Genomic DNA, 54,499 nt, shown 5'->3' on the forward strand with positions numbered 1-54,499 from the left:
AGTTTTTTTAATTTGTTTAATTCATTATATGTAGTTAATTTAATTTTAATAAAAATGGGTATGAATTATGCATAACTGCAACAATTTGAAATTTCCATGTACAATTTAATTTATCACTTACATACAATAATTTGAATTTATGCACAAATTCGTCATGTTCAATCATTGTCCTAATTTATGCATAGTGTAGACTACATGTGGATAGAGGGAAAAGTGATTCTTATCCTAAGTGTATGGACAAACACGTTTAGTGTTTGTAGGGTACATTTTAAGGCAATTACTTTGTTAGCTTTTACCTTTTGTTTAGATCTTACTAAAATCATAGGGTCTTATATTTTGAAGTTAAAAGTAGTAAAAAATGAATTCAAAGAATATAAAATAAAAGTCTATAATATTAAGAAGTGTGATTTTTTTATTACAAATATATATTTTAAATCTTAAAAAATAAAATACATGTTTTTATTTATTCTATTACAAATATAATTAATTGAAATCTTATATGGAATTTTATGTAACACAAGATTATTACATGACATTGTTATTTATATGATAGCGTAAAGATTTATATAACCACTAAATATATCCTACGTTTTGAAATAACATTATTTTAAAACATAAACGTAAAATACAATTTTCTGAAAACAAAACAAATGAATAATAAAGTGTAAATACTAAATTTCATCTGGGTATTGAGTATTTACACTCTTTCTGCTTTCCTTTTCGTGCGTTTGTAAAAAGATGGAGACATAGTACGAGAAAGAGAACACCAAAACACAAAGGCACCTGAAAAACATTGGGCTCACAGATTTTTCTGTTCGGCCTGTTTAATCATTTAGCCCACAGATTTCAAATATTTGACCTATGTTACACTTGTGGCTGTTTCTCCCCCAACAATTTCTTTAGCACCCCAAATTTTACCAAATTACCTAAAATACCCTTTTAACTTTGCCAATCTACACCCAAAAATAACATTACCGAAAGTCGACTTCCGGTAATATATTTTGACTTCCGGAAATCGACTTTTGGTAATATATTTTGACTTCCGGAAGTCGATTTTGGGTAACATATTTTGATTTTTGGAAGTCAACTTCTGGTTATATATTTAGATTTTCGGTAATATATTTTGACTTCCAAAACCGAAAGTCGACTTCCGGTAATATATTAATATTCTAATTTTTTATTTTCTTAAAGAAACAAATTGTATAAATATTAAAAAAAAAATAGGAACTAATTGAGACTAAAAGAATAGAAAGACAAACTTGAATTATTTTACCACAATGGACCAATTGACTAATTTAACCTTTATTTTATTTAAAGTCAAATAATACTTTGTTATTTATTATATAAATATTATTGTATTTATTAAATAAATATAAGTTTCATTACAAAAACATTAACTATTTAGAACTAATAAATTATTAATCCATGTTTTTTATGAGATTAAAAGTAATTTATTTAAATGGAATTCAGTAATATCGTTAGAATTGGTTTAAAAATAATTTCATAAATATTTATTAAAAAATCAATTTTAATATAAATATTAGTATAACATTAATATAAATAATAAATTTGGTTTAAATTCATAGAGGTACAACCTTATTCAATTTAAAAAAAAAAAATTGAGACTAAATTGAATAAAGAAAACATATATAGAGATGAGATTAAATACAAGACAATGATATATTACACTCACTCTAGCACGTGGCATTCTCCTGCCCCATGATATTGATAGTCTCACATGTCACATTATAGACCTGACATGTGGACAACAATACATTTTGTAAAAAAATAAATTAAAAAAAATTAAAAAGTTTTAAAAAGTTTTAAAAAGTATTAAGAGAAATTAAAAGAAAAAAGAAATCCAAAAAATATATACAAACTGATATATATGAGAGTGGTTTAAATGTCATTGATAGAGTACAAACCAGAAATACCTAAATCAATTTTTTAAAATTAAACTTAATTGAAACAAAAATAAAAAGATGACCTATTTCAAATTTTCAACCAAAAATTAAAATCAAATAACTAATTAAGTCTATCGATTATAAATTAAAATAATTTTGCAAGTATTTTATTGAATCATTGGTAGTTGAGTTACTTATCATGTTTGGGGTGTTAAATGCATTTGTACCAAAGTCTTGTTTTGGGTCAAGATATCACCCTATGTTAATTTTCTGGGCTCAGCAAATTTAAGCTTTAACTTCCTACACCCTCATAATTACTATTTGAACCTTATATAATATGAGTAAAAAGATTAAAATACCCTAACACATATAACTTAATTTTCTAACATTAATTCTTTCGCTTTGTACCTTTTTGGCTGGATCGATGTCGTTTATACACCTCATTGTCAAATCGCAAGAGAAAATTGGAAGCAATGACGTTAATGTGATCTAACTAAAGGAATAATATTATTCTTTAAAAAAAGTATAGAACCACATTTAGCAAAAATAAATTAAAAAAATATATTAAATTATTATATAACACTAAGAAATTTTATAGTTATTAACAAAATTTTATCAATCAAGATAAATTTGTTGGTGAAATCAAATTTATTTTTGAATTTAAGAATTTGCATTATTTTCGGTAATGCATTCATCGATAAATTATCATTTATATCAGTGACATATATTTCTATTAGGATTATATTCGTCGAAAGTTGGTTGATAATTTATAATTCTTAATATTAACAAATTTTATTGATAAAATAATGTCAATTTTCACTTTAGGATTTGACTATTTTGTGAAAAAAATTTGTTGTTAGGTATAATATTTTAACATTTATGGATAAATTTGTAACATCCAATTTAATAGAGAATATTGTTAAATAAAACATCACATGCTTGAATATTAACAAGCAAACGAGACAAAAGTTACAAGATTAACTATTATAGTTATCCAAAATATAAGGTATACATGATATCTAAGGTCATAAAAGAATCCAAAGAGAAACTATGAACATAACAAAGAACATAACAAATGAGTTTTTCAAAAAGATGCTAAGACAGAGAATAATCTAGAACATCTACTCTAAACAGTAGCGTCTCCTTCCACTTGATCAGGAAAACAAGCATTTCCTCATTTACTCACACCAATTTTGGTGATCATTACAAAAGAAAAGACAAATAAGAAAATAGAAGCACAAGGAGAAATGTAAGTTAATGAAATTAAATTAACCCTTAATAATCAAATCATGGTAGCACAAGCAAGATGTAATACCAAGCAATAGTAGACTCTCAAACTCAATTATTCCAATAAAGTAATGAAATCAGATTCACTGGAAACTTGCATTTGTAGTGGCCTCTACTACTCTACAAAATCACTGCCCATGGATTTAACCCTACCGCACAAGGTTGATCCATGATCATCTAAGATCATTATCCTACCTTAGACTAAGACTTCCTACTCTCTCACCACATGAACCATTAGAGTGTTAGGATGTAATCTTACTTGAATCCATAAATCATTACATACACTATATTACATTGTTTCATCTTGTTGACATTGATTACTTGTGTAAGTGGATCAACTCGTAATCATATATCAATATGACAAGGAATGTAGGAATCAAGTTGATAAGTGTCAAGAATAAGTAAATTTTTTTATCTATAATTGAAACTTATCATGTATCAAATGATGTTATTTATGTATAAAAGGAACCTCCTTAAGCTCAAGATACAAAATGAGATATTGATAAATAGAGTTTTATGAATTGTAATGATATTTTGTTGTTTTGCAGTAAATATAAAAGAAAATGTCAAGTATGCAGCTAAGCCACAGTACTGCAACTGAGCTATGGAAGTAGAAAAGACAGGACAACATATTTTTACTTTTTAGCTGAGCACAACAAATGGAGTTGAGCACAACAAATGGAGCTGAGCCTTCTGAGGAAACCTTCTTTGCAAGGAAATCTAGAGCACAAATTCATAGGGTTGAGCAGCAAAGAAAACCCTCCAAAGAGGGAAAGGTCACGTGTTAAGCACTAGGACAAGGGGTTGACCTAAAAAGGAAATCCACTTGTGAAGAAACTCCTATGGCTGAGCACCAAAAGTTGGGCTGAGCATTGCCCAAAAATTCCTATAAATAAAGGCATCATGTCGTCATTCTATGCATTGATTGGAGGCTAAAGAATGTAGCAGTAGGATACAATAGGGTCTATGAGGCATGAGGGAGATGTTCTTAGTGTAGATCTTATGTGTATATGATGTGGAATTGCATTGTAATATTCTATGAGTAGCTGAACTCCCTCATGTCGAGGTTTGATGTAATTAATTCTGATTCTATTCACTTCTACTTCTTAGGTATTTAACTTTTCTTTCATTTAATTGTTTGTGGTTTGATTTATGCTTAATGATGACTTGATCACTTATCTATTTAACTGGTTTAGATTGAGTTTGGAAACCAGTCTCAAACTGTGGTCCAATCAAATCATCATGCATGTACTGGTGCTTATTTAGTTGTCAGAGGGGATGTCGAAGGAGAGATCCCCACACATTAAAGCAAAGACTCATTCTACTAGGAGTTGAAGAATCACACTGGATTTGAATTCCTTAGGTTCTAGTGTATCAAGGATGAACCTAGATCTACATAAAAAGAGTACTATCAAAATATTGAATGATTTGCATAATAAATAAACAAGATGGTAGTGGTGTAGTCATAAAAGATGAGATGAAATCAATTCATAGCCCTTACTCCACTCAATCTATCTAATTACTACTATCGATTTTTTACTTGCACTCTTTATCAAAACAAAAAAAAAATCCAAAAATCAAATTACCAATATATTTGCTAAATCCATGTGGATATGACACTTGTTGATACTATTACATATAAGTACACTTGTTGGAAAATGATTGTTGTGAAACAGTCATCACAAGTCCATTTAGGTATATTTAATTTGTCGTTATAGGTAGACAAGTAAAATCATTAATGATAAAGAAACTAATGTGAAGAACAAATTAAGAAAAAAATTGTGCATGATTTTAATATTTAACGTCACAATAATTTGTTATACTATATAAGAGATGAATAAGACAATATATATAATAAATAAGAACATTAACAAGCTTTGTTTTTCTAAGAGATGTAGTAATTATAGGTATTGAAATGACATGTTTTCTCGTTTTATGGATACTTATGGATATTATGTTACAAACCAATTATAAATAAGCAATTAAATTCTTTAATCTATCTAGCAATCCCCAAAACTTATAGAGTAGAATGTGGGAACATACTCGGATTCACCATTGAAAATAGTAGATGAAATGTAGTATCTAGTCTTCCAACAGTATAACACCTGAAGGTTTTCTTTTGATTTTCTCTTCTAATGGAGATGAAGAGAAAGGAACATGAATATAAGGACGTGCTCACAATTGGGGACCATAACCCTGATGTAATTTTTGTTCCTTACTTCATTAATTTCAATACTTTTAATTTGACCCCTCATCAAAATAAAATATTATTTAGAGTCTCTAAACATTTAATATTTCATGACATATATGCACTTAATCATAAGTTTCTCTTAATTTATCACTTTAATAAATTGACTAATAAATATAATGATCTTAAGACATTTAATAATTTATATATATATATATATATATATATATATATATATATATATATATATATAACCCAAAATTTCTAACATAATGTGGTTCTATTCACACCTCTAACGAAACAACACTAATGAGTATAGTATATAGAAGGATTTTTAAAAATGAAAAAAAAAAATCAAGAATATGAATTACTAAAAGAATAAATAGAAATAAAAAAACACTATACATCGAAGAGATTTAAAGAGATTAATGCAGCAAAGCTTAAGAAAAAACTAAATCAAACAAGAATAAGAGATTATTATCTAATATCTTCGTCTTTATCTAATATTTAAAAATAACTATATTAAAAAGCTTCAAAAGAAAATTTGTCAAAAAACTAAATAATTAATTCTTCATAAAATAATACAAAATAAACACAATTAAATTTAGGTACTTCCATTAAATCATTTAATTATAGTATTCTATTGCTATGTTTATAAATCTAAACAAGAGACAGTAAATAAATTGTTTAACAATAAATATTTCAACCTTATATAAAAATTTAAAGTTTGAATATCTAAAGTACAAGAAATTGAGATTTTTATTGGTACTTTGAAATTTTTTTAATATATTTTACGACATTATTAATGTTCATCAATATATTTTAAAAATATAATAAAGAAATAACACCATAAAAACTTTAAAAGAAAAATCCAAATTCAGTAAAAAAACTTGTCACCATAAATTTCACTTTCCTCGAGTTAAATTAATCAAAGTGTCAGTACCATGTTTAATGAAAGAAAACAAAAAACAAAATCTTTCTACTCAAAAGTCAACATGATGACCCTACTCCTTAGAATTATTTTTCTATAGCACCCTCCTTTTGTCCAATCAAATTATTTGATTATAATAAGACTCTGAACATTCAAAAGCGTATAATATGTGATATAACCTATGACAAAAATATAAATAATTTGTAATTCAAACAAATAGTTAATGCATATAATTGACACCTTTATATTTTAACATTTTTTAGTAAGTTGCATTATTATAATTATTATTATTAAGATTATGCAAGTCATGTCTACATCTGCTTAAATCTTGCAAATATCAGCTAGTCAAACAAATGTCCGTCACTAACCCTAATCACATTTCTTTCAAGGTAAATGGAATCTTTCTTGTTTTTCAAAAATATTTTTGTCATGAAATTATGCATTATATATCTTAAAAATAGAATAATCAATATATATATATATATATATATATATATATATTATAAAAGAATATTCTTTTACAATTGATATCTGAAATAACGTAAAAAGGTTGTTATCAAATTATTATATCAATAATTTTAATTTTTATTGACTTGATCATGGGATAATTTTCTAAAAGTAAGTTTTCTTATATATTATAATCTTATATTCTTACTTATTTGAATACCGAAGAATATTCGGTAACTCTTTTTCTTGGTTTTTGTTGGATAATGATATTTTAACCCACTTTTTTTGACCCACTTTTAACCTATCACTCTTATCACCCTTAGATCATCACATCACATCACTACAAAAAATTAAAATAGATAATCTAAGGATGATGAGAGTGGTGGGTTAAAAGTGGGTCAAAAAAAGTGAGTTAAAATATCATTTTCCGTTTTTGTTAATAGTTTGGCAGTCAACTTTTTTGCTTCATAGTTCGTTTTTGTCAAGAACAGAGATATTTTTCAAAATAATATATATATATATATATATATATATATATATATATATATATATATATATATATATATATATATATATATATATATATATATATATATAAGGCTTGATTTTTAAAACAGAAATTTAATTAAGAATTGATTCTTGAAAATGTTAGACTCGTGGAAATAGTTCTTAAAACATTTATACCAAACATTAGAATTTAATGTTGTCAATGATTTTCCAACAACTTAAATAATTCACTCACCCAACTTGCCCTTAAATTTTTGGCTGCAAATAGTAAGACCCGTTCTTCTTGACACTCTGGAAGGTTAACCAATTCTTCGACAATAAGTTACATAAATTGTTGGCCAAAAAGCAGAAATAGACAAAGAAAAAATTATAATAACTTGAGATTGATGAATTGTTGTTTTCATGCATTTCGGAATTTTCTTAACAATGTGAGACATGTTAGTGGAGAAAAAAAATAAGTTATGATACTTTAAAAAAATTGTATAATTTTTTAAAAAGGCTTATTATAGTGGCATATGTATATAAACTATTTCTCTTTTTTCTTCAAATTATTGTTATTCTTTGTACGAAAGACCTAAATAATGATGTTTTAGAATTGATAATGGTTTAAAAATAGTGACACCCGATTATTTTAATATTTAAAATGGTTTATATAAATAGAAAGTTTTTTAAATGAGTTTCATTATTTTAAAACACATTTTTTTCTAAAAATCACTTTTCTAGATTTATGTGACTTCTCTCAGAGTTTTCATCCTCTGTTCGTTTTATTGAAGATCCGAGACTGTAGGAGTGATCCTCGTGAGGAGTTCTTCAATTTTGATCGATCAGTTTCTCGGTTTTATTAAGTTGAATTTCTATTCTTTTCTTGGTCCAATTCATTTTTCTCCTCGCACATGGTTTCTTTATGCTTGCATGTGTCCTTTGAGTTTTCTTTTTCAGTTTTTGTTCATCAGTGATTGTTATGGTAGGTTGTTACGGGATTGGTAAGTGTACTAAATCACACAAGTATTAAAGTGGAAAGTCTAATAATCGTTTTCCAAGAGACTTGTGCAATACTTGACAACTCTTACAATTCATAACTCAATTAGACAACAAATTTCACAAATACAAATTTTTTTTTTTTGTATTTTTATCAAGCATACAATGTGCAACAATATATAATAAAGGAATCATGTTTTGTGGATGTATGTGTTTAGCATAATTCTAGGAATCTTGTGTGGAGATTCTATGGTGGCTTTACTTTAGTGTATGCATTGATGTATGGATTCAAGTAGGAGGTATTCTAACACTCCAATAACCATATTCACACTCAAATAGAGTAGAATGTGTTATGTGGTGAAGAGTAGTGAGAATTTCTAGTATATGGGCTTTGTTTGGCCTACGACACGAAGGGGATTAACATTGTCTATGGTAGGGTAAAACACATTGACAATGGTTCTACAGAATGTCAACACCCAATTTCGTCCGGCTAAATAAATAATAGAATAAAAAATAATAATTTGTTTTTTAAGAAAATAAAATAATAATAATAATAAAAAAATAACAAAAAAAAGTAAATAAGTTTTTCTTTGGTTTTTTTTCTTTGTCTAAATAATAATAATAGGATAATAATAATAATAAATAAATAAAAAGAAAAAAAGAGAGAGACTGTTTTAATCTCTTATGTATTTTCTTTTGAGACTTTGTTTCTATTTTAGCTCAAAATACTTTATACACCCACACCGTTTTTTCTTGCAACTAATGGCAGCCCAAAATTTTATTTTCGCACCCCCACTCTATGCTTTGTCGTTTCTGCTTCAGATTAAGAAGTTAGTCCAATAATTAGAAATAGAATATGTTCTAATATTTAGAATCATTTACTCTGATTTTGTGTTCCGATTTTATGACATCTCCTTTTTCAGATGAGGAAAATAGTAATATGTTTCTCAAGAATATCTTTTTGTAATTATAATTAATTTGTCCTGATCACGTTTGATTTTGTGCTCTGATTTTATGACACCTTTTTTTCCAGATAAAGAAAGTAGTAATATGATTCAAAGCAATATCTCTTTTACTAATTAGAATCAATTTTGCTGATCATGTTTGATTTTGTGCTCATTTGTTTTTCTGTGATTTGATTCCCATAATGTGATAATATTAAGACCAGTTCTTACCTTTTAAATTTCGTGATAATTAAGGCGGACCTTTATTACGAGATTACATTAGATTTAAAATGTTGTGTATATAAACCCATCAGAAAAAAAAAGAAAAGGTTGTTTTTTTCTCTCAAAATTCTGGAGACCTCTCTCACCCTAAGCACACATTTTCTTTTAACCCTCGCACATAAAAGACCCACTCACCTTCGATTACCACCCCCACGTGCTTCTTGGTGTTCCAACGCAACTATTGTAAATTCGATATCTCGTTCAGGTTCATAATTTTTTAATTCTTGTTGTGGTATGTGGTCTTTGTTGAGATTTTGTGCTCATTTTTTTCTGTGATTTGATTCCCATAATGTGATAATATTAAGACCAGTTCTTGCCTTTTAAATTTCGTGGTAATTAAGATGGACCTTTATTACGAGATTACATTAGATTTAAAATGTTGTGTATATAAATCCATCAGAAAAAAAAAAGAAAAGGTTGTTTTTTTCTCTCAACATTTTGGAGACCTCTCTCACCCTAAGCACACATTTTCTTTTAACCCTCGCACATAAAAGACCCATTCACCTTCGATCGCCACCCCCACGTGCTTCTTGGTGTTCCAACGCAACTATTGTAAATTCGATATCTCGTTCAGGTTCATAAATTTTTAATTCTTGTTGTGGTAAGTGGTCTTTGTTGAGATTTGGTTATGATCTTTGTTGAAGATTGATGTTTTCACCATTTCTTCTTGGTGTGGAAAAAACATTACTGTCATGCATTTTTGGGTTCATTAGTTTTATGATTAATGTTTGTTGATTGCATTGGGTTGTGAACGTTGTTGCATGAATAAGTGAGAGATATCATGTTTTAACATTGTATGAATATGTTGTGCCATATTTTTATGTTAAGGGTTTTAAAACTTTTTTCATAATAAAATAATATGTTTAATCCTAAACGTTATTTCCTAATCTTTTATTTTTTTCCTAATGTTTTCATAAATTGTGGATATATAATAGTCACGTTTTTGGGTATCATGTCTTATTTCAGAAGTTTTTTTAAAGGAAGTAATAAAAAATAAATAATTTAAATATCCTTTTAACTTTTAAAATGTATAAGTACTCGTATGACCGCTCACGTCGTCTTAGTACTTAATGTCTTCGCTCTTTTATAAAATTACTAAAAAAAATACAAAATTTTCAAATATTAAAAAAGAGTGATATCAACATCTTTGAACAAATTGTTTTCAAAAAGTCTTTTTCATAAAGAACTACGTGACCCTGATTCTCCATTATGAATGGAGATACGTAGGAGCAAGGAGTAATCCATGAATGGAGATACCCTGATTCCTTTGTTTTTCTTTGTTATCTTTATTTATTTATTTATTTTATTATTTATTTATCTATTTATTTTTACTTTATTTTATTTGATCTGTTTTTTTAAAATAAACATTTAAAGGAGACCACATCAATTTGTATTTTAATTAAAGGTACCGTCTTAGGATGGGCGTTGTAGGGTGCTAACACATTCCCTACGGGTAATTAACTCCCGTATCCCTAAACTCTATTTTCGTAGACCTTGCTCCTTTTTATGGTTTTCCATAGTTTCCTATAATAACTATGGTGGCGACTCCAAAATCTCTTTTTACAAATTTTATTTTTTGGTTCGTCATCCCGTCGCGATTTCAGTTGTGACATTACTTTAGTGTATGCATTGATGTATGGATTCAAGTAGGAGGTATTCTAACACTCTAATAACCATATTCACACTCAAATAGAGTAGAATGTGCTATGTGGTGAAGAGTAGCGAGAATTCCTAGCCTATAGGCTTTGTTTGGCCTACGACACGAAGGGGATTGACATTGTCTGTGGTAGGGTAAAACGCATTGACAATGGTTCTACAGAGCAATGGAGGCCACCAAAAGTGCACGCCTCTAGTGAATCTGATATCAATGCATGCATCTAGATAATTGAGTCAATAGGGTCTTTACTTATATATATGATTTCACTGTGACTAATTGAGTTGTATGACTTTGTTATGAAAATATGTATACTTAATGTATGATGTGTTTTTTTTTGTGTGAATTAGCTTACCCTTTTGTGTTTTTTGCCTTACTTGTGTCTAACTCTTTCTTTTGCAATTATCACCTTATCGATATAGAAGATGAAGATGCAAGTTTAAAGGCACTTCTAGAATGATGAGCCATTAGGTAAGAGTTGTGGGAGATCTTTTGGAGCATGAGTAGTGGTTAGTTTTTGTATAGGGCTTTGTTAGTTTAGTATGGTTGCATAAGTGTGATATTTTTATAGTCATATCTTTTGTAGAAATATATTTTATACTCTAGATTATTTATTTTGAATATTATTATGAAATGCCTTATTTTATTAGTTCTATGCTACTAAAATAGGATGTTACATTAATGAAATCAGGGCAGTTCTTCCTTAGGGTGACTTGAGGGTTGTGAATTTTTTATTTCTTATGTGTATAAGAGTTTAAGTTCAGATTGTAGAGATTATTTATGAAACCGGAAGTATTAAGAACAAAAAGTAAATTGTCTTGATAGAGAAATGAGGGGGCACACTTATGACTATATCAAATATAGTTTTCCTTTCTTGATTTTTAAAGTGTGAGGAAACAATAATGATAAACAATAAGTAGTTGGTAAAAAGTAGGTTTATAGCAAGTAGATGTTGAGAATGTATGCATAGGAAAGTTGTGTTTGTTATAGGGAGAAATATAGTTATTGTTTGAGTTTTGTTCAAATACTTATTCTAGTCTAGTTTCTGCCTTTGTAGTAAAATATTGAAAATTGCATTTGTGTTTGTGTTTATGTGGGCTAGGAGATTGGTTAATGTTTCAAATTCCAGGAGTAAGGTATGAGGTGTGTTGTGTCAAATTTTTCCTATAATAGACGCTTTTACATCTTTATTATCACCACTAGACCCACATGCATTTTATTTCCTCCACTAGACCCTTTTTAATGTAAACATAGTATAATTACTGTTTTTGTTTGAAAAAAAAATACAAATTTCAATTTCGAAGAATATGAAAACAATATTTAAAATTATAGAAATATAGAATTTTTTTATAAAAAAAATGTATTTAGACATTCATCATTTCATCATGAACCGGCTCAACGGGAGGGTCATTCACCATTTCATCATCAACAAAATCGTCATCAACATCATTTTTGGCCTCATGCTTTCGTTGCTCACCCTTCCATTTTGCAACAAATTCTTCCAATTCGGAAATAGAATGTTTCATATCAACTATCTCACCTTCTTGATAATGTAGAAGACGCTCAACCTCTTCCTTCTCCTCCACATCTTATTCTTTGTAGGCAATGCCAAGTTCTTCAAATGCTTCTTTTACAACAACATGACCAAGTTCTTTGTTTGACACTGCCACATCAACAATAGCCTATAATAAACAACAAATAATTATGAAGGCTAACCAATAACAAACTTCAAACACAACTTATATTATTAAGCACGTATGAATCATATCCTTATCAAACACACTCTTTATGACATTGTCACCCACTGTCACATTCATCCAATGCAACAATTGTGGGAACTTGTTCATTCGACACTTGAACTTTGAGTTGCAAACAAGCAAATGATCATAACTGCAACAAAAACAAATAAATATTAACATCAAATTACGCAAAATCACAATCATCACTTAAGAACAATAACAAACATTAATCACTTTACCTGAAGCGGATACCAACCAAATACTCGTACACTAATGTACCCCAATTATATTTTCCAATATTTTTCATATCATCCATTATCTTAAAAATTATGGAAAAAACACTACCCTTTTTATTTGGCAACAAGAACTCTGATATTCCTAACAAAATATATAGCCTGCAAAATACTTCAATACCACCAACATCATCATCAAATTTCATCAGAAAATCATATATCAACTTAACATTAACTCTTTGAGACCCAAAAATATTCCAACTATCATTCTCCACAACTTTGTCATTTAAATCAATTTTTTCTCCCAACAACCTCAACTCTAACCCTAAATAAACATCTAATAAATTAAATTCCACCACTTGGCCACCAACATCAAAACCACCCATCCTTTCAACCCATTTATAACATAAAAGAGATAGAACATTCCTACTTATCTTCATCGATTCCTTTAACATGGTGAACAACCAAAATGGTGGGCCTGCAATATACTCCTTCTATTGCATATTTAATCTATCATTCAAAGCACCAATGTACTTCACTCTGCGAGAGTGATGGAAAAACATCTATATAACAAATCAAACTTTTAGGTCCTTCACAAAAATTCAAAAAAATCAATCCAACGATGGACAATAACATACCTTCTTCTCCTCACTATAATCAACAAATTGAAGACCTTTACTGTCCATTTTGTACTCCTTAACGAAAAAATATATCATAAAACCACCCACATCACCCGTAACGAAATGGAAAGGTAACAACAGATTAACCCAACAACAACAAACTTTACACGCACAACCAACAACGCAATTAACGTCGAGGAATGAAGCAACGATTCAAAAAAAAAATACTTGATTCTCCAACCTTGCAATCACTCTTACCGCCGAAAAATCTGACATTTTCCTTAAATAAATCCAATGTTTCAACTTTCTTCTCAATATCACAAAAATCAAACATTTCCATGTTTAGGTTGTGGGTTTTGTCTTCCAAATAAATAAACAGATAAACAATGGGTTATCAAAACACAGTAAATGACACTGCCATCAACAACGAAAAAAAAGACCATTTCCCCCAAAATGTCAAAACTTTACACACAAAAAACCATGAACAATGAAGATAGTGTGAGAAAGCTGTGGGATAGAATCAGAGGAAACTTACAATAAACCGGTTTCGATGAACGTTGTGTTCTTTGCTTCTGATGGATGTGTTATCATCGATGAGTTCTTCTCGCTGTTGTCTCCTCTAAGTTAAACTAAGTGGTTCTTTGTCTCTCTCTGCTAAAACTTCTTTACTTTGCCTTTGTCTCCAAAATTGTCTGCACGTGTAACATCTAATTTCATTAAATGAAAATCAATTTAAAAAAAGAAACTACCCTACCACCTAAGCCATATAAAAAATGAGTTCAAAAACCATGTTCAAATATTATTTTTAAAAAAAATGAGAGATCACATTGAAAAATTTTCACAAAATATTAAGACTAAGTAATTTGTTATGCCAAATAATATAATATTAAATATTGGATAAATAGTCAAGTACATGATACATGATACATTCCTACTTATCTTCATCGATTCCTTTAACATGGTGAACAACCAAAATGGTGTGCCTGCAATATACTTCTTCTATTGCATATTTAATCTATCATTCAAAGCACCAATGTACTTCGCTCTGCGAGAGTGATGGAAAAACATCTGTATAACAAATCAAACTTTTAGGTCCTTCACAAAAATTCAAAAAAATCAATCCAACGATGGACAATAGCATACCTTCTTCTCCTCACTACAATCAACAAATTGAAGACCTTTACTGTCTATTTTGTACTCCTTAACGAAAAAATATATCACAAAACCACCCACATCACCCGTAACGAAATGGAAAGGTAACAACAGATTAACCCAACAACAACAAACTTTACACGCACAACCAACAACGCAATTAACGTTGAGGAATGAAGCAACGATTCAAAAAAAAATACTTGATTCTCCAACCTTGCAATCACTCTCACAGCCGAAAAATCTGACATTTTTCTTAAATAAATCCAATGTTTAAACTTTCTTCTCAATCTCACAAAAATCAAACATTTCCATGTTTAGGTTGCGGGTTCTGTCTTCCAAATAAATAAACAGATAAACAATGGGTTATCAAAACACAGTAAATGACACTGCCATCAACAACCAAAAAAAAGACCATTTCCCCCAAAATGTCAAAACTTTACACAGAAAAAACCATGAACAATGAAGATAGTGTGAGAAAGCTGTGGGATAGAATCAGAGAAAACTTACAATAAACCGATTTCGATGAACGTTGTGTTCTTTGCTTCTGGTGGATGTGTTATCGTCAATGAGTTCTTCGTGCTGCTGTGTCCTTTAAGTCAAACTAAGTGGTTCTCTGTCTCTCTCTGGTAAAACTTCTTTACTTTGCCTTTGTCTCCAAAATTGTCCGCACGTGTAACATCTAATTTCATTAAATGAAAATCAATTTTGAAAAAAGAAACTATCCTACCACCTAAGCCATATAAAAAATGAGTTCAAAAACCATGTTCAAATATTATTTTTAAAAAAAATGAGAGATCACGTTGAAAAATTTTCACAAAATATTAAGACTAAGTAATTTGTTATGCCAAATAATATAATATTAAATATTGGATAAATAGTCAAGTACATGATACATTTTATTTTAGTACAATAGAAAAGAATTATAATTTTAGTATACAATTTTTAATTTTATTTGAGACAATGACTAGGATAATTGAATATGTGTTTTATCGTTATTACGTATGTTTATTAAAGAAAAAAATTAACTTTAACATGCCATTTACTTTAAAAAAAAAAATCTTTTACCATTTGTTTATTTCTTTCTAAATTTGAAATTTTAAGTAGTTTCTTCAAAATTAATTGTATATTAACGTGACAATTACTAATAACCACGTACTCAATTATATAAACCACTATTAAAATTAAAATTGTTATACTAAGATTGTAATTTTTTATATTAAAAAAATATATACCAATGATATTTATACTGATATTTACTTTTAAATATTTTAAACAACATGAATTTTTTCTTCTTTCTACCAGTTTTATGGCTTTGATAATTTATTTAACCCATCCACTTATCCAACTAATCAGCCTAATCCAATTTTAAAACAGAAGTTTATACACACAAAAAAAATTACACTTTTAATAAATTAATATTTAATTAAAAAATTAAAAATATTACCTTTTTTTATATATGAAATTACTTCCTTAAAAATTATAAGTATTAATAATAAATTATAATATTACTAAATATTTATATTATTTAAATAATATAGTATACAAATTTATTTTTGTTATATTTATATTTTAGTTTAAAAATTACTCCAACACATCAACCACCTACTGAATTGGTGGACCAAACATAATGAATGAATAGCAATCTATCCCATCAAATATCCACTGGACTTTATTTAAGTTTCAGAATATGTCACTTTGTTTAGTAATTGTTCTTTTTTCCACTATACTTATCCATTAATATATATATATATATATATATATATATATATATATATATATATATATATATATAAAGAAAATACTTAATATGATCTTTTTAATATTTTTCATTCAATATTTTTCATTTATATATAAAGAAAATACTTAAATCATATATATTTATATAAATAATAGTCTCCAATATATATGTCCCACCTCTATATTTCAAAGATAGTGACATGCAAGAAAAAAGAAATAGGCTTGAAGAAGAAATGCAGAAGAAAGAAAAAGAATTAAAGAGTTGGTAATAAGTTATTGAAAGATGATTAATGAGATGTATGGTAAGAAAGTTAATGATGAGAGAGAAAGAGGAAAAAAATATTTCATTATAGAAAAAAGACAAAATGTTGTAAATGTGAGGAAAAAAATAGTTAAAGATGAGAGAGAAATAAGGTTTATTAATAATTAAATATTTCAATTAGTGCACTAACTCTATTAAATGCATTAATTAATAGTTGGCACAAATTTTATTATTTTTATTGAAAGTTAGAATAATTAATTTTATTAATTAAAGTAATATAAATACATATAATAAAATTTATAAAGACAAAATACTTTTTAAAATTAATTGTTAATTTTTGTTAGTGAGAGATTAAACTCATAATATTTTTAAGAATTAGATTATCTTATCACTTATTTAAATTAATATTTTAATTGTTTTTCTTAACTTTAATTTTTTGTTGGTTTTTTAAGTAATTTAAATATTTTTTAAGTTTAATTATATTTTAATTTTTAGCAACATAAAAATATAATTACTTTATTATTTAATTATTTTTAATTTTTATCAATCAACATTAAATAAAATATTTATAAAATTTTATAATCTTTATGAATATTTTTGTCTTTTAAATAAAATAATAATATATTATTAATTATTAAATTAAATTTCATTTATTATCATGATTACTATAAATTTTTATAAGATTCAAAACGTATTAATCATCTTTAATAAATACCCTAAATGTAAACCTTTAATAAAATTTTCACAAGATTTTCTAATTGTATTTTTACATCATAATAAAAGTATATACATAAACTAATTAAAAATTAAGGGAATGATGAGATATAAATAAGTAAAGGAGTAATTAATACTTTCTTAACTTTTAATCTTTTTTCTTTTTTTGTATTTCTCTTGTAATTGAAAATTTGCTATATTCTTAACATATATGAAAAGAGTTAAGAATGTCTTTTTTTACACCGAAAATGATATGCACATATATTAATTCCATTAATTCCCTTCTTTTACTTCAATAAAATATTTATGGAAATTTTCCTAAACTTAAAAGGTATAAATTATATAAAAATAATTTTCTTAAATATGACACTAAAAAAAAGTAATAATTTAAAGCAATATAAGTCGGTCTATGCATGATCCTTTTGAAAAAGAAAGAGAAAATAAAGATATGATGGTCAATGTGTTCATGTTTCTCTCTTCAAACTTCAAAACAGAAACTTGAGCAAGCTGGCTAACCTTTGGTCAACCAATGAATGAAAAAAGACAACTTTCAGCAACTTTCTTTATTACTTCTTTCTTCTTCATTGATATCCGTGTGAGAGAAGCCAAAGAAAACTACTAACTCATGTGGATGTGAACCTTTTCTTCTCTTGTTCCGTGAAAACTTCAAGCTTCTCGAACGTGTACAGGAACCAAGACATGCCCTTCTGTGTTCTTCCCTGTGAGGATTCCGAAATTTGATTACTCACCTTCAATTTCAACCATTTTGCTCTTCCTTTCACTTGGTTTTTCCTTCTGAATCCTGTTTGTGTGATTCAGAAGATTTTTGTTCATTTTGCATGTGCTCTGTATACATGCCATGTTGTTTGTTGTGTCAATTTTTTCTCTGTTGGTTAATGTTTTTGCTCTCTTGGGTTGCTTAAATTTTGAAACTTTTTGCAATTCTGGTGTGCAGATGCATCTGGGGTATCGTTATTGGCTGCATAGTTGTGCTTTGCTGCTTTATAGGGTGTAATGGTATCATGGGGATTTTTTCTTGACAGTCATTGATTTTGGTGATTTGTTGAATTCATAGCAAGTTGATCAGAGACCGTGCTTGAGAATCATGATGCTCTTAAGTGCTTTTACTATGCAGTACATAGTTGTGTTTTTCTTCTTTCTAGGTGGTAATGGTATCATGGGGATTTAATCTTGACAATCATTTCCTTTTTGTGGTTTGTTGAATCGATAAACACGTTTATCAGAGACTGTGCATGAGAATGATAGCTCATTGTTTATGTTATGAAGGGCTTTTGCTATTCGCTGCTTTGTTGTGTTTTTCTTCTTTCTAGATGGTAATGGTGTGAAGGGAATTTATCCTAGAAGACAATTTTGTTGTGATTTGTTGAATCAGAGACTGTGCATAAGAATCCTAGCTAATTGTTTAAGCTGTGAAGTGCTTTTTCTACACTATTTTGTTGTGTCTTTCTTCTTTGTAGATGGTAATGGTGTCAAGGAGGTTGATTCCTGACAATAATTTTGTTGTGAATTGTTGAACTGATATCACGTTAATCAGAGACCATTCATAAGAATCATAGCTAATTGTTTATGCTGTGAAGTGCTTTTAATATTCACTACTTTGTTGTGTTTTTTTCTTCGTTGTAGATGGTAATGGAGTCAAAGGGGTTTATTCCTGACAATAATTTTGTTGTGAATTGTTGAATTGAATTGATAACAGGTTGAACAAAGATTGTGCATGATAAATACATAGCTGATTGGTAATGCAATGAAGTGCTTTTACTATTTCAAAGACAAATCTAGAAACGGTAGGCAAAGGTCAGCACCTGAACTGAAGGAGAAGGAGAAACTGGACTTTTCAGGGGCTGAGAGGGTCACCAAGTCTTCAAGCTCATCTGCTTCACCCCGCGGTATACCGGAACTGTATGAGGAGAAGGGTCAGAATCTGAGGGTCTTCTCCCTCTCAGAGCTCAAGCGTGCAACAAGTGATTTCAACAGGCTTTTTAAGATAGGAGAAGGTGGATTTGGCAGTGTGTTTAAAGGTTCAGTGCAGCCTGCTGATGGGAATGGGAATCCTGTTGTAGTTGCCATCAAAAGACTTAACAAGGATGCATTACAGGTATGAGATGAGACTCAACAATTTTCTTGGGATGTAATTGGTCAGAGACTTTTGCATACAAATTCTTATGTTTATGGTTCAAAGCATTTAGAGTCCAATGGTTACCATTTCCGGTGTCTATGTTAGTGTTAGTGTTAGTGTCAGGGTTCCATGTCGTGTCATATACATATCTATGTCTATGTCTGATATGTATTGGATGTTGTGTCGTACCATGTCGTGTCATATACATATCTATGTCTATGTCTGATATGTATTGGATGTTGTGTCGTACATGTATCTGTGTCGGATATGTATGAGACACAAGCGTGTCTGAGCTTCATAGCATATCGTCTTGTTGTCAAAATTCTTAGCCTTGGATTCTTGGCCATCAGTTTAACTACACGGGTGATTTTCTTTTTCTCCCAGATAGCATTTAGGATCAACATTATCTATACTGCTATCTGTTTTATCATATACACCAATCCACTGAAATTTATGCAAAGTATAGTCAAATTTGATATTCCTCAGCCTCCATGGATCAGAGTTTTTGTCTCACCCAATAAATTAAGTTATATCATCCGCTCACTATCTATCTACTATTTTAACATTTGTAAAAGCAGGGAGATTGGTTGGTGGGAAGATACTAATTTCCTGTGTTATTCAATTTTCAAAAAACTAACTGATAATACCTCATTACATTAGTCTGTGTTAATGTATATATGAATGAGTTAAGTTCAAAAAGACATCAATAGATGTCTATGCATTTCTAGTTGCTTCTTTCATCCTTTAGGTTCAAGATGAGATAGTGAGTGTTGGAAATGATGTTCTTTTTAATGGCAAAGAGCTCTCCTTATGAGTTGTATATTTACTGCTAGTTAATGAGATTTCTTCAGGTAATTCAAACACAAAATCTTCTCTTACAAATATTAATAAGATGCTTTTTCTGGTATATTTGTAGCCATATTTTCTACTAAAAACTTTGTTGGATTGAATTTAATGTTCAGCATGTTAAGGTATGATTTACATATACAGACACTGTACTGTAATGTAACTCCATAGATGATTTATGCATGTCTAGTATAAATTATTTATGATACTTCTTAATCAAAAAAACCATATATCATTCTTACTTTACTGTACAGAAGGATTATATTGATGGATCTCTTACTCTAACGTGCTAATTATATGCAAAGGACAAGATTTCTTTCTTGCTAAGGTCCTGAAATATCAAATATATTTTAAAAAAATTGTCATTTATTGAAATTTGTTAGAATTGAATAATTGGATATGGTGATACGAGGATATCCCTTTGACTATTTTTCCTTCTTTCATGTAGGGTCATAAGCAATGGTTGACTGAAGTTCAATTTCTTGGTGTTGTGGAACACCCAAATCTTGTCAAGCTTATTGGATACTGTGCTTTGGATGACGAACGAGGCATCCAGAGACTACTCGTGTATGAATACATGCCGAACAAAAGTTTAGAGTTTCATCTTTTCAATAAAGCTTATGATCCTCTTCCTTGGAAAACTAGACTTGAAATAGCACTTGGAGCAGCTCAAGGGTTAACTTATCTTCATGAAGAATTAGAAATTCAGGTTAGAGTTTAGGAATGTGAAAAGTTAGTAACATCTTTGGCATACTCTTTTGAACACACTCTCTATACTGTTGGCTATAAATTGCAAAAATTGTCTGTCCAACTTCTTACATATTTAATCACCCTTTATGATTTTTTTTCCTTTTCTTGAAGTTTATGTAAACTATCCATGTTAATTGGAACTACCCTTTTTGGAAAAGGATCATGAAGCTATTACATAAGCTATAGTAGAATACATATAATACATAACTTCAGATTATAAAAGTGGCAACTCAACGGACTAATACCATAATCTTGGATTTCACATTATTAGTTACCATTTTGCAGATCATTAAATTGCTTTTATCAGTGTTTGATAGCTTTTAATTTGTATTTATATCTCATGAACTTTTCTTCCTCTGCTTTTAACAATTTGTATGCAAATTCTCTAGGTGATATATCGAGATTTTAAATCTTCAAATATATTACTGGATGAAGAGTATAAGCCAAAGCTTTCTGATTTTGGACTTGCTAGGGAGGGACCAGTAGCTGGTGATACTCATGTTTCAACAGCTGTAAGTGCCATGCCATATTCAGCAGAGTTATCACATTGCATGCATTCTTCTGCATAGATCCTGAACTTAGTTGTACTATTTGTAAACATGACTCACCAAATATTCAACAACAAAAGTCTTATCCTACCTCATGAAATCAGCTACATGGATTGCATGGCTTCATAGAACTTGATTATTCACCCCATGCTGCCTCTCAATTTTCTCTCATTCTTCCTTTATCAATGTCAAACCTGTTAGAAATCCAAGTATGAGTTGGAAGTCTTGAATAGAAATGAAAAATTGAGTAATATATAAGAAAAACAATACCCACAAACATTAAGTCTTCAACATTCAACAGCGGTGTCAGAGCTGATGGTTTGTCTTGGTGTTCAATTTAAGCAGAGACAAATATGTCAAATTGTGGTAAAAACCCAACTATAGTTAGGGTCAGTCATTTTGTTGAGATAAATGTATGGACAACTCATACCTCAGAGTTGATCAATCACTTCAATCTATTCAAGTATAAAAAATGTTCCAACAGAACCATTATCTTGTTTATACAATCAATGTCAAAGTTATGTATGATTATAATGTTGTTTGCAAAAAAAAAATTCATGTTAGGTGATGGGGACATATGGTTATGCTGCTCCAGATTACATTGAGACAGGTCATCTCACAGCCAAGAGTGATGTGTGGAGTTTTGGAGTGGTTTTATATGAAATGCTTACTGGCAGGCGTTCAATGGAAAGAAACAGGCCAAAATCAGAGAAGAAACTGCTGGAGTGGGTGAAGCAATACCCTCCTGACAGCAAGAAGTTTGAGACAATAATCGATCAGCGACTTCAGGGAGAGTATTCCAAGAACGGAGCAAGAAAACTGGCGAAACTCGCCGATCATTGCCTGCGAAAGAGCGCGAAAGATCGGCCGACGATGAGTCAGGTGGTGGAGAGACTGAAGCAGATAATGGAAGACAGTGATGAGGCAGATGACAGAAGTGTAGAGGTATCAGAAAATGGTGAAGCTGAAGCTGAAGTGAAGGGAAATCAATTAGGCTCTTCAGAGTTGTGGAAAAAGAGGATGGAACATCTTGCAAAACTTGGTGAACGTGTGGAGAGTGCTAGCAGAAAAAGATTTATGATCCTTCAGAGAGCCAATGTGTCCTCATAGTTTCATCTCTAGCAAAAAAAATTAATTTTGCCTGAGTTTAGGTGAGAACAAGGTTCATTCTGGGAGATATTGTCATGTATGTGTTTACATGCTCTCAAGCCCATCTTTATGTGATATCTTATCAACTCTTTTTCTCAAAGTGAAGCATGTGATTATTTATGTTCATATAAAAATGGCTTAGGATTTGAGATTGGAACTTAAAGTTCAAAAATGAAATGTGTCATTGGAAATCTTCTATTACAAGTTACAAATGTGTTAGGTTATATATTCTTTCATATATGGGTTATGGTTATGTGAGAGATTGTGGTTCTAGATATATATGACATTAGTATTACACATATAATATTTGACACCATTTTTACCCCAAAACTTTAAGACAATGGTGTTATGGGTCTTTACTTTTATATAATGTTTAACTCTGTCTTTTCTATCTAATGTGAGACTTTTTGACTCACACTTGGATTATTCCCAACAATCGATGAACCTTTTGTTTCTTTTTTTTTTTCATATGGTATATTCTTCAGGTGTATGGTGACCCTTTTTGGTTATGGTTATGCGGTCTGTCACCCGAACCATCGGCTCTGATATCATTGTTGGATTATATATTCTTTCATATATGGGTTATAGTTATTTGAGAGATTGTGGTTCTAGATATATATGATATTAGTATTACACATATAAGACATTTGACACTACTTTTACCCCAAAACTTTAAGGCAATGGTGTTATGGGTCTTTATTTTTATACTTGGACTATTTCCAACAAAATTATATAGTGAAATAGGATACATTAGGAAATATATTATGAAACATTCAATATGGTTAACCCTAACAGAATATATTTCTGTGATCGGAAGAAATTATAGACTTCCAAATCAATAAGATTATATACCAAATCTTCTAATGAAATGTTATGATTCATATATCTACTCACTATATAGTAACAAATTAGTTATAGTTTAAGGTTCTAAGATTATCACAACAAAATGGAACTATACTTATTCAAGCAAATCTAAGAAAATCTAGAGTTTGGATATTTAAGGACATAGTAGAAAAACATTTCCAAGACTCTTGTAAAGAGGAATGTGCATTATTACTTCTTTCTCTTCAAATATTTTAAGATAATGGGTAACTATATATGGATCTAAGTTCCCAGTTTGAAATTGGAGTTTTTCAGTTCCTTGTTTTAAGAGTTTCTTGAGCATTGCTTCTCGTGTTATTGTTGTTTCAAATGTTCTTTTTGAACTATTCAAATTGTTCAATTTTGTTTTAGAAAATATCATCTTTCTTCTTAAAGTTTGTGCTTCTTTTGTATGTTCTCTCCAAACTTTTACTCTACTCAAGAAACCTTTACTTTATTTAATTGTGTTGTATAATTAATAGTAAATCTTTCTTATTATGTATTCCACGTTTATATATATATATATATATATATATATATATATATATATATATATATATATATATATATATATATATATATAATTATAAATTTTAATTAACATACTTTTTGGTAAAGTATTTTAAATGATCAGTACAAAGAAGTTATCTTTTAAACCTTCTCATCCAAACACATTATTACATGTCTAATAATTTCTTCTATTACTTAATCATTTTATTTTTCCAAATCAAGCATACCATAAGTATGGTTATGGATAGTGTGTATGTTTTCACGTAGACAACCGCAAGAATAAAAGTTTGAGTTTCTTTTACTTTTATGTTCTACTAATGTAATGTGAATTTTTGAAATAAATATCACAAAATTTAGTACTTTACTTTGAAAGGAAATTCAACTCGTAAATTTAGTAATCATTAATTTATTTCGTCCAAACACATCATGATAGTTTTTGGGTTCATAAATGACTTAATAAGTTATTTCTTGAGGTGGAATAATAGATTTGAAATTTTGTTTCGATTTGAGATACACAAAAATAATAACTGCTCCTTGTTAAATAGTTTATCTTGTGTGATTCTACAATAAAAACACTGTGTAAATTATTAATATTTAGCTAGAAAATAAAGTTTATATAAGTTTACTTATATCAAAATTATCTTGTCTCTGTCATATGAACAGATGGGAAGTTAAAATGAATTTAATGTTTGGTACGTTTCTGTGACTGACTTATTATTGTCACTGTTATTATTATTATTATTATTATTAATTATTATTATTATTAGTATATAAAAGCTTACACGTTAGACCTCATTGACTGCGATATTAATTAGGTAAGCAGATTCATCAACTTCAATTAATAATTGACACCAATAATTAATAAAAAAATTATAAAACTAAATTACCTGTCACATTTTCCTTTTGTTCCCTTCTGCTAAATTTTCATGCATTAAATTTGGGTCAACTATTCTAATAAAAATTAAAATAAATAAATGGGTCAACCAAATGAACACCACCACTTTTTCAACTGCGTTCTTCTTCCTCCATCTTGTGAGTTTAGTTAGAATCATTGACTTGTTTGCAGATCCACAGCTTCAATTATTCATGTCCTACTCTTGTTGCCAAATTATGTTCATTTCTTTATTAACACTTGCGATAGGTTACATCAAATTTTGATTTCATATCATGTTATTGATAGAAAGCTTTTATTAATTTTTGTTAATTAATGATTTATTTTTCTAAAAGATTATGTATATGATACATATGGATGACGTTGATGATAGGAAAAGATAAGATAAAAAAAAAAAAAGAGTACTAAGCCATGGCAGAAAAATATTGTCATGAAAAGTTTAGCTAAATGAAGAATATTATAGGATTAAAGTTTATTTGAGGTATTTTCAAATAGAATATAGTAGCATCTCAATAAAATATAGGTTTAATTAGTTGGATGATACTCACTTTTGTTCAAATGTGTCAGTTTGGCATCTGTTTTTAAAAATGTGTCAATTTAGTTCTAACTTTTAAAAAGTGTCTTAATCAAGTCCATTTCAGACAAAAATTACTAAAGTCGTTAACTTAATTCATGACTTTTATCACTCAATTTTAATATAAATATCAATACTTAATTTTGTAAGTAATTTTAAATATCAATACCATTAACGGTGTTAATATTTTTTTACTGAAAATGACCTAATTGGGGCATTTTTTAAAAAGTTGGGACTCAATTGACACATTTTTTAAAATATGTACCAAACTGACACATCTAAATAAAAGTGGGTATTATCCGACTAATTAAACCTAAAATATATAGATTGAAATATTATTAGGACAAAATTAATCTTTCATGTCATATTAATTTATATAGGATTTAGAGAAATATAATAAGAAAAAATCCGCAGTAATATATTTGTAGATAATTATTGTTTTTACGTTAGATTGTTAGGATTCTCACATAATTTATATTGGACTAATTATATACTGGTTACTTTTGGAAATTTTAATTACAATAGTTCATGAATGTGTCGTTGATTTTTGTGTTTTTAACTTGTTTTTTGTTTATCGTTTTGTTTTCAGTATCTTAAAATTTCGTTGTGTCCATTTTATGGTGCTTTTACCATAAAATAAATAGGAAAAAAAGGTTTTGTTATAGAATATTCAATATGACAATGATATCTAGTCTTCAATTATTAACATTTTTCAGATTGAGAAAGTCGCAAAAGAAAGTAAAATAAAATTAACTAGTTACCTTATTTATTTAATTATTTATGGGTTAAACATATTTTTGGTTCTTCAACTTTTAGAGAAAATTAAAATTAGTTTCTCTTGCAAACTTTGAACTAATTTAGTCTTTTATCTTTAAAAATGCGTGTATTAGTCCTTAAATCAACTTTTTTTAAGTTTATTTGACGTTTCTAACGCGTTTTTCAGTTCACATTGAAACGAAAATATGTCAAACGGTATAACAAACTAAAATATTATAATGAAATGTGTTTGAAACGTAAAATAAACTTAATAAAATCTTGTTAAAAGGACTAAATCCACACATTTACATAGTTGAGAGACTAAATTGATCAAAGATTTTCAGGAGGGACTAATCCTAATTTTTACTAAAAAATAAAGACCAAAAGCATATTTAACCCTTTATTTATTTATTTATTTATGTAAAATAAAAAGAATGTAAACTAAATCACTAGAGTTTTATTAGGGTTCCTTCGTAATTGATAAAGCACCATAAACAAGTGGTATACAAGATATGCAATTCTTGAGAAACACCACTATAGCACTAAGTTGGTGTGAGCATTTAGACATTGAAAAATTAATGTCCATTATTCCATGAAAAGTTGCATTAGTGAAGTCATATACAAGTGATATTTTTGAAAAAAAAAAAAGAAATATAATTTTATATTTATATTCCAATAATGAGAATCTTTCACCAATATAATAAGTTTTATTAAAGTGATACTCAACTGAAACCCTTGTGAACCTAAATTAAACCAAACTTATCAAGTCAAATTAAATCAAATTTAACTTCAAAGAAAAAAATTATATTATATGAAAGAATTTTCCAGTTGAAAGATATATAGCTTTGGCTGCTAAAACATTCATAGTGAAAGAATAAAGATGACAAATTTGACCATTTAACTTTCTATTTAACATTTTTATTTTCATTTGCGAAAATTCCCATATACCCATTTTAAGGATCCAAACTCTTTCCATATGGACAAATTATCGTAGGTTGTCAAGATCCAAGAAAAAATAAATAAATTTTGTTTGATTGAGATTTGGGTTTATATGAAATAAACTTTTAGTAGAAAATAAAATTTGCCATGAACACAAGCTTAGAAGAATGTAGCAAAAGTTCACTCATCTAGATCTTGGATGAAGAATAATCTCTTATGCTTTTTCTTCATTTTCTCATCGATACATCCATGATGTTTTTCTTTTTTTTTTTTCTTTATAGAACACTAGAGAAAAAGAGTAAAAATAAAAGGGTCAAATCAAATATTACCAAAGAAAAAAAAAAACAGAAACAAAAAGTAGCCAAAAATTCTTGGTTGGGTTTTCCTATTCCCAATGGAAAAAATAAAAAACCCAACTTTTTTCTTTACAAAGACAGAGAAGATTCATCCCGGTTTCATCAGAATCTTCATGGATTATTGATTGCACTTCATCATCTTCCTTTGGAATTCTCCATTCCATCTTTTTCACTTCAAAAAAATTGAACCCTTTTCCTCACTCATCTTCATCAATCATAATCATCACCATCATCATGTCATGGATTGTTCCTTGATTATGCCACTGCAACTGTTCCTGTTCTCACAGCCTTATTGGTTGTGGAATTATTTTGACTGTTCTCTGATTTTCTCACACCCCTTTTGGAAGAAACTTTCCAACTTTTCTCCTTTGCCTCATCAATCTCTATTTGCTCCTGTCTGCACTCTTTGCTGCAAAATGGTGTGTTCCCTCTGCAAAACAACAGTTCCAAAACCCTCATCACAAATCTCAACAAATCACAGAATTTCAATCTATCAACAATAAAACTTGATTTAAACCATTCAACTTGTAAGAAAATTGAAAAAGAAAAACAAATCTTGGACTTATTTATTGAATTAAATCAGCCAAAAAAACCCAACAAGTATGAATTAACCCAGCCACAGAAATACTGCAGGTGCTTTATTCTGGATCTGGAAACTAAGGTCCAGAACACAGCACCCCACATGGAAATTCAGTGTAAAAATGGAAAATTTCCATTGAAAGTTGAAGAATGAACAAGAATCAGCATCTGGGGTGGGGTGAAAGAGATGAAAGAGGTGGATTGAGTGATCTGAATTGACCTAACCTGTACATGAAGATGTCACGGTTTTGGCCTAGTGGTTTTCTGCAGAGAAAACAAGCTTGAAGAAAGTGAGGTTCCTCATAGTGGTTTTCACTTCTAGCATAGTAAAACATGGTGGATCTTGGAGAAGGGATTGAAGAAGAAGAAGAAGAAGGTGAAGGAGGAGAAGGAAAAGTAGCCATGGATGAAGAATTGAGAGAAAAGAGAAGAAGAAGAAGAAGCTAGAAAATGCAGGAATGGAACCAAAGAAAAATGGCTATTATATAATGAGAGGTTCACTTCAATTGGATTATATAAGGTAGTGCACATTGCAAACTATGCTCCTACTCTCCACCAATCATGAGGCTTTAATATTATATTAATACTATGTTCATAGTTTTTTTTTAACCCTATTTTCCCATTTTTTTACAACACAAATGTTTCTACCTTCTTCAAATATTTTCAAGTTGCTAAACTTGAAAAATTAGTCAACTGCTGAATAATACTTTTTTCTTTTAAATATTATTTCTTAAAAAATAAACTATTGCTTTAATCATATTACTACCTACTTATACTCGTGTTTTATCATAAAAGGTATAACTTTTCTTTCATTATATATATATATATATATATATATATATATATATCTTTTATTTTGGATTTCATATGAGAAAAAATGTAATTCATTACTACACAGATGTAGCTGTTTTTAATTTAGATTTACCATTTTTCCCTTTATAAAATAGATTGTTATTTTAACATTTTATGGACTATTTATCTATTATAAATATTATTGAAGTTTTTAAATGATAAACACGAATAATGACATAAAAAGAAACATGAATAATTGTAGAAGTGATTAATTTTGATGAAATGAGTATAATAAAATGAATCATGTGATGTGTTAATAGAGAAATTGATTGGTGGGGACAATCCAAGTGACAATTGGTGGTGCACCAGAATAATTTTATTTCTTAAGTATGTAATTAAATGGTTGATTTTTCTTTATTTATATATAAACATATACATGTTCAATAAGATTAACTAATTAAATAAATTAGAGTATTTATTGTTTTTTGTTGTTGTTGTAGACCAAATAATAGACTGATTAAGAAAACAACAAAACCTCTAGTTGTTTTTAAGATAAGTTTTTCTATTTCAAAATTCTTGTTTTTGAATTATTCGAGAGAATAATATCGAAACAAATTATAGTATTTATCCTTTTTAATTATTGACCAAATAATTGTCTTAATAAGTTATATATAAATTTATATAAGAAATTTAATATTATTTTTAACTTAATTCATATCCATTACCAACATGAATCAATAATTTTCATATTATTATTAGTTTTCTGAAGTAAAATATTATAAAGATTCAACACTGATAAATTTTGAGAAAACTAATACAAAAAAGACTAAAATATTATCTTTAATTTAAAATTTTAAAAAAATAAATTTATATATATATATTATAGTATTCATATTTACTTAATATATTCATAATTACTTAATATAGTATATTCAATTTTTGACTACTCATCTTGTCCTACATTTTTTAAGAGGAAATATCCAAGAAAATTTATATTAATATTTCAATAATACGCGAGAAATAGTAATACCATTTGTATATTTATTCGAGCTAGTTATCGAAACAAAACAATAACAACACAATTGTTGTTGAGTTTTTCTGAATAGAAATATTAAAAGAGTTTTACAATAACTAATTATGAAAAAAATAAGTAAAAAAATATTAAATCTTTTTATCTCCAAAATTTTAAGATAGCCACTTTGATTATTATTTCTCTCTTTTATATTTTTTTCCCTTTTTAACTGCATGGGAATTTTAATTTTGATGTGAATCCTTAACCATTGTAATAATAAAAAGTAAGGTTTCAAACATGTTTTAACTTTCAGTATAACATTTGATTTATTTACATTTTGTTTTAATATTAATTTAAAAATATGTTTGAAATATTAAATAAATTTAATAAAATTTAATTATAAATATTACACCTCACACTTATAAAAATAAAAGATTAAATTATTTTAAAACTAAAAAAAAAATCTAATTTTTACTCAAAATTAAAGAATAAAAAACGTATTTAGCTATTGGTAATGGTTGGTTTTAATACGTCATGAAGTTTAAACTTAACCTTTGGGACCGGTTCTACCCCAAACACACTTTTTCCCAAAAGGACCTTTTCCACTTTAAATAACCTTTTTAATATTTGGTCCTTCCTCTAATGAGTATTTGTACTACACTCCAAAATGGGTTGCGCTGCCTTTTTACTCTCTAATTCAATGTGTCACCATCATCGTTCTTAAATTAATTTAGTATAAACTGAATTTAATATTTATATATATATATAATTATTTAACTTATTAAATTAGTTAAATGTAAATTATTTAAATTGAAAATTAACTTAAGACAAAAAATATAAGCAAATTTAAATTTCACATAAATCAAAAATAAAAAAATTAAGAATTTTTTTTATAAATTTAATATTTTAAAGTTTTAAATCGAGATGATATGAATCTTTTACAAATATTGGATTTATATTTCATTGTTATTGACTTTTTTTGAATCATTTTTTTCGAAAGACCATCAATTTATATCAATTATTTGAATAAGATTCAAGATTAATTATTTTTTCTTAATTTTGAATAAATATAAAAAATCTCTAATAAAATAAATTACATATATAATTTTAATAATTACTTGATAATAAGCTATAATTTACACCGTTTACTAAAAATTAAATTTAAAATTTTACTTTCATATTAGGTTCAATATCCATCCACAAAATTATATTTCACTATCGAAAACCTAAGTGTAACTATTTATTCTATCAATTTTATATATCGAATATTATTTCTTCTACTTAAATTTTCACAAAAATTTCTTTGAATAAAGACAGACAACTTTTATTTGGTCTGGTCTGCTATGAACTAATGGCAAAAAGACTAAGAAAAAAAGAAATAAATAAATAAAGCATGTCTCTACAAGGTTCTCTTCACTTGGACTGTTCCTAGGGCAAGAGAATCCTTTCACTGTTTCATTCATTTTTTTTCTTTTCTTTCTAAACTGATACTGTACTTTCTGTGATGAACAGAAGGTGGCACTTGAAAAAAAAAATGATGAAATGTGAAGTAATTAAAAAGTGAGGAAATTGCAAGATTTTGTGTCATACCAAATGTCTCTTAACCCTAATCAAACCCTACCAAATGAGAATCTTTCTTTTGCTTCCTATGTCTTCCTAAGATACATCTTGCATGTGAGGTCTATGCTCTATATATTATTGTAACACATGACTTTAATAAAGGACTATAAAAAATCTTAAACAACTATTATATATATAATGTAAATGTCTTTTGTAAAATCAATCAACTATATATATTAGTTAGTAATATGATTAGCTTATAAAGTAGTTCCACTAATACCAAAATGTTTAGTAAGTAATTTGTTTGAGAAACTTTAACCTAGGTATAAATCATTTCAATTAGCTTATATTATGATTTATTTATTTTATCATTAACCCTTATATTTTAATATATTATTACCATTTTAAAATTTTCAATTAAAAATATTAATTATTATATTGTGTTGGTTAACTTATAATTTTTATTTGTTTTATATGGTTTAGATGAAAATATTTAATCTTATAAATTAAAATAACTATATGATGTTATATGAAAATTACATTTATCAAAAAATATAAAAAATTAAAAGTTAAATATATTTTTTATATCTAAACTACTGTATACAAATTTTGTTTCTTTCTAAAATTAGTTACAAATATTTTAAATATTTAGTCTAAATGTAAAATATTTTTAAAATAAAAGTGAAGATTATTACATTATAGTCTTCGATTCGGTTTGTCACATAAAAACGCATTTATTTATTAAAAAGAATGTTTTACATTTGTCAAGGAAATCTTTTTGTCTTCAAAATACTTTGAAAATGAAAATATAATTAACAATAATTTAAACAAACAAAAATTATGAAAAATAAATATATCATAATTATTATTAGGGTTAAATATGCTTTCAGTTCATTAATTTTAGTGAATTTTGGAATTAGTCCATTTCGAAACGTTAGACCAATTTAGTCATTCATCTTTCAAAATACGTAAATTTAGTCATTTTAATCAAATTTTGTTAAGTTTATTTGACATTTCAAGCGCGTTTCATAATAGTATTTGACTTAACATTTAAGTAAAAATGTGTCAAACTCAAATACAATCCTAAAACACGCTTGAAATGTCAAATAAATTTGACAAAATTTGATTAAAAAGAATAAATCCACATATTTCGAAAGATGAATGACTAAATTGATCCGAAGTTTCAAAATTAACTAATTTCAAAATTCACTGACAAAAATATATTTAATCCTTATTATTATATAATAAAAAATTTCAATAAAAAATTATTTACATTTAATATATTGACATCAACTAATTTTACCAAATACTTAAAACTAATAAATTGAGTAATTAGTTTCTATTAAATAATTTTATGTTATTGTTGGGATTTGTGATACTTTTGGTGTGTGGTTGAGGGATTTGCATTGAATTTGAAAAAGAAAAGCAATAATAATAATAAAGGTTGAGAGCTTTTGAAAATGTGCATGGAATTTGATTTGATAATGGCAAAAGACACATTTTTGCTTTTGAAAAAGGTGAGAAAATCATGAAAAAGAAAGGGCATAAAGGTAATTGTGTGACTCCCATCGCATCAAAATCAAACAAACTCATGATATCTATGCTGTGGCATGGCCCCATCTACCACTTATGCCTCTTTCTTTACACACCACGTCACTTCCCACAATTCTAGAATAATCATAAATTAGTGTAACAAAATTTTCATAGTGGGATTTCATTAATTTTCCACCAAATAAATATATAAATAAATTTTCCATAAAAAAAAAAACTTCACTTTGAATTGAAATAATACAACATTTTTGTTTTACCATATAAATTGCATGATTTTCTAGTTACTATAAGGGTTTAAAGCTTTCAAACATTTAAATTGGTGGGACATGCATTTAGGTCATTATTAATTGCTACGAGTATTGATACCCTAATAAAAATAAATCATTCTTTAAAAAGTATCATTTTTAATGTTAAGAACATCTTCATTATGACCACACATTTTAGTTTTTTATATTATAGAACTCTTTAATTAGAGATCATACATAGAGTATAAGTTTTGTTATGAATTAATGGTCGTCCATTGATTTATACAATTACTCATATGATTGATAATCATATTATTCATTACTCTTTATGATGTAATATTTTGTATTTACTATTTGATTTTATATCCTTTCTGGGTTACCATATTGTATCTATAAATAGGACTCGTCCTATCAGTAATAACACACACATACAAACAGAAGTTGCTCCCTACTCTCTCATTCTCTATTCTTCCTCTCCTTTGTCTCTCTTATTACCTTTATTTTATAACACGTTATCAGCACGAGGGTTATCCAACTGAGCGTGAAGGCATATTTTTTTTTTTCTCCCTAAGAACAACGCTCTATATTCCTTAACCGAGGTTCTTTCTAATCTTTTTCTCATTCACAAACTTTATCTCATTTTCTTTTTTTTTTGTGTAATGATAATTGTTTGATTTATTTTTCTCTGTCATATTATTATTATTATTATTATTTGATTTTAATAATTTCATACATGAAATTTGATTATATTAATATTTTATGTGCTAGTTCTAAAACATGTCAAATCTTGCAAAGCTTGAATTTGCGGCCCTTGATATTTCGGGGGAGAATTATTTATCATGGATTTTAGATGCTGAGATTCATCTAGATGCAATGGGTCTGGGTGATGCTATTAAAGAAGGAAATAAAGCATCTGAACAAGATAAAGCTAAAGCTATGATTTTCCTTCGTCGCCATCTTCATGAAGGGTTGAAAATTGAATACCTTACTATAAAAGACCCTTCTGTATTATGGAAAAATTTAAAAGAAAGATATGACCACCAAAAGACCGTGATTTTGCCAAAAGCTCGTTATGATTGGATGCATTTACGGTTGCAAGATTTTAAAACTGTAAGTGAATATAATTCTGCAATGTTTAGAATTACTTCTCAATTGACTCTATGTGGAGAAAGAATTACTGATGAAGATATGTTGGAAAAAACATTCTCAACTTTTCATGCAACTAATTTGCTTTTGCAACAACAGTATCGTGAAAAAGGTTTTCACAAATATTCTGAATTGATTTCATGCCTTCTTGTGGCTGAACAAAATAATGAGCTCTTGATGAAAAATCATGAGGCCCGACCAACTGGTTCTGCTCCATTCCCAGAAGTGAATGCAGCAACATCTAATCCATATAATCATGGACGAGGTCAAGACCATAATAATAATCGTGGTCGTAATTTTGGCCGTGGTCGTAGCCATGGTCGTGGTCGTGGTCGTGCTATTAATCATGGTCGTGGACATGGTTATAAAGGAAATTTCAAAGAGAAACTTCATCAACAGAAGTGGAACAAGAATGCGAAAAAGGAAAAAGAAAGGGGTGAAAATAATGGCAAAAAGGCTGAAAATATATGTTATCGTTGTGGTAGTAAAGGTCATTGGACCCGTGCCTGTTATACACCAAAGCATCTTGTTGAACTCTACCAATAATCAATTAAAAAGAAGAATGTAGAAACACACTTTGCTTATGAAGATGGTGATTCTGATTATGGTCATATGGATACTACTCATCTTGATATTGGTGATTTCTTTTCTAAACCCGATGGAAGTATTGATCACCTTATTGGTGATGGGAGTGTTAGAAAATAGTTTTATTTTATTTTTAAATTTTAAGACAATGTTTTATATTTAATTCATGTTGCTTTTATATGTACAAGTTTTTTTTTATGAATAAAATCCTCTATTTTATTTTTATTTTTTCTCCTCTTACAAAGTAATCTCTAATATTGATATTTATGTTTATATGAAGAATGAATATTGGCATTAACACCAATGATGAGGATCTGTGCCTTGCTGATAGTGCAACAACTCATACAATTCTCAAGAGTAATAAGTTTTTCTCTTGTTTGGTAATGCGAGAAGTCAATGTTAGTACTATTTCTGGTACTACAAATATAATTGAAGGCTCTGGAAGAGCTACAGTACTTCTGCCAAGAGGTACAAGATTGCATATTAAAAATGCATTTTATTCTCCTAAGTCCAATAGAAACTTATTAAGTTTCAAGGATATTCGTCTAAATGGATATCATATTGAGACAAATAATGAAGGAGATGTTGAATATCTTTATATCACTCAAATTGAGTCAAATAAAAAATGTGTATTGGAGAAATTATCAACCTTCTCTTATGGCTTGTACTACACATATATTAATGCGATTGAGACGCATGTTATTGTAAGCCAGAAGCTTACAAATAAGAATGAATTTCTTGTTTGGCATGATCGGTTGGGTCATCCTGGATATATCATGATGCGAAAAATAGCTGAAAACTCATGTGGACATCCACTTAAAAGTCAAAAGCTTCTTCAGTCCAATGATTTCTCATGTACTGCATGTTCGCAGGGAAAATTGATAATAAGACCATCACCAGAAAAAATTAGAAATGAGTCAATCTCATTTTTAGAACGAATACAAGGTGATATTTGTGGTCCAATACACCCACCATGTGGATCATTTAGATATTTCATGGTATTAATTGATGCGTCCACTAGATGGTCACATATTTGTTTACTATCAACTCGAAATCAAGCATTTGCTAAGTTATTAGCACAATTGATCAAGTTAAGAGCCCACTTCCCAGATTATCCAATTAAGAAAATTCGTCTTGATAATGCTGGTGAATTTACATCTCATGCTTTTAATGAGTATTGTATGTCAATTGGAATTGAAGTTGAACATCCAGTAGCACATGTTCATACTCAAAATGGACTTGCAGAATCATTGATAAAACGTCTAAAATTGATTGCACGACCTTTACTTATGAAAGCTAATCTTCCAATGACTACTTGGGGATATGCAATTCTGCATGCTGCAGTATTGATTCGCATCAGACCAACAAGTTATCACAAATACTCTCCTTTACAGTTGGTTTTTGGTCAACAACCAAATATTTCTCATTTAAGAATTTTTGGGTGTGCTGTATATGTCCCAATTTCCCCACCAAAAAGGACTATGATGGGTCCTCAAAGACGTTTGGGAATATATGTTGGATATGATTCTCCATCGATAATAAAATATCTTGAACCATCAACAGGTGACTTATTTACAGCTCGATTTGCTGATAGTCATTTTGATGAATCAATTTTTCCAACGTTAGGGGGAGAAAGAAAGAAACTGGAAAAAGATATTGGTTGGAATGAATTATCATTATCTCATCTTGATCCTCGTACAAAAGAGTGTGAACTAGAAGTTCAACGGATAATTCATTTACAAAAATTGGCCAACCAATTACCAGATGCTTTTACTGACACAAAAAGGGTAACTAAGTCGCATATACCCGCTGCTAATACTCCAATCAGAATTGATATTCCTGTTGGACAATATAATATAGCAAATGAATCTCAAACACGCCTAAAGCGTGGTAGGCCTTTGGGTTCCAAAGATAAAAATCCTCGTGTGAGAAAAAGGGAAAAAAGGCAAGATGGCCTAATCGAGGGGGTAAAAGTCCCAAAAGATTCTTTTGACATAATCAATGATTCGGTTCCAAAAGAACCTCAGGTACCTGAAATTGTTGAAAATGATGAGATCTCAATAAATTATGTCATGAATCATAAAATATGGAATCGAAATAAAGTCAATATTGACGAGGTTTTTGCATATAATGTAGCAAAGGATGTTATAAGTGACAATGATGATCAAGAACCAATGACAATTGAAGATTGTCGGCAAAGAAATGATTGGCCAAAATGGAAAGATGCAATCCAAGCAGAATTAGATTCGCTTGCTAAACGAAAGGTTTTTGGACCTGTAGTTCGCACACCTGAGGGTGTAAAACCTATTGGGTACAGATGGGTTTTTGTACAAAAACGAAATGAGAATGGTGAAATTGTTAGATACAAAGCACGGTTAGTTGCTCAAGGTTTTTCACAAAGACCTGGTATTGATTTTGAGGAGACATATTCTCCAGTATTGGATGCAACAACATTTAGATATTTAATTAGCCTTGTTGCACAAGAAGGTTTGAATTTGCACCTCATGGATGTTGTTACCGCCTATTTGTATGGCTCTTTGGAAAATGATATTTATATGAAACTCCCTGAAGGATTTAATGTGCCCAACAAAGCAAATTCTAAAAAGGATTATTCAATAAAATTGAATAAGTCCCTTTATGGATTGAAACAATCAGGACGTATGTGGTATAACCGTCTAAGTGAGTACTTATTAAAGGAAGGGTATAAAAATGACCCTATTTGTCCTTGTATTTATATGAAAAGATCCGAGAATGAATTTGCCATAATTGCTGTTTATGTAGATGACATAAACATAGTTGGAACTCCTAATGAGCTCACAAAGGCAATTGATTGTTTAAAGAAAGAATTTGAGATGAAGGATCTTGGAAGGACAAAGTTTTGTTTGGGATTACAAATTGAGTATTTAAACAAAGGTGTTCTTGTACATCAAGAAGCTTATATAACGAAAGTGCTTAAAAAGTTCTATATGGACAAATCACATTCACTATGCACTCCAATGGTGGTGAGGTCATTAGATGTTGATAAAGACCCTTTTAGACCTCAAGAAAAAGATGAAGAACTACTTGGTCCTGAAGTACCATATCTTAGTGCTATAGGAGCACTAATGTATCTTGCTAATTATACTCGACCCGATATAGCATTTGCTGTAAATTTGTTAGCAAGATATAGTTCTTCACCTACAAGAAGACATTGGAATGGAGTAAAACAAATACTCCGTTACCTTAAAGGCACTATGAATATGGGCTTGTTTTACCCAAATGATTCAAAATTAGATCTAATGGGTTATGCAGATGCAGGTTATTTATCAGATCCTCATAATGGTCGATCACAAACAGGATATTTGTTCACATGTGGTGGCACAGCGATTTCATGGCGATCTGTGAAACAAACAATAACAGCAACATCGTCAAATCATGCAGAAATTTCAGCATTACATGAGGCAAGTCGTGAATGCGTTTGGTTAAGGTCTATAATTCAACATGTGCGACAAACTTGTGGTTTATCCTTGGGAAAAATGAAACCAACAACGATATATGAAGACAATAGTGCATGCATTGCTCAATTGAAAGAAGGATATATTAAAGGAGACAGAACAAAACATATTCTTCCAAAATTCTTTTTCACTCATGATCTTCAAAGAAATGGTGATGTAGAGATCCAAAAGATTCGCTCATGTGAAAATCTAGTAGATTTATTTACAAAGTCTTTGCCAAGGAGAACTTTTGAGCAATTGGTTCACAGGATTGGACTCCGCCATCTTAATGATGTAAGTTTACATGAGGGGGAGAAATAGAAGATGCAAAGAACAATATTATATAGAATGATGTACTCTTTTTCCTTCACTAGGTTTTTATCCCAAAGGGTTTTTCCTAGTAAGGTTTTAACGAGGCACATTCTTTTATCAATGGACACCCAAGGGGGAGTGTTATGAATTAATGGTCGTCCATTGATTTATACAATTACTCATATGATTGATAATCATATTATTCATTACTCTTTATGATGTAATATTTTGTATTTACTATTTGATTTTATATCCTTTCTGGGTTACCATATTGTATCTATAAATAGGACTCGTCCTATCAGTAATAACACACACATACAAACAGAAGTTGCTCCCTACTCTCTCATTCTCTATTCTTCCTCTCCTTTGTCTCTCTTATTACCTTTATTTTATAACAAGTTTAAAATTGTAAGACTAAACTATATTTAGATAACATCAAATTTATGTTTTTCAATCTTAGATAACATAATTTTTTTTTATTTTAAAATGTGTATATATTTATTAATAAATAAATAAAATATTATTTAGATTAAAATATAAAAAAAATCACAATTCAATAAAAATAAAATTAACTTATAAGAAGATCACAATTAAAATAATTTATTCGATCAAAATACTCTATATATTTAAAAAAAAAGTATGTTTGTATTTGTCTTTATCTTAATGAATTTTGCTCAAATAAAAGCCAAAAGAAAGTAAATAAAAATATTATTAAAATATGATGAAATGAATGTTAGAAGAGGCAATTATTATTTTTGCAAATGATAAGAAGTGTATTTATTGATTGAAAAGAAGATACGAGAAATGTAGTGTTGCTTTGTGATTAATTTAGAATAAGAAAGAGAATAATATTGAGAAATAAGAGAGAAAAAAAGAATAAAGATAGAGAGAGAGGAAGAAAAAGGTTGAGAAAAGCAAACATGGAGCTGACGGGGCAAGGGACCCACAGAGAAAGAGAAGGAGACAAGGACCATCGAAGTGGGACCCACCTGACTCATGGTCTTGCTGGCGCTTCTATTCACCTGTCCTTGTCTTCCGGACCCACAACAGCTGCCCGTACATCACGGTCAGCCACTACCCTCCTGCCCCTTGCACGTGCGCGCTTTCTTCACATCCCAACCTACACAACAGAATCATTGCAAATTGCCATCAATCTTTTAAGTAAAAAAAGATTAAAAAAAAAAAAACAAATATTGTATCCCTCTTAAAAATGTACACAAAATTTCTTAACTTTTATCAATTTTTTATTATTCAAACAGTTTTTATTATTCAAATACAACATTTGACCGATTATAAACTTTGGGTTAAATATCTCTTACCCTTAAATTTAGACAAGTGAAATTAACATTTTCTTTTTATTTTAAATTTTGATGTATTTTTATTTTAAATTTAAAAATAAATAAGTATAGTTAGTGACAGATTATATAAAGAGCAAAGATACTATATGTAAAACTTATTTAAAAAAAAAAATCTTAATCGTCTCATCTTTTTTAAAATACAAAATTTTTCTCTTTCTCTCTATATCGGTTTATTTTCAATTTCAACTTAACCTTAATTCTTCCTTTCTCTCATATGATTTTTATCTTTTTGTGAACTAGAGATTAGTTTTGGAATCGTGTCAGTCTTCTTCAAATTCAACATAACAAATTTTTCATCTGCGTAGGTTGAAAATTTTAATATTCTTCTTCTTTTCTATTTGAGTAGGGTTGCATGTAAGGTTTCTTGGTGCATATTGTTTATGAGACTTTGATTCTGATTTGATCATGACTAGAGTCTCATCACTCTCTTCATTCCTTTGCTTTGGTCCTTAGGTTGAGTTGGATTTTTGGTGTTCGAATCATCTTGAGGCTTCATTGTTTCAAGCTTGGGTTGCATTAGAGGTAAGAGAATCTAGGTTTTATGTTGAAATTTGGTGTGAACTGATAATCTTGGTAGTTAATTATGATGTGGTGTGTTGAATCGATGAGTTACATGTTAAACTGTTTGATATTTGATTTGTGTTTGGTCTTGATTTGGGAAAAAGTTTGAATCTATGTTTTGAGTGATTAGGTATTAGTGTTGAACTCTCTAAAACCATTTGAAATATAAAAAAAAAAAAAACAATAAAGTAAAGATGTTAAATTAGTCAATTGCACAAAACCAATTTTCCCAAAAACTTATTGTTTTTTATGCACTATCGGGCGCTGTTGTAGTGTCGTCAGGTGCCAGGCCACTTAGTGTCGTTGAGCGCCACTTTTGGACCGTCAGGTGCACCCAAAACAGTGGGTTCCAAGGATTGTAGCATCGAGCGCCACCTTTTTTTTTTCTAGTTCGCATCTTCTTGGTAAAATGAAGATTTCGGCTTCATTAACCATCAACTCGAACTGAAATTTTGACAGTTGACCCTAGACACGTAATTCTTCACTTTGAATGGTGGGGTTTTTGTTTTGAAGTGTGTGGTTAAAGAAATTTTTTTTACCATTTTGATGTACTTTATGTATGTATATGTTTGAGACTGTAATTGATTGAGATGAAATTATTGATGTGTGAATATGAAATGTTATTAAAGATGTATATGATTGTGAAAGTAATTAATTATGGTGAAAGTATTGTTGTGAAACTATGATGATGATGATGGGTTTCTTAATGTATATGAACATTGTATGTATTTGACGTAATACCATGGGTTTCATGGGGAGATTTTATTATAGTCTTTTTAGTGTATGCATTGGACTATGGATTCAAGTAAGGTGACATCCTGAAACTCTAATGATCATTCACACTAAAGTAGAGGAGAATGGTTCAAGTGGTGAGAGTAATAGGAAGTCGTAGTCTAAGGCAGGATAATGATCTTAGATGATCATGGATTAACCTTGTGTGTGGTAGGGTGAAATCCATTGGCAATGACTTTACAGAGTAGTAGAGGCCACCACAAGTGCAAGTCATTAGTGATTCCGATTCCAAATGCATGTATTCGGATAATTGAATTTAATGTCAACGGTTTGTGTGCAATTATGTGAAGGTGAATTATTGTAGTTTGTCCATGTATGTCTTATAGTTTAAATGATTTAAATGATCTTAGGATAATTCTTTTATATACTAGCTTACCTTTGCACTTTATGGTCTTGTGTTATTTTCTTCTTTTGCGATGATCACAATTTTGATGTGAGCAAAGGAAGATGCATGTTTAGAGACACCTATGAAGGATGAGAAGTTTGTAGTTAGAGTTGTGAGATTGTATCAAATGTATGAGTGGTTAATGTTCGGTATATGGATATTTTTGTGGGTTTGGTGTTGTATAAAGGGTATATTTTTATAGTCTGATCTCTTGAAGGACTGCACTAATATACTTTTTATTTTGTTCATCCGCCTTTGAATATTATTATGAAATGTCTTATTTTATTAGTTTTATACTACTAAAATGAGATATTACACTATGACCCCTCAAATTTTGTGAAATTTTTAAAATTATATGTAGGATATATTGAGAATTGATGGAAATTAAATTATGTATCTTTTTATTTTTTTATAAAGTATAACATTTAATTTTAATTAATAATAAAACAAAAAAATCAAATATAATAATACAAAAATATTAAAAAAATTTTATTTTCTCTCTTGTTGTCTTTTAAGTTTCTAATAGAATAATATACTTATCTCTCACAAAACTTATTATTTCTACTCTCATTTATATGTTCTCTCTCTTTCTTGAAGAAAAAAAAATGTAAATCTCTTATCTCACTTGATAGTGAAATATTAGTTTAATAGTTAACATTATTTCTTATCTCATGAGCCTTGTTGAAAGGGGGAGCTATTTCACCCATGAATGAAGAACAATTTTGATGATGTCTGCTTATCTAGGATAAAACATAGCTTGGTCCAGTTAGGATATGCATTAGGCAAATAGCTTCTCTTTATCAAATGTATTTCAGGCCTGTTGTGTAATTCTGCATATGATTAGTTCTTTAACTAATGGATTAGCTGTGAGTATTGTACAAAGTAAGTGAAAATATACTCACGATAATCGATTAGGTAAATTGCTAATCGAATTAGTGACAACAAAAACCTTTGTATAAAAGCTGTTTTGGAATCTGTTTTGGGTGTGGAAAAATCAGAAAGATCACGTAGTTTTTATCTGAGATAGAGCCATCTGAGAGACACAAAGTTTCAGAAGATTCTGCAAGACAACTCAAGTATAGATCCAAGAAGAATTGATGGTTGATTCTACCATGATGGATCTTGCTTGATTCAAGGAGCATCAAGTCAAATCTGCACAGCTTAGGTGTATTCGTTTCTTGTTTTATTTTCTGTGTTTTTGATTACAGTTGCTTCAGTGTTTGAAGTGTGGACCTAGGTGCAATTGTGTGGATGCATTGCTCCTAAGGGGAGTTCTTGATTGTTGAATCAAGTTCTTGGGTTTTGGGGGTTAGAATTACATAGGTGTGCTTGTAATTCTTGGATCCTCTCTGTTTAGTGGAATCCTCCTAAGTGTGTTACTTAGGAGAAGACTGGATGTAGATTCGCCTTGAATCGAACCAGTATAAATTGTGTGTCTTGATTCCTTCTTCTCTCTCTTAATCTTTCTTGATTGATTTAAACAGTCCATTAACCTAGAACTGTGAAATTGATTAATTGAGCTTTAAAACCTAAAGATCTATTCAAGATTTATCTTAAACCAGATAAAAGCCTATTAATCAACTCAGATCCCTTTGTGGTTAAGGTGATTAGGCAGATCTGTTTTTTAACAATTGGCACCAGAGCTGGTTAATCGCACGATAATCGATTAGAAAGATCATGATATGTCTAATACATCTCAAACCTTTGCTGAAGGGGCATCCATTAACAGGCCACCTCTGTTTGCTGGTGAAAACTACCCTTTTTGGAAAATTAGAATGAAAATTTTTCTTGAATCAGTGGACAAAGGGGTATGGGATGCTCTGGTGAATGGACCTTTTAAACCAATTAAGATAGTGGAAGGAAAAACTGTTCTTAAAGAGTTCTCACAGTGGACTCTTGATGAAAATAAGAGGGCACACTATGATGTTAGAGCCAAAAATATTATATCTTCTGCACTAACTTTGGATGAATTTTACAGGGTATCTGTGTGTGAATCAGCCAAAGAAATGTGGGATGTCTTGGAAGTAACCCATGAGGGCACGAATGAAGTTAAAAGGGCAAGGAAGAACACTCTCATTCAAGAGTATGAGATGTTCAGGATGAAGTCTGGAGAAAGCATTTGTGATGTGCAGAAAAGATTTACACATATAGTAAATCACCTCCTAGCTCTTGGCAAGACTTTTGACAAAGAGGAACTCAATATCAAAATTTTGAAGAGCTTAAATAGGACATGGTAGCCCAAAGTCACTGTAATTTCAGAATCCAAAGATCTCACTAGCATGAACATGGCCACACTCTTTGGGAAACTAAGGGAACATGAACTAGAGCTTGGAAGACTCAAGGAAGAAGAGGATGGAGAAAAGAGGCACACTATAGCCTTGAAGAGTGCAGTGAAATTTGTAGTAAAACAGAAAAAGGCAGATTCTGCAGACGACTCGAATGATGGAAACTCTGACAGTGAAGCTTTGAGCTTAATGGTGAAAAAGTTCTCAAAATTTCTGAAGTATAAGAACAAGACTAACAACAGTTATGCAGGAAACAAGAGGTAGACCAGATCTGGAACTCAAACCTGCTATGAGTGTGGCAAAACAGGACACATCAAACCAGATTGCCCTGTACTCAAGATGAAACAAAAATTGGAAGAGACAAGTGAGGCAAACAAGCATAAGAAGAAAAGGAAAGCTTACAACAGTGACTCTAGCTCATCCAGTGAATCTGACGGAAGCATTGAGGAAGAAACCAACCTTGTCTCATGGCTGGAACAGGCTCTTCCAAGAGCAGTGTGAGTTGTTTTAACTCCAATGATGATGAAAATAACTATTATGAATTATTTGATCCTTTTAATGAATTGCATAAGGAAGCCACAAAATTGCAAAAGTCAAATAATAAGCATAGAGGAGAAATTAAATGGCTTGAAGGTAGAGTAAAACAACTAGAAGAGGAAAATAAAAATTTGATAACAAGTCTTGAAAAACTAGAGAAATCTAAGAAACACTCTAGGTCCAAAGATGACACAAGCTCTCCCCAATGTGAAAAATGCCCAGGACAGCTAGAAAAGATAGATTACCTAATGAAAACTCTCTCAAAATTCACTTTGGGAAGATCAAACCTTGATGTAGTGTTAGGATCTCAAAGGAGTGTGCTTAATAAAGAGGGAATAGGTTACAGTGGCAAATCTAATCCATTAGGCACCAGAAGTTTTCTAGATATGAGTAAACCAACATCTGTCATTTGCTCCTACTATTCTGAACTTGGTCATGCATCAAATTCCTGCTATTTTAAAAATTGTGGGGTTCCTAAAGGAGAGTACAAATGGGTACCTAAAGGAACACCTCAAACCACTAACATGAAAGGACCCAAGTTCAATTGGGTACCTGCATCTTCTTTTTAATCTTTGTTTCAGGTGTGTCTTGATGCAAGGAAAACAATGTAGCTTTTATATAATGGATGCTCAAGACACATGAAAGGAGATGTGAAGAACTTCTGCAGGATATCTTACAAAGCCAATTATTGGTCATGTTACAAGAGGTGATAATAACAAAGGTCAAATTTTTTATCCATCACATTGGTCTTGGTGTCTATTTGCTCTATACTTCCATAAATGTCTGCACTCTGATGTTAACCTGTGCTACTGATTTCACCTGCTGCGTTGTTAGTATTGTCATACTTTGTATGCCTACTGTGTTCAAACTGTGTAGATGCTTGCCTAACCTTGGCCTTAATCCATTATCGTGTTTTGTCTGAAGCTTAGTCTGTGTTAAGTTCTGCATCACATAGTTGCTACTTAATTTCTCAAAAGGAGCCCGCTAATCCATTATGGGAAATTGTTATGCATTCTGGTTGTTATCCTGGTTGTTATGCATTATCTCCTGCTGCATCTCTTACATTGTTGCGCTGTTTAGATACAATTTTCCTGCTGTCCTGTATTGCATCCTAAATCTGTCTGATTTTTTTGCTAATGTCCAAAAAGGGGGAGAATTTCATATATTGATGGTTTATTGGTAGGGGGAGTATGTAATGAAAATGATATCTGTTATATGCCTATGTTGTTGTTTGCTTTGTGTGCTTGTACTGCTGTTGTTGTTTGCTTAATGTGCTGCAGGCAGGCTTATCACAGTCCATGTTTTGGACATCATCAAAAAGGGGGAGATTGTTGAAAGGGGGAGCTATTTCACCCATGAATGAAGAACAATTTTGATGATGTCTGCTTATCTAGGATAAAACATAGCTTGGTCCAGTTAGGATATGCATTAGGCAAATAGCTTCTCTTTATCAAATGTATTTCAGGCCTGCTGTGTAATTCTGCATATGATTAGTTCTTTAACTAATGGATTAGCTGTGAGTATTGTACAAAGTAAGTGAAAATATACTCACGATAATCGATTAGGTAAATTGCTAATCGAATTAGTGACAGCAAAAACCTTTGTATAAAAGCTGTTTTGGAATCTGTTTTGGGTGTGGAAAAATAAGAAAGATCACGCAGTTTTCATCTGAGATAGAGCCATCTGAGAGACACAAAGTTTCAGAAGATTCTGCAAGACAACTCAAGTATAGATCCAAGAAGAATTGATGGTTGATTCCACCATGATGGATCTTGCTTGATTCAAGGAGCATCAAGTCAAATCTACACAGCTTAGGTGTATTCGTTTCTTGTTTTGTTTTCTGTATTTTTGATTACAGTTGCTTCAGTGTTTGAAGTGTGGACCTGGGTGCAATTGTGTGGATGCATTGCTCCTAGGGGGAGTTCTTGATTGTTGAATCAAGTTCTTAGGTTTTGGGGGTTAGAATTACATAGGCGTGCTTGTAATTCTTGGATCCTCTCTGTTTAGTGGAATCCTCCTAAGTGTGTTACTTAGGAGAAGACTGGATGTAGATTCGCCTTGAATCGAACCAGTATAAATTGTGTGTCTTGATTCCTTCTTCTCTCTCTTAATCTTTCTTGATTGATTTAAACAGTCCATTAACCTAGAACTGTGAAATTGATTAATTGAGCTTTAAAACCTAAAGATCTATTCTAGATTCATCTTAAACCAGATAAAAGCCTATTAATCAACTCAGATCCCTTTGTGGTTAAGGTGATTAGACAAATCTGTTTTTTAACAAGCCTTTTGTATATTCGATTTTTTATAAATATAGAAGAAAAAGTATAATGTAATATGTGTTTTTTCATAACTGATTTTTAATTGTGACTTGATTGTTAAATATTTTTCTTTTAGTAATTATGTTGCTCAATATTTTATTAGATTATGATAAATTATGTTTTATTCTTAATTTTTTTAAAAAAGTATATTATAAAGAATAGAAGATTAGATTCATTTTCTAAAAGAATAGCTTAACATTTTAGTTATGATTTAATTATTGATGAGTTCAAAAATATGAAAGGATGAAGGACAATCCTTTATGTTATCGTCACAGTTGTATTACATTATGTATTCATTTTTTATTGTATTAGTGACAATAATTAAATATATAAATTTTTAATGTATTATTTACCTCTTCCAAAAATATTGGTGATGATTCGTCATTGGCTACAATTCTTTTAACCCAATTGTTTGCATTTGAATTGTAATGTATCAAATTGTGCAAATAACTCATACATCAATCTAAAATATTATTTAATATGTTAAAAAAAATTCACACAATTAGGTTTGAAATTTTTTTAAATCTGTTCATTTATAAAGTTTAAGGACATAATTATATTAAAATTTAAAACATACACGAATTTTAATCTTGTATCCAAATTTGGGGATCGAAAACATATATAACTCTTAAACTTTTTATACATTTAAAAGATTAAGTTAGGTTTTTCACTTTTTTTTAGATAAAATTTGTTATTTTCTCGTTTTTTGTTACTACAATTTCATTTTTGCAACAGGGTTAAGGTTGGTATCTATGATATTAATAAAAATATTAAGCTAGTGTAGTTTATTTGAAATAAATTTTATGGTATAAGTTTTAATATTTTGATGAAAACTAAAGAAAGAATGCCACTCCATGTGATTTTTTTTTAAATGATAAAACATAAGTGGGTTTGAAATAGAAGGAATATATAATTTGTTCTTTAAGCAAAAATAAGTACTTCGGTATGTTAGGTTTGGTGATAGAAAGGGAAAAGAGTGAATGGAAAATGAAAGAAAGAGCCAAGGAAAATGAAAATTAAGATGATATTTTGTGTGTAGGTTTTCCTATAAGAAAGAAAATACAAAGAAAAATAATATGAATGCATTAGGCATATAAAATACTGTGATAGGGATCTTATAATATAAAATTAATTTACAGAGTATATAAGTAGATATAATTCTTATTTTATAAATTAATATTGTAATGATAAGTTAAATTTAAACTTATTTTTTATATAATATAGCAGTTTATCCCATTTGAAATTAATTAAATCTATCATGTTATCTATTCTCAAGTTTTATATTTCTATATTTGATGTTATTGATGTGAAGACTTTGTTAAAGATTCTATATCAATTAAAAGTTAAATAAGTAATAATATATGAATCGAAAAGTCATCAATTTACACACTGTGATAATAAACTAAATATAAATTTATTTTCTAATAATATATATATATATATATATATATATATATATAATATATATCTTTTGGTCACTAAATATCTTGATACATAATATTTATTTATTATGGATAACAACTATTGAAAAACTTAATTGTAGGTAAATCTCACGTCTAATGTATAGGGATAATGCCCAAGAAACAAGCTTATTTATAAGAACCGTACGAAATATAGTTGAACAATAATATTTTATATAATTTTGTTATTTTATAAATGGATTAACACCAATTTTACTCAAATAAAAATATGATAAACATTAAAAAGCATCACTTTTAGTATTATTTTTTGTGTGCGCAATATTCATAAATTCATCCCAAATAATTTATATTTTCAGCATCAGAAGAAAGAAAGAAGGTATTTAAAACAACGTTCAATACTATACAAAAAAAAAGTCCTAATAACAAAATCGAGAGTTTTTAATAAAACAAACATTCAAAGCAAATAAACCTCTTATACCCAAATCAAACATATATGCACAATCAAATAATGTGACTATCTTCAAATCACTCACAGATAAAAATGACCAGAATTAAGACAAAAAATCATCTTAAATTTAGTTATAAATATGTAAGTTCATCACTCCTTCAAGATTATTTCTCTCTTAATACTGTTATTTTCACTAACCTAATTAGTAAATTGGAACTTGAATAGTTATTCACATACTGCAGAAGCACAACAAACCTACAAACTCAGACTATCCTAAGGAAGAACTGCTTTGATAACAAAAGATAATGACCCAATTAGCATATATCACACTACCAATTTGTTCATTACATGATTAATAATGGTCACTAGCATCATGAAATTATGCATATACTTAATATATTTACAACCCTCCAAGAATTTGGTTCAAATATTTTTCAGAAGAAATATATAATTATGACATCCTAGGAGGTACTATCAAATATAATAATATATATATCGAAGAGCTTTGAGACCTCACTTCTATTTCCTCCACCACCTGCATGATACTTTGTGATCATGTAGAACATATGATCATCACAGGTGAAAACCATAACCACAAACAGGAGGGTAAGCTAGTGAAAATTAACAAATACTACATATGTCAATTCCATTATCAAATTAAAATCAATATTTTCAACGAATGTACATAATAATTCTTTACACAAGTTATATGTTCCACCATTTATTACACTTTCCTCATCTCTATTGTAAGTATGGTTAATCAATCAAAACTGCATCACAGATAAAATTCATCATCTGATTTTAATTCAATAATTCAACTCCAAGCCTCAATCATCACAACACAACCCTCACACCTCGATCTTCATGAACAAATCACAACTCATAGATAACAAGGTCAACTAGTGTAAATATAACCACACATATCATTTATAATATATAATATTAGGATGAATTTTAATTCCATTCAATTCAACCATCGCATACTCTTAACAACAATCAAATGTCTACAAAAACACACCTATATCGGCACAAAGATAACCATAACCCTCATGATCCACAAGACTTAGACATTTGACTTTATTTCCATAAGTCAAGTGTATTGAGCAAACTCCAAGACTTGCACCCGTTATACTCACTCCTATCTCTTAGGAGCTAAATCTTGCGTATGAGTCTTTGTTGATCAGTGATCATAACAATAGGTCTTGATTGTTCTTGTGATTGTTCTATGTGTAGATAGAACATCTGTGTGGTTAGAGGTAGTTTAGAGTTCATAGAGTTGTTTGGGTCATATGAGTTGCTTGGTCAGGTAAAGGAAGCTAGTTTTAATATGTGTTGTGTGAGTTTATTAAATTAATGTTGTGCATGTTACTAATCTTTTGCTTTAGGGATGAAATTTGGCTGTGTTTGATGAATTTGATATAGTATGTATGTATGTCTATTGTGATCTTGTGTAATTTGGATGATAATTGTATGTTAAGTGTTTGCAATATGCTTTGGTGTGTGAATGATATAATTGAAATCTAAGCAATTGAGTAATTTGCTATAAGCTCTATCTTATGAAAATTGTTTGGACTCAAAATACTAAAAGAGGAGTACCAAATTAATCAATTGGACAGGTTAAAGTTCCCTTAATCACCTCATAGAAATCCTGATTTTTTGATATAACATTGAGCCCCATAATGGTGTCATTGAGCACCACCTTTTACGAACTGATTAGCACCGAAGGTTGATCAGGTGACGCTGAGCAGTGATGACCACTACAGGTCTGAGAACATTTTAACAAACTAAGCATTAAACACTAATTTTTACGAAACAAATATTGCTAATTACTAGATCTTAAAAAAGTTCTTTTATATATATATATATATATATATATATATATATATATATATATATATATATATATATATATATATATAAAATATTTATAACATTCTTGACATGGGCTCAATTTTACATATAAACCTACTTTTGAAAATATATATATATTTTTTGTATTTTTCCCAAAAAACTTGCGTATGATTAAAAAAAATTCTATTAAACAAAAATAAACTATTTTTTTCCTAAAAAATAATAGAAATGAACATGTTTTTTGTTTAAATTTAAGTATTAGAGTCTACTCTTTTTTAGAAAAATTAAAAATGTATTTGCAATTAAAAATAATTATCAAAATGAAAAATATTATTTGAATTTACCTTAAAATTATACAAAATTTATACACAAAAAAATAGTTATAAAAATGAACTTTATTAGTTTTTATAGTTACAAACACTTGTAATCTTTGATGAATCTTTCGTAATAGTATAATTGCTACTTATGCTGAAGAGTCTATTCAATCAATAAAATTATACTTTATAAGGATAAAAAACTTGTCAAGAAAGGTCAAAAAAAAACAATTCACATTATCAAATTATTATTGATTAATATTATTAGTATTGAGTTGAATTATTTTGGGACTTGCTTGCAGTGTTATTTCATCTTTCTTGGAGGAATCACATGAGGGCTTACGTGCACCATTTGGGCTTGTATTAAGGCCCATTTAAAATTATTTGTTTGACCCATTTCAGGCTAAAAGGAAGTGTAGTACGCAAATTGTGACAAATGAAGGTAGTTTCATTTCTAGTCATATTAGTGAAAAAACACTGATTTAAAAAATCATCAAAAATCGGAAAATTTAGATCATATAATAAAGGGTTAAATATATTTTTGGTCTTTTAAATTTTAGTAAATTTTGAAATTAGTCTATTTAAAAATTTTGGACCAATTTAGTCTTTCATCTTTCAAAATACGTGGGTGTAGTCTTTTTAATCAATTTGTTTTAGGTTTATTCGATGTTTCGTACGCATTGTATTTGAGTTGTTTATATTATTTGACACGTTTTTATTTTAGTGTTAAGTCAAACACTATTATGAAACGCGCTTGAAATGTCAAATAAATTTAACAAAATTTGATTAAAATAACTAAATTCACGTATTTCGAAATATGAAGGACTAAATTGATCAAAATTTTTAAAATAAACTAATTTCAAAATTGACCAAAGGAACAAAAACATATTTAATCCTATAATAAATTAGAAAAGTGATTCAACCGACTTTAATTATGAATAACCATAAGAACTTTAATTTAATACACTTTATTTTCCATGTGAATTTTTGTTGGTGGAAAGAGAGAACTCAGAGAGAGGGAGTGATGATTTAGGGTTTGAAGAAGCTTTTGATGAGAATGAGAGATATGAGAAGTTTGTTCATGAGAAGTTGTGATACGAAAATTTTTAAATCTAAATTATATGTAAAAAATATCCAAAAGATGCAAACATCATGTGAATTTATGGTTTTAATTTATTTAAAAATGTAATTTTTTAAAATTGGTTTTAAACTTTGAAATGTGTTTTTTTTTTTCAGGTTAAAAAAATAAATATGATTTTGTTTTCAAAAAAATTGTACACACGATACTTTTTGTAAATTATTCTTATCGTTATCATGATAAATAAAAATAGAAAAGTTATCATAGATATTTATTCAACTCGTCGTGGATATTTATTGAACATATAATAAATTTTCCTTGCAATTAAATTTTAAATTGAAAGTTAATTAATAAAAATATTAATTAGTATATATATATATATATATTCAAATTATTTATATTATAATTCTGATTATCAATGTTTCTATACTTACTGGAGTTGGTTTGAATTCATTAACAAGACTTAACTTAGACTTTTGAAATCTGTTGAAGGTTTGGCGTCATAACAAGACACGTTAAATTGATGTACGTTATCTCTGAACATTGACTTTTTTGTAAGGATGACATACGATAATTTTAGGTTTTTTTTAAATTCATCAATATTTTCCTCCACCAAAATCATGAAGAATCAATATGTAATACAAGAATGTACCACAAAAATTTCTAGAATTGTCTAAATACTATGTGTATCTCAAATAAAACTGTAAAGTATGGAGAAATTGGAAAAAAATATGCCTTAAACGATGAATTTTATAAAATTCTAGAACCTCAATCCCCTTTAGGTATTGGCTAACGCGTTCGTTACCCCATTTGCTACAACTTTCGTCATTTCCTACAACTATAATTTTTGGAGTGTATACATTTGAGATTCGTAACAAAATTTATGATTATTTGAAGTTTTTCACTAATAAATCTTGATAACTTTGAAGTTATGAGAAATATCTCAAACATGAACACTCTACAGAACCCTAAAATAAGGAAGAAGATGAAAACACAACAACCTTAATGATGCTGCCATTGGGTAACCTTGGAACCTTGAAAACACACTTGGGAATGCTACACGAAAATCAATGTGAGAACAAGAAAAATTGTTATAGAGGGCAGCGAAATAACATTAACGTGAGTGAAAATGAAACGAAAACCACGTTGGACATCCTTGTCATCACTGCATTTGCTGGGTGAACTCAATTGAAGCTTGCACGAAGAGAAAAGTGAAGAGAAAATGAGGCTCACGTTGTTTCTTACACTTTTCTAAAATAACAATTTGATGTCAGAGCTAGGGTGGGCTAACATCAATTTTGAAATTGACATCAAATATATGGTGGACTGACGTCAATTGACGAATTATTTACAAAATTGTTATCATGCATTTTTAACATTGGATATCACTGTGCCTGACATCTAAATGGTGACGTTAGAGTTAGGGTGGGTTGACGTCAATTTTGAAATTGACATCAGATATATAGTGGGCTGATGTTAATTGGCGAATTATTTACAAAATTGTTATAATGCATTTTTAATGTTGGATATCACTATACCTAACGTTTAAATGGTGATGTTAAAAACCCTTTTTGCATTAGTGATTTACTTTCATTAGTCTTACTTTATATCGTTTTCATAATTTTTTATGCATTTTGAAAGATAAAAAATATCCCTTTTTATAAATATAATATTAAATATATATTTTTTCTTTAAATGTCTAAATGTTATATAATGTGGTCATGTCACCGTAACTGAATTGCATAATAAATAATTTTACATTTTTTTTATAATGTGAACATTGTACTTATAAAATCAATCACTAATTAGATCTAATTAACAAGTCTTTAAAAAGAATAAAACTTAATTACTAAGTTGATCATTATAATTCATTTTTGTCTTTCTATTTCTTTTTCCTGAATTGAATTCTTATATTTTTGAAATAGAAGTTGGTCCCATTCGTCAACCTCACCACCATTAGATCCCACCATGCTTTTAATTATCAAATAAGTTATAAATT

General features: G+C 29.1%; 3 protein-coding genes across 4 annotated transcripts; 2 read left to right on the forward strand and 1 right to left on the reverse strand.

Annotated features, from left to right (window-relative positions):
• Positions 1–18,020: 18,020 nt before the first annotated feature.
• Positions 18,021–23,213, forward strand: LOC114167085 (probable serine/threonine-protein kinase PBL19). 2 transcript variants are annotated; one of them, XM_028052023.1, is made up of 6 exons: positions 18,053–18,300; positions 18,535–18,596; positions 19,297–19,695; positions 21,011–21,271; positions 21,702–21,824; positions 22,425–23,213. In XM_028052023.1, the coding sequence occupies exons 3-6, from the start codon at positions 19,345–19,347 to the stop codon at positions 22,968–22,970; spliced, it is 1,281 nt and encodes a 426-aa protein (XP_027907824.1). In that variant the 5' UTR covers positions 18,053–18,300; positions 18,535–18,596; positions 19,297–19,344; the 3' UTR covers positions 22,971–23,213. The 2 variants fall into 2 exon arrangements, with proteins under 2 accessions (XP_027907823.1, XP_027907824.1); XM_028052022.1 differs by lacking the exon at positions 18,535–18,596 and having other exon boundaries at positions 18,021–18,300.
• Positions 23,214–27,734: 4,521 nt separating this feature from the next.
• Positions 27,735–28,984, reverse strand: LOC114165955 (FCS-Like Zinc finger 3-like). The gene is made up of 2 exons (XM_028050596.1): positions 28,702–28,984; positions 27,735–28,327 (listed from the first exon to the last, which is right to left on the reverse strand). Exons 1-2 carry the CDS (start codon positions 28,878–28,880, stop codon positions 28,153–28,155), a joined length of 354 nt encoding a protein of 117 aa, XP_027906397.1. The 5' UTR covers positions 28,881–28,984; the 3' UTR covers positions 27,735–28,152.
• Positions 28,985–34,413: 5,429 nt separating this feature from the next.
• On the forward strand, positions 34,414–45,034 carry LOC114166930. Its single transcript, XM_028051817.1, has 2 exons — positions 34,414–34,894; positions 44,841–45,034. The coding sequence occupies exons 1-2, from the start codon at positions 34,414–34,416 to the stop codon at positions 45,032–45,034; spliced, it is 675 nt and encodes a 224-aa protein (XP_027907618.1).
• Positions 45,035–54,499: the final 9,465 nt, after the last annotated feature.

Source organism: Vigna unguiculata, chromosome 10 (genome assembly GCF_004118075.2).
Source record: "Vigna unguiculata cultivar IT97K-499-35 chromosome 10, ASM411807v1, whole genome shotgun sequence".
Classification (NCBI taxonomy): domain Eukaryota; kingdom Viridiplantae; phylum Streptophyta; class Magnoliopsida; order Fabales; family Fabaceae; genus Vigna; species Vigna unguiculata.

Coding starts and splice junctions, on each gene's coding strand:
- LOC114167085 (XM_028052022.1), top strand. CDS start 19,345: ATGAAGTGCTTTTACTATTTCAAAGACAAATCTAGAAACGGTAGGCAA. Junction 21,272..21,701: donor ATGAAGAATTAGAAATTCAG/GTTAGAGTTTAG, acceptor CAAATTCTCTAG/GTGATATATCGAGATTTTAA. Junction 21,825..22,424: donor ATACTCATGTTTCAACAGCT/GTAAGTGCCATG, acceptor AATTCATGTTAG/GTGATGGGGACATATGGTTA.
- LOC114166930 (XM_028051817.1), top strand. CDS start 34,414: ATGTCAAATCTTGCAAAGCTTGAATTTGCGGCCCTTGATATTTCGGGG. Junction 34,895..44,840: donor ACAACAGTATCGTGAAAAAG/GTTTTCACAAAT, acceptor GTGGCAAAACAG/GACACATCAAACCAGATTGC.
- LOC114165955 (XM_028050596.1), bottom strand. CDS start 28,880: ATGGCTACTTTTCCTTCTCCTCCTTCACCTTCTTCTTCTTCTTCTTCA. Junction 28,328..28,701: donor CGTGACATCTTCATGTACAG/GTTAGGTCAATT, acceptor GTTGTTTTGCAG/AGGGAACACACCATTTTGCA.